At 40.4% G+C, this 66,504-nt stretch overlaps 6 protein-coding genes across 6 annotated transcripts in view; 1 reads left to right on the top strand and 5 right to left on the bottom strand.

Moving 5' to 3' along the window:
• Positions 1 to 524: 524 nt before the first annotated feature.
• npc1l1 (NPC1-like 1) lies at positions 525 to 12,320 on the bottom strand. Its single transcript, XM_042488106.1, has 21 exons — positions 12,151 to 12,320; positions 10,447 to 10,608; positions 9,375 to 10,286; positions 8,905 to 9,198; positions 8,593 to 8,816; positions 8,396 to 8,496; positions 8,121 to 8,293; positions 7,438 to 7,566; positions 6,441 to 6,623; positions 6,220 to 6,334; positions 5,845 to 6,110; positions 5,571 to 5,660; positions 5,293 to 5,483; positions 3,505 to 3,632; positions 3,267 to 3,396; positions 3,130 to 3,185; positions 2,874 to 3,024; positions 2,482 to 2,713; positions 1,798 to 1,911; positions 1,476 to 1,638; positions 525 to 1,386 (listed from the first exon to the last, which is right to left on the bottom strand). The coding sequence occupies exons 1-21, from the start codon at positions 12,190 to 12,192 to the stop codon at positions 1,163 to 1,165; spliced, it is 4,080 nt and encodes a 1,359-aa protein (XP_042344040.1). The 5' UTR covers positions 12,193 to 12,320; the 3' UTR covers positions 525 to 1,162.
• Positions 12,321 to 20,638: 8,318 nt separating this feature from the next.
• nono (non-POU domain containing, octamer-binding) lies at positions 20,639 to 22,375 on the bottom strand. Its single transcript, XM_042488216.1, has one exon. It carries the CDS (start codon positions 22,236 to 22,238, stop codon positions 20,919 to 20,921), a length of 1,320 nt encoding a protein of 439 aa, XP_042344150.1. The 5' UTR covers positions 22,239 to 22,375; the 3' UTR covers positions 20,639 to 20,918.
• Positions 22,376 to 23,407: 1,032 nt separating this feature from the next.
• pold2 (polymerase (DNA directed), delta 2, regulatory subunit) lies at positions 23,408 to 26,433 on the top strand. Its single transcript, XM_042487869.1, has 11 exons — positions 23,408 to 23,539; positions 23,747 to 23,979; positions 24,066 to 24,187; positions 24,282 to 24,405; positions 24,520 to 24,634; positions 24,737 to 24,935; positions 25,064 to 25,144; positions 25,353 to 25,510; positions 25,605 to 25,732; positions 25,827 to 25,928; positions 26,082 to 26,433. The coding sequence occupies exons 2-11, from the start codon at positions 23,754 to 23,756 to the stop codon at positions 26,240 to 26,242; spliced, it is 1,416 nt and encodes a 471-aa protein (XP_042343803.1). The 5' UTR covers positions 23,408 to 23,539; positions 23,747 to 23,753; the 3' UTR covers positions 26,243 to 26,433.
• A 102-nt stretch (positions 26,434 to 26,535) lies between these two features.
• On the bottom strand, positions 26,536 to 43,898 carry aebp1b (AE binding protein 1b). Its single transcript, XM_042487868.1, has 22 exons — positions 42,765 to 43,898; positions 41,577 to 41,747; positions 41,413 to 41,487; positions 39,078 to 39,425; positions 37,325 to 37,399; positions 36,701 to 36,763; positions 36,320 to 36,397; positions 34,345 to 34,416; positions 34,142 to 34,251; positions 33,577 to 33,716; positions 33,399 to 33,483; positions 33,150 to 33,294; positions 32,243 to 32,331; positions 31,620 to 31,743; positions 31,221 to 31,417; positions 30,896 to 31,072; positions 29,697 to 29,863; positions 29,035 to 29,525; positions 28,783 to 28,922; positions 28,577 to 28,676; positions 28,306 to 28,472; positions 26,536 to 27,452 (listed from the first exon to the last, which is right to left on the bottom strand). Exons 1-22 carry the CDS (start codon positions 43,000 to 43,002, stop codon positions 27,075 to 27,077), a joined length of 3,630 nt encoding a protein of 1,209 aa, XP_042343802.1. The 5' UTR covers positions 43,003 to 43,898; the 3' UTR covers positions 26,536 to 27,074.
• Positions 43,899 to 50,103: 6,205 nt separating this feature from the next.
• elmod3 (ELMO/CED-12 domain containing 3) lies at positions 50,104 to 61,815 on the bottom strand. Its single transcript, XM_042488289.1, has 13 exons — positions 61,756 to 61,815; positions 59,163 to 59,969; positions 57,917 to 57,988; positions 57,746 to 57,820; positions 57,590 to 57,659; positions 57,181 to 57,243; positions 56,977 to 57,065; positions 56,155 to 56,278; positions 55,911 to 56,033; positions 55,482 to 55,612; positions 55,092 to 55,168; positions 54,849 to 54,976; positions 50,104 to 53,421 (listed from the first exon to the last, which is right to left on the bottom strand). The coding sequence occupies exons 2-13, from the start codon at positions 59,262 to 59,264 to the stop codon at positions 53,180 to 53,182; spliced, it is 1,296 nt and encodes a 431-aa protein (XP_042344223.1). The 5' UTR covers positions 59,265 to 59,969; positions 61,756 to 61,815; the 3' UTR covers positions 50,104 to 53,179.
• Positions 61,816 to 64,649: 2,834 nt separating this feature from the next.
• star (steroidogenic acute regulatory protein) overlaps positions 64,650 to 66,504 on the bottom strand; it is a 2,795-nt gene continuing 940 nt past the window's right edge. The window contains exons 4-7 of the mRNA XM_042488423.1: positions 66,374 to 66,504; positions 65,838 to 66,022; positions 65,594 to 65,687; positions 64,650 to 64,979 (exon numbers count right to left, since the gene is read on the bottom strand). The exon at positions 66,374 to 66,504 is cut by the window's right edge and continues 28 nt beyond it. Coding sequence (XP_042344357.1) covers positions 64,860 to 64,979; positions 65,594 to 65,687; positions 65,838 to 66,022; positions 66,374 to 66,504 — 530 coding nt within the window. The 3' untranslated portion in view covers positions 64,650 to 64,859. The remainder of the gene's footprint in view (positions 64,980 to 65,593; positions 65,688 to 65,837; positions 66,023 to 66,373) is intronic.

The following is a 66,504-nucleotide window of genomic DNA, read 5'->3' on the forward strand; positions in this document are numbered from 1 at the left end:
CCTAAATAGCATAAATAAGTTAAACTATAGTTTGTTGTCAAAATTAGCATAAAAATCATAGTATAGTACTTCCTCCAAAATGGAAAAAAAATCTAACAAAAGTATGTTATAAATTCTAAAATCAATGTAATTGTTATTTTTTTGCAGTCATTGAGACAAATATGTAACTAGATGGCAAATTAAATGTAACTGTAAACTATCACAGTTACTGAGAAAAATTATGTAATGCATTACCAAAATAAATGTAAGTGTAAAGTTAATTTTCAGACAATTTTGATGCAGCCTCTAAGAAAATTTGATACCGTATTTCTCATTACCAAACTATTTGATTGTGTCACAGAAACACAGTAAATGGAAGAAATTTCACAAGTCATATTTTTATACAGACAAATCATTGTACACTGATCAATTAGTGTAAAGACTTTCCTAGGTGCTGGAAGTATAGTCACAAATGTTATAAAAAAAAAAACAAAAAACGTCTGCACACTTAAATCTGTATATTTTGTTTAATTATACACATAACCTTTCAGTCATAGACCTTGTATTTGATGCATGACAATCTAGCGTGTCTTTTTTGTACCATAAATAACTTATGAAAAATTATGATACCAAATGTTTAAACACATTTGATAATATTCTTTACTGCTTGCACAGTATACACCAATGCCACCATACTTCTATTGAAGAAACTATAATATGAAAAACTGGAGTGTTTGTTCCATAAAATCATTTTAAACAGTACTAATGTTAAGTATTAAACATACAAAATAATTACATACAATACAAAAAATACAAAATGACTAATTCAAGAACATTTGTCAACCTCCGGTCAAATCATTCCACATTTGGAATCAACTCATCTTGTCCAGCAGTGCTTGTGAAGACAGACGTGTAGATTTTCACATGTTAAGACAGGAAGGTTGACTCTTATTGCAATAGTCCACTCTTGCATTTCTCAGAAATATTGCACAGCTGTGTGTTGTCGTCTTCAGTCCCACCTCTCCATTTCTGATTGAGGTACATAGTTAAGTTAATGATTTCCATACGGAGCAAAATACATGACTCCATGTTCACTATCTCTGTCCTTTTATGTGCCTGTCCTTGTTCAGTTTGTCACAGAGGTATTCACTTATCAGAGCTTAAAAACAGTTTTTTGTGGTGCTCAAAAACGGTCAATTCTTTCCTCTTTCTTCTCCTGTCGGTTCTCGTTAATTTGTGTAGGTCTGCTGGTGTACTTTATGAAGTCTGCACCCTGTTTCATCTCATTGTCTTCATAGCTCAAGTTGTCATAGACTTGTTTCATGTTATTTCTCATCTCCAGCCCTTGGCTGGCTTTTGCTTTCTCCTGCTGGAGCTGCAGCAGCACTGCTTTATTCACACCGGGACCTGAGAAAAGGAAAAATGACATTTATTTTTAATATAGCTCTTCAAACCTCTTTGTTGCACACATAAACAGGCATCTATGAAGTACATACCAAAGTAGCTGAGCAGCACCGGGAGGAATATGAGTCCGTGAGCCATCCCCAAAAGTGTTATCACCAGGTTTAATCGGAAGAAGAAGATCTGGATAAGTTGCGCTTTGGCAAATGCCAGCACAAGGATGCCTGGCAGGTTGGTCATAGCAACACCAGCGAACACCTACAGGGCACCAAATAAACATGCTTAATTGCTGTTAATGTATGTGCATACAATCAACTGTATGTGGCACAAAAAGTGAATGTTTACTTCACAGATTTCTGCTTCAAATTTGTGAGAGAGTAACAATGTGTGCTCTGGATTGCTATACAGTTCACTTACCGCGCTGCCCATGTTGGCAGTAGCCTCCATAGCTCTTTCTACATGTGTTGGCTTAGTGCTGAGTGCAAAGGATCTGGTCATATGAGACACAAACTCCACAGAGATGCCCACGGCCTGCAAACAACACAGCCAATGTAAGTTTGTAAAGAAAGAATTGTTGAAAGATGAATTTCCTCAGTGTGGGATTAATAATCTTATTCTAAGAACTGGCTATAGAGATAAATGATGGTAATATGGATTATAAATATCTTGCTCCATTGGAAACAAATTATAACATCATAGACTGGGGAAAATATAGAAGGAACATTCCAGCAATTTAGTATTGCACCTGCATAAAGTTGGAAGAATCAAAAGGACTAAAACTTAAAAAAGAATGATCAAAATTGGAGCAGCAGGGGCTAAGATATCTTCATTGCTAGTCCCTCACTTGGCTCCCGGATCCTGTATTTCCCATAATGCAACCCAGTAGCATCTTTCTCCAGGTAAGAGCCTGGTAAACACACATCTTTTCAATCTGCGCACTTACAATTTGTAACACAGGCCCAGGTCAAGATAGTTTTTCAAAAGCTCTAAAATCACAGAAGACATTATGGAAGTGTCCTCACAGGGTGAGTATTTCAAGTAAAAGCCCTGTGTAAAATCGGTGGCGCGCCTCTTACATACCCATCGCAGACATGTTCTTACCGTGACCAGATTGATGAGGGCCACTGCGTTGTAATCAATGCCCCACAGTGTCATGACACCAACAGTGTCCACTGTGATCATGATTATGGTGATGAGGTTGAGCAAACCAGAGCGAAGATCCAAACCCAGTAATAGACAGCACACCACAAAGGTCGGCAGCAGACACAAAGAGATGTTGAAGAGTCCCTCTGGCACAATGGTCAGGTACTGCTCGTAAAAGACATTAGTCAACCTGGAGGAAAGGGGAAGAAAAATAATGGTCAGAAATGACAGATTGCATAGGATTAATGACCACCACCATATAAATAATAAAATCACAAACTTGTAGAAGCAGGAATAGATTTTTTGGAGGAGCCAAGATGAGATGGAGTTTGGGAAATCAAAGTACTTACGTGTAAGGAAATACTTCAAAGTCAGGTGAGGTGCCTGGTATCTGCCTCATGCCCAATGTGATGTTGTGGGCCAGCTCTCTGGCCTTCAGCAAGGCAGCAGTGAACTCCTGAGAGTTGGTTAAAGGTGTGTGGTAAGCCATGAACCGAGAGGCTGGGAACACACAGAGGAAAAAGTTCACTTACCACACCATTTCTATTAATAAAACAAGATGCTTTACAGTAAGAATAAGCTTTAAGATTATTTGATTTGACATACCTATAATTTCCCCACTCTGATCTCTCACCACAGATGTGTCATAGGCTCCAAGACCACTATAAAATGTGACAATAAGCAGTGAGAATGTTGTTTTCATGTTGTTTTTATGTGTGCACACGTAATGTTACAATACACACCCTTTGGGGCACTGAAGGTCCGGCCTGTTACCCAGGAAGTCAGGGAGGAAGCGATTGAATTGTTCCACAGTTGGCCTGAGGACACCATCTGAAGGAATAGCCATACACTTCCGGGGACATCGCCAAGTTGCTAATGAAACATAAAAGCAAAGTAGTTATTTATTAAAGAAGGGTAATTTCTTTCATTATGTAAGGAAATTTCACATTAAAGAAAGCATGTTAAAGTGGTGATTCTCACGTTCACTTGCGGGGCAGAACTTCCCAGCATTGGCACCAAAGCCATACAGACGACAACATCTGGATCCAGGGTTCAGCCAGTCAATGAAATCATCTACCCAGGAGTTAGCAGGAATAGCCAAGTAGGATCTAAAGGAATGCAGGAGTGTCCGTATTTAAGGATAAGACTAGTGTTATTCTTTGTTTTTAGTCACCAAATCTTAAAGACCAACAACAACAATTTGTTAGTCCATCCTTCAATAATGAGATCAGTCTGTGCATAAAGTTAATGGTGGTGCCAGGAGATAGTAAGCTTAGCTTCGCATAAAAACCATACCCTGGCTGACTTTGTAAACTATACAGGCCTATACTAAACTATAATATTAGCGATACAGATTTTGTTACCTTTGGAAAGAGTCAGCCAAGCTGTTTCACTGTCTCTATGCTAAGCTAAGCAGCTGCTGGCTGTAGCTTCATATTTATGGTATTTTCCATTTGTACTGGGAAGATGAAATTTTCAAGTTTCTATTCAGAAATTTCAACTGAAACGACCCCTGAAGTCGAGTTTTTTTTGAAAAGTCGGAGGAACCTCATCTACCCCTCAAAATCCAAGATGTCAGCTTCACGCATCAACAGTAGTGATGGCTGAAGTAATCTACTGTTAATCAGCACTTCTGTTTCTTTTGTCATACACAGTCCTGTCCAACTGTTATCTGTGGACATGTTGCTAAAGCGTTTAAGCGTAAATGCAGTCTTATCAAATGTATTGGTAGCAATGGCTAACCTGGCTTGAACTGGTTTTGCTAAAAAAAAAATATTTTTCCAACTACTGGAATGCGGTCAACTCAGCTGTGTTGTCGCAGACATGATATTGGTGATAATCCCGTCATCTAACGCTTGGCATGAAAGCATATACGCACATTTCCAAGAATTCCCAATTATCCCAACCTAAGAGCTTTGACAGTGATCGCCTACAAACACACAATTTAAGGGAATATAGTTTCACCTACTTTAATCAAGCATTTCAAGACTTAACCCTTCTGGTAGATTTAATACAATTCTTATCCAGCATGATTGTTTTTTTAGTTTGCATTCAGTTTCATATAACTCAAGTTTCCCCTTTATGAGATTAGCTTTGCCAGCAAGCTACTGATAATGTGAACCATAAATTAGCTCAATAATACTTCTTATCTCCAGGAAACAAACATATGTTGTAATCATAGACTGTATAATGCTGTAATATAATTCATTTAACTGTCACATTACCCCAAAAGCATCTATTGATAATTAGTATACGTCATGATGATATGTCAGATGATTTATGGTGATCACTATATAACATAATTCTCTTCTGCAAGTGTTGCATTTATACATCACAAATTATTTGTTTGGTGGAATGATATACAGTACATATTAAACTGAAAGAAACAACAAAATAAATTGTTTTACTCCTATTAATCAACCTGGTCATAATCTTAACACAATGGTTTGAATAATACACAGGCAGTCATTACAGTGAATGTTTTAGGTGTTTGCTCTCTATTCCACTATTCCTGGCACCATCAATTAGAGGCACCCTTTATCTGCTCAGTGGCGTTCATGTAACCAAGTTCATCATTAACTGATCTGATTGTTGGTATGTAAAAGGTTGCTTCTATGATATCAGGAGGTTCAAGGATCTGTCAGTGAAAAATAATAATGTGAAGGACAAAGGCAGAGAACCACACTTCACTGGACTGAGCAGAGCAAGTTTTTTAAAGCTACGCATTATTAAGACCAGGGAAAAAAGTGTGCAAATAAACATACTCACAGATCAGGGTAGTTGGTGGCATACTGGATCTTCTGGGTGAGTGAGAACTGATCGCAGCCCACGCTGGAACAGACTGCATTCATGCCCTCCACAGTGTTGAAGTTGAAGCCCTTTTTTGTTACAAAATAAACTGGGACTCCAACTTCAAAATATTTGTACAGGTATTGGAAGTAGTCCAACATATAAGAACCCTGCAGCAAAAACAGAATAATCTTTGTCAGGTTACATTGAAAGAGGAGTGCACAGGCATATATTCTTACATAGCAGTACTTACTGACCTTAGGCATAGCCAGCTCCTGATCTAGACCCACGGTTACATTAAACATGAGGTATAAAGATCCACAGAACATGAATATGAAAACCACCATCTGAGGAGAGCACAGGACAGAATATATTAAACAAATATCCAGTTGAAAGGCATGTGTTCATGATGAGCAAATTCATATCTTATAAAAGCCTTAGATTTCTTATTTGATGTACTCCAGAGACCACAGGTTGAAAAATAACTGTCTTGATAAAAGTCCAATATAGCTAAAGATTTAAGAGCTTTACCACTATGATCCTAGTGAAACGGTGCAACAGGACGGGGGCGTAATATTTCCTCATGAAGGGCAGCAGGAAGCCCTCATTTGGCTTGTTGGGGCGCTGAGTTGACACTGTTACACAGCAGAGCAGTTCACAGCGGTTGTTGTCTTGGCGCCGGGCGTCTAGGGACAGCAGGGCCACAAAGGCTGTCATCTGAAGGACGAAGTCCATAAGCACGGCCAGTGCAGCGTACAGAGCAAAGGTTTTCACTGCTGGCATGGTGGACAGGGCCCCTTGGGTAGCAAAAGACAGAAAGATTTATGCATTTTATTGAAACTTAATGGTCCCTTCTCACAGCTGTGCGCAAAATGATTTAAATGTAGTTTTTGCAAAAGTTCTTACCTAGAAAGAAGCAGACAGCCTCAGAGAGACTGCATAGGAGCATGCTGGGAGCTACGCTTCCGAGGACACGACCAATCTGCTCCTCTCTCCTCTCTTCCGGCCTCCGTACATCTCTCTGAAAAGGTTTGGAGGAGTAGGGTAACATCACCAAAAATGATATATATTTATACCTTAAAAATTAAGCCATACTGCACATTCATGGTGCGCACACTTGTACACACCTGGTACTCCAGAACAAAGATGAAGATGTTGTCTGCTCCAACAGCGAGCACCAGGAATGGCACGACCTGCAGGATCACCAGCGAGGAGGGGATGCCAATCCAGGAATAGAAGCCCATGGAGGTGAGGACAGAACAACCGACCACCAGGATGCCACCCAGGCCCACAAGAAACTTGGAGTCCACCTACAGGATGCAGAGATAAGAATATGTCTTTCAACTCAGTGAACCTTTTGTGAATCTAGATGTCTTTCAACTCTGCGAAACATCTGCATTCATATCTTTTGCTGTATCATGTTTTCTGTATTGTATAACTTCATGGCCAATGACTCAATGTGCTTTACAGTAGAGATAAGCACTATACAGCTGATACAGCTGTACCACTTCAGTCTTTCTTTATCTCTGTGATGTGATAAGTACTATTTTAACAACTTTACTTTCTTGGTGGAGGCGTATGGTATCCCCGGCACATGTTGTATACCTCTGACTCTATAGAAACACAAGACAGTATATGTCGCAACATTTTAACAATACTATGAGTCTAGAGTCATGCTGGCAGCTCTGTAAAGCTGTAAAGACATGATGATACTTAGAAATAAATGCTAACATCACGCTGCCTGAAATGACAATGTTAACATGTTTTTGAAGGAATACCAACTTGGTGTTACATGCTAGAAGTTAACACAATACATAGCTGAGCCAGATAGTGAGTTATTAGTTATTTGGTTATAATCTCGAGTATTAGACAAAGTTAAGAGACTACCAAAGTTATTATAGATCATGCTGAGTGGGATAAAACCACAAGTGGTCACCTCATGGTAGCTGTAGAGAAAATGTCAGGGGATCATCTTCATCTGTAAAATTCATCTACTTTGGAGCAGGAATGTCTGTGCAAAAATGTATTGCAATCCATCCAATAATTGTTGACTAGTCTGGACTAAAGTGGTGGACTGACCAACTAAGACTGACTGAAAACATGACAGTAAAGGTTAATTCTTACCAGTATGCGCTTCCATGAAGAGTACTCCCCCAGTGCCACAGCAATGTAAACAAAGATTACAGCATAGCTGATCATGAAGATGGGGATATCCTCAGCTGTTGTTCGATTAATCTCATCCTCTAGAGACCTCTGTATACCAGGGTAAGACCAGAGATAAGACAAGGGTTAAAGGCTTGACAGGTAGTAGATTCAGGAGGTAGAAAAAGAGGAGAGAACTCAACGTGCCCTTTGAAAAACCATTGACATTAGTCTTTATCAGCATTGCTGTTGATTGCTTCTGAGTGAGAATTTTAACTTATGAGAGATGAAGGATGATCTGCAACAAAGGTCCCTGTTTGGTCTCAAAACAAGAACTTCAAGATTACATGGTCAGGGTCTTAAAACCCTAGGCCAACAAGATGCAAATTTATGCTTTCAAGGATAGCGAAGGCATGACCCTACACTGCCTTACTCTGCCTCTGATTTGCTTACTCTGACATTCTTCATCAAATCCTAACCAATCCCAGTCCTCTTGTCTAAACCTTAACCAACCAAATCAACAAAGGCAACAAGAACTAACCAGTCAGAGTGAGAGGAGGGTCATGCCTTTGTTCTCCAAGGAAATGCAAATTTACTACCAGGACATCCTAGCTAGTGATCACAGATGTATAATGTGCTTCATGAGATTCCATATTTTGCTGTACCTCTGCCATGTATGCAAAGGTGAAGTTGGCGGCTGGGTTCTTCTGGTAGTCCTGAACAATTTTAAGAAATTCTGTCTCCCACTGCATAGCCACTTTGAACTTGGGGTCATTGCGAGCGTAGTTGTTGAGGGAGAAGGTCAGGATGAAAGCCTCAGCGTTGGTGAAGTCGTCATCTGGAAGAAAGCAAGATGTAAAACATTAAAGCAAGTCGCCCTTTTTCTGTCTTGCTTGTTAAGGTATTTTATGTGTAAATGATAGTGCTAAAAGTCACTCACTATCGTAGCCTCCCACCGCCAGGAAGGGGAAAACTGGAGCTCCATAATCAGCCATGCAGCTCATACCTAAATCAGTGATGTCTTTGAAGGACAGGGGGGAGCTTGAGAAGAGATTAAAAAATGGATTGTTAAATTCCTGAGCAGTTGCTGATGAATTGTTAGAGCTTGATTTGAAATTCCATTTAATGGATCCTTACTTGAGGCAGTAGATTAAGTGGTCTCTCCAGTCCACTTCTTTGGTCACTCCCAGCTCTGTCATGTTCACCTTGGCATTAATGTTGTCCAGGCTGTTCTGGAAGTACTGTGGCAAGCTGTTGATTGCACAGTCCGTCACCGAAGGGTTGGATGGGTTAAGCGGTGCAAAACACACATCCTTTAGAGTTGCTGTGTGGTTCAGATCCTCTGACCAGAAGCTGATGTTCTAAAAGTGGAATAGAAGATGCATCAATGTATCAAATCACATGGTGAGCTTTGGCCAATATTTTCAACTTTGATTCTGGTCTTTTTACCCTGATTCGTGTCTGGAGCTCCAGCAACTCAATGACGAGATCTTTGGATACAAGCCCACTGAAGTTCTGGGGTCCAAAGAGCAAAGAGTCATAAGTGTGGCCTTGTCTGCCCGGTGCTGTCAAGATCAGCTGGTTCGTTCTGAAAAAGGGGCCAAAGTGTGAATCGTGGAATTCTTTCTCCTGGCGGGCACGGCTGTTGGGAGCAGACCACAACTCGACTGGATCGGTGGTTAGCTCTATGGACTTGAGACCGGCAGAGAAGACAGCTACTACTGCAGCCGATAACAGGAGCACCTGTGAAAATAACAAGTGATTCCGGTAAAAAATTGTGTACATTGGTTTCAGCCCGATTTCTTCTGAGTGTCCCGAGACAGACATGTTTCAAGCTAACACTGGGGGGCAAAAAAGTCATAAATTTGCTATCACATATTCTGCTTTTTACTGGTTAAAAATGCTTTGGTGAAACTAACCGTGAGAGGATAAGAGGCCATGAGGGTTCCCCAGTGCTGAAACTGTTTACTTAGGAAAGCTTGAGCGGCCATGCTGTTTCTGTCCGCGCATGTCACCTCTGATGGATGAATGACTTGCTGAGTCACATCATTACTGTTCTGGTCTTTGTGTTTCCCCTGTCTCTTTCCTTTCTCCTCTGCCTTTTTTTTCTGGGACCTCACCAGGCAAGACACGGCGAGGTAGAAAATGAAGGCAAACAAAAGAAGACAGAGTAAGATGATAGAAATCACGAGGAAGCCGTCTGTTCCCAACAGTCTGAAGGGGCCGGGGGGCAGTGCAGGAGATGGCACCTTCGGACACGACTCTTGGCAGTCCTGGCAGGAGCAGACCTGGCCCCCAGATGGTGTGATCTCATTACACTTAAGAGCACGTCCATTGTACGGAATCACACCCTTTGGTAGACCCTCTGTGTCTCCTTCTTTTTTCAGTTGGAAGTCGATGTCCAGTGGAGCCAGGCCGTTACTAGAGTCTCCCTGGAAGTCATACCAGTTCTGGGGGGTGCAAAGCTTGGCGCCATATCGACCACACATGGTGGCAATGGCGAAGCCTCCTGTGGCTGGGATCCGGACATTCTTACAAGACTGAAAGGCGGCGTCTGCGAAGGTGGTGCTGATGAAGGCCTGGTAACCTACCACGGCTTCCCTTATCTTGCCCAGGCTGGTGACATTCATGACCTTTGTGACCTTTACTGTCTGGCTCTGGTTGGGGCTGCAGGTGTTGATGCAGTGCAGGTGGGCAAAGTTCTCAGCGCAGGAAGGGCAGCGGACCAGCACTGCCTTAGACAAAGTCAGACTCATTTCCAGTGATGACAGCTGTTTGATGGAGCAGCAGGCAAATGTGTTGCCCTCTCCGCGGTCCAAAATTGGACACACCTGTAGCAAGAACAGGTGCTGTTTTATAAAATGACAGACTCAAGCTCACATCTTGTCAAATGAATTTCTTTTAAATTAATTCTCAGAAATAAATGTACTCTACCATGCTTTATTCAATCATGTTCTCTGCTCACTTGAACACTAAGCAGGATCTACAGACCTGTTTGAGTTTCTTGTAGTGCTCTCCTGTGATGGCACGGGCACGGCTGTAGTTAAAACAGGGGACGATAGGGGGGATGAGGGTGTCTCCAAGTGACGGATTACGACCACACTCCTCATAGAAAGCGCAGTAGCCTGGTTCATGTTGGGCCTTTGAGAGCACCTGCATTGAAGACAGAGTTGTCAAAAATACTCACAGTAGAGGAAGCCACATTATGCTGTAAGTGAAGAAGAGGGAACACTTGTGAAAACTCTTTACATGTTATATTGAAAAATTGGTAGTCAACATAAATACCATAATAGAACATTTAGTGTCACAACTTCACAGTAGGGCTGTACTGAGCCCTGCCATGTTAGTTACTTAATGCCACCTAGTTAGACAAATTAAATGGAAAATGTTCAGTGAAGTATGTTCAAGTTCAAATGGGCTACATATGTTAAATGTTTAAGGCTGATTACAACCACAATTCACATCTTCAGCGACAGAAAATATATAATAATTTATTTACATAATTTATACAAATTATATGAAAGAAACACTTGACTTTGACTTTGACTTTGACTTTTCCAAATTGTGACAGAACTTATTTGGTCATCCAGATTTGACTTACCGTATTTCATATTTTCAATCTTAATACACCAGCCAAAACCAAAAACCTAAATTAAAATTAAATCACCGGACCCTACAACTGTAAAATTAACACTTTATTTACTATGAAGAATGAAAACAGACATTAATCTAGATTAAATTTACCAACATGCTTAGGAGTGTTAATTTTAAAATGCCATCTTTTAAACATGATAACCAATTTACACAAGCTTATCTTCTATAATTAGGCTATATTTTTTAATAGGTCCTTATAACTATCAGTTGTACGGAAGATTTGAAATGCCAGAATAAACACAAAACCCAGAAATAGGTGAAGTAAAGTCAAATACACATTCCATTCATTCATCCATCTATTTTCTGTAACTGCTCATCCTCGTACGGGTCACAGGGGGCTGGAGCCGATGGACGGGCTACACCCTGGACAGGTTTCCAGACTATAACAGGCTGACACATAGAGACGGACAACCATTCATGTTGAGATTCACAACTATGGGCGATTTAGAGTCACCAATTAATCTAACTAGCATGTCTTTGTACTGTGGGAGGAAGCCAGGGAACCCGGAGAAAACCCACACTATCAGTGGGATAGCAACCCTCTTGCTGAGAGGTAAGAGTGCTAACCAATGCACCACTTTGCCGTCTAAAACACACATTGTAAAATGCAATTCATTTTAATGAAGAAATTAAACATTATAATGTGTATTATATTTATTTAGGTATTTAACATCTTCCATACAGCTGAACTTATAACCACTTGAACCAACTGAACCGCCACTAGCTTGGGAGACGTTTCTCTAAGGGGCTCATTTCGACTTTCATTTCGTTAAGGTGCTTTACTGCCGTAACAAATTGTCAACCCTTACTGCTACTACTGTTAGTAACATCTGGATCCATTATTACGTGTAATAACAACTTTAAACATTTTTAGCAATTATTTTTCTACTTTTTAGTCCTTGTCATAGATCATATCCTAGTAAAAACCAATAAAGTTTCTAATACTGAAGTATGAGAATAAAGCAATGTGACAATATTATTATACTGTTGACTAAAACTCAGGCAGGTTCCTTACAAAGAAAAATTAACAGACCAACTTACCATACAAGTCAGAAAAGTAGTCAGGACTGTGAAGCGGACCATGATTCCTTAATATCTTTCAGAAAGCGAAGAGTCAGAGTCCTCAGGTACAGTGCGTAATGGAGTGTGTATTAATCACCTCTGCCTTTTTGGAAAATACATTAGACAAAGGCAGTGAGAGAGAGTCTCTCCTATCGTCTGTCCGTTTGTCTAACAGTGTTAGGGTTGGGCAAGGAGAAACATCATGACATGCCCATCGTCACCACTCCTGTGATGTCACACCTTTCTTATCTGGTCTGATTTTGTGACTGGCCAATCGCAGCTAGGAATGCCAGATATCTGTCTGATAATTAACACAGGAGATTTCGATAAAGTTGCTGGGGAGATCCAAAGCAGAGGGAGAAACTACAGGAGAATCCGAAATAACAACCGCACCTAGTTCTTTACTTCGAGTCATATATTTTTAGTGGCCTCTGCAGCTTTTTGTGTTTCTATTGCAGACACAAACAGACATCGGTCGCCCTGAATCAGATCAATCCGTTTGCTGAACATGTCATTCCTGAATATGACCTTTAGACCGTCATCTAAGTGACGCTGTTGTGTACAGATCTGAAAGAACTATCTCTGCTAAAGTCCCTGATACATTTATGTCCAACATTTGTTTCCCTTTCAATCACTTTTCATATAAGAGTCTTACATAATACAGAGTAACAGCCTGAAGACGATACCTGCCTGCCATGCCAAGTCAACGTGACTAATCACTTCCTGGATCGCATCCTACAATATCAGATCCAGCTTGTAATAATGTCCTTATCTGGTGTCAAGGTCATATCTGAGATAAGACATTCAACCAAGACTCCATGATCATGCTTCTTTGTATCAGAACTATCAGGGCGAAGGTGCATAACATTTCAGTTAGTGATAAACAGAGATGGTTAAAAAGACAAGAAGAAATGGGGCAGATATGATGATGTTCTTTGTTCTTTCTTATGCTGATAAGACACGACATCAAGCAGAATCTTGTAACTTGGCCAGAAAACCAAAAACACTATTAAAATCAAATAGTAACATCTTAAGAGTTATTTGTTCCTCTGTGAATGCATTCATTGCAGACTCTTATTTATCTAGTGTTTTTTTATGCACCCCTATGATACAAACAATCTCTATTATACAAATAACCCTGAGAGGTGCACAGTGTACTGGCACCTGTTCTTTATGAGTGCCTATCTCAGCGTACACAAGGGACTCTGCCCATTCATAAATCCTTTTTCCAAAATTCAGTAAGCATCTTTATTTTTGAAAGAAACTTCTACAGAAATCCAAAGGACGGAGGCTAAGTTTGAATGCGTGATGCTACATTTTGGGCTTTAGTGTAACATGAAAGATTGAACTTTGTATAAAATAAATAGTGGATGCTCTCTGAAGCCCCTGCACCTTAAAGGCACAAAATGGTTTAGTCCACCCCTGCACGGGGATTTTTCTATAAAGGGAGCTAAAGCCGAAAGAAAAGTGTGAAAGAAAGACAGAAAGAAAGAAAGAAAGGAAGAAAACTGACTGCGTTGTCTTCCCCAATAAAAACATGAGAGTAGGAGACTATTCAGCGAATTAACAAATAAAATGTATTTACCTAAACTCATGTTGCTAAATTATTTTGACAGGATTTTTTCTTTAAAACAAACATGTTTTTCATTGAGTGTCAAAGAGGGAGCAAAGAAGTGCAACTAAAGCTGAAAAGAATACGATTTTAAATGGAAAGCATTTTTATATACCCAGAAAACGAGTTCTTGCAGATTACAACCAGCTGAAACTTCTCACAGTTAGAATTCGTCCAGTGTTGATTTTTCAGGAGGTTTTTTATTGGTAGCCAAATTATCCACAGGGGTCTCTCCCTCTCCAAAACAAACATACTGAAAAAATACTGATTAAAGAAGTTTCACATAAAATAAAAATAAAAAACTGATGTTTTTCTGATGCTGTATTGCATGTCGGAGATGGGACACTAGCCCAGCACCTGCTAACATATGCTCACCTTTTTTCTCTGATAACTTAAGACTTAAAACTTTCAATTTTTACCAGGAACCGACTTATCCGTAGAGGTCTCCTCCTCTCCCAAACAAATAGACCAGGTCAGTTAAACTGTTTAAGCACTGAACAAAATTTCACATTGAAAAATCTATATTTTTCTGACGCCACTCGCCTCTGGCCCATCCAGAGCCAGTGTTTCATTTGTCCGTTTGGGCTACTGTAGAAACATTGCGATGCACAACGGTGTACTCCATGTTTGAGGACTCACCATCTAGATATAAATGGCTCATTCTAAGTTTGAGACAAACAAAAAAACAAACAAAACAACTTGACAATTCTTATTTTCCACTGTATTTTGATAATACAGTGGAAAACATGATCATATTATATGCTGTTTCTGCCAATACTTCCCCCTACACACTGGACCTTTAATTATCTTTTGATTATTTTATTCCCGGTCTGTTTTGCCATATTTGTATAATCGAAAGGTGCACATTGTACTGGCACCCATTCTTTATGAGTACCTATCTCTGCGGAGGCTTGAATGTGTGCGGCTAGATTTTGGGCTTTATGTAGTATTATGACAGCTCCACATAAAAAAAAAAAGTAATATGTATGCAAAGGTTTAGCACCATTATTTTTTTTAATAACTTTTGACAAATGAATATTCATATTTCAGATAAATACTACCATTATGTTTACCTTGACAATGTTACATTTTTGTTGAAACTGTCAGAGAAATATTGTAATTGCAATAATATCTTCATTAAAGTGGACTGAGTATTAAACAAATAAACAAATATCATTTGATCACTTGAACTAATGAAGCCAAATTATTTATACATGTTATATAAGAGTTACACACAAGTTTTTCATTGAGTTTCAAAGAGGGAACAAAGGAGGTTTATGCTTTAATAATAAAACTAATTTAATAAATTAATAATGGATTACAGACATGAACATTACTACACAAGTACAGTTTTAATTAATTAATTATATTTTGGGGAACATATTCTTATGTCCTTTAATGAAACAGAATAAGGTATAAATGAAAAGCATTTTGTAAGTTAAGAAAACATAATACCATGGTTTGTTTACTCTATCTAGACATTACAGTGCTTGTTGCATTTTTTTTTTTAATTTTGTTGTTGTTGTTTCATCTACTGTTAATCAATTTGCAGCACAATTAAACACCTTAACAGTGAAGCCCTGACACGCATCAACAATTTTTATTTTTCATTTTCTTAATTATCTCTGATTATTTTATTCCCACTCTGTTTTATCAACTTTTTATAATCGGGATGTGCACAGTGTACTGGCACCCATTTTTTATGAGTGTTGTCTCTGCATTTGCGAGGGACTCTGCCTATTCATAATTTTTTATTTACAAAATTCAGTAAACATATTCAGAAATCCAGAAATCAAAGGCTTGAATGTGTGCTGCAACATTTTGGGCTTCGGTCTTACAGGAAGGCTAGGTTAAAGCTTACATAGTGTATAACTATGGTTTTAAATGTGGATAAATATGTTTTAAGATGAAATGTTAAACAATCAAGAATGAAGAACAGCTCCACTAACACCAGATGTCATTTTAATGCACAGGTTTAGCGCCTGTTCCTTTGCAAAATTGCACTTAGTGCGTGTTTTTCCTTTCTTTTTTCTTTTTTTGCATTTACTTTGACACCAGGTACTTTTGATGCACAAAGCAACATGTAATGTAAAACAACACAAAGGTCACAGTATAATTTTGAAGAAAACAGGGTATTAAATGCATTACTATTTTTAAGGAATTTCAGCATACTATTTGAGCACCATCATACCAAGGAGGAAAGAGTCACTAAGCAGGTTTTGCTTGAAGAAAGGACACAAACAAATGTGTAAAAACTTGTAAGAAATGTATTTTCTATGTAGAACAGCTCAACTTAACAATCTGAAAAAGGAAATCCAGGGGGTTGATACAACTGTAACTGTAATGCTTGATCAATGCAAAAACATACCCGTCAGACACTTTAAACAAAGCTGAGAAAATTATCATAAATATTTCTCTGACAGTCTGAAAACAATGCAACATTTTAAGATAGCTTCATACAAAAGTTATATTAATACTTCAAATACACACTACCATTATGTTTAGCTTGATAATATTACATTTCGGTTAAGGCTGCCAGGAAACTTTGGTTTAATGCTAAGGTCATTTTTATTGATCGGTTACTCATGATGGTGTATCTGATTGTGTTATTATACAGGAGTTCATCTTTGTGCTTTTTGCAATGAAATCTTCATCAAAGTGAGTATTAAGCAAATCAACAAATATAATTTGACCACATAAACTCATGTTGTTGAATTATTTGAATATGAAATGTTTTAACATAAAATTTGCAAACAAATTGTTCCATTGAGTTTCAAAGAGAGGGAGCAAAGGAGGTTAATGCTGTGAGCTTTGATTGATTATTAATGGATTACACACAAGAATATTCCTGCATGTACCGTATAATTTCAGTTACTGAATTACATTTTGGGAGAATATTTTCATATTTTAGAAACGCTCTTAAATTATTTGAAAACTAATACTGAATACAATAACGTTTTTTATGAAGAGCATCATATAGGTTCAGAAAACTGATCCTTCATTTAAACTTCAATATGACAGTATGCATTACAGTTTTATTTTATTTTTGGTTTTTTGTCTTGTGTGTTTAAGCAATGGAAGGGAAAGCGGGACCACTTTTCACAATAAGTGCTTTTATATTTTATAAATGTTAGTACCCTTTGCTGATAACACTTGAGTCTTCATTGGTAAAAATGTATTATTGCAATGTATATTTAGATGTAATAAATGTACTATGTGATCATGAGATTGAAGCAGATGTCTAATTTAATGTGTACTGATACTGTTTGGCATTTCCCAATTTTCAAATTGCATAAAAGAGGAATATTAATATGTGTGTAGCATGTTTCCATGTCTCTCTTGTGATTAATGATATGTGATATTATATTATATGATATATTATATGAAAGATATGGAAGGAAAAACGGGAACACTTTAAAAAATGAGTGCTTTTATATTTTAATATATATATATATATATATATATATATATATATATATGTATATATATATACATACACTAACTTACCTAAAAAGGTCCTTACACGTAAAAATGCTGATTTAAATTACTAATACTCACTGAAAGTACTCTGTACTTTCAGTGAGTATTATCTCTGCATGGCCTGATTTATTTATTATAGACATGTATTATATTTATATTAAGGCTTCTAAGCATTATGCAACATGTATAACTATGTAGCAGAATGTTCAATATAAGGAATAACTGGTTAGACATATCTACTTAGTCACTGTGCTCTTCTGGGCTCAAAAGCCTCAGTTTCATGATCGATAAAAAAAAAAGAAATATCTTACAGATAGACCTTATCTCTCTTCATCTATCTGAGATGGTACAGTGTTTAAAAAGTGCTTCTCTGAACCATTTTTTCCGTGAAATCTTGCTGATCTCACCTCAAGATAATACTCACTTTCCCCTCTTTACGATCGAGTCCTTATCGATCATCATTTATGGAGCTGTCACTGTGCTGCAGTACGGTCATGACTTTTTGGACTCCCGATACGGGTGGAGTGTAGTTTCCTCGGAATGGCCTTGATGATCAGCTGATCTCAGATATCTGCAATTACCATCAGATTATCTTTTATCAGGTGACAAATTGGCAAGAGACTCAACAACAGGTCACTTGATTAAATTCTTTAATTTACCACTATAAATTAACTTTTTACCTTTTAGTACATTATTCTTCAGCTTTTTCTATGGATGTTTACTTAGCAGCACACAGAGGGGCACAAAGGCTCTTTTCACTGCACAGTTGCTGTCTGGCACATGCACACTGCAAAATGTGTGGCTATTATGCAAGTCTAAACAGTTTCAGTCCACTTCCATCACCACAGCTATGTTTACAAACCAGACTTTCTCTGCAGGCTGTCTGTTTGGGTTTCATCTTGACAGGTCATCAGATGAGGCATGGCTTGGATCAGTACCGAGATCAATAAGAGCGAGCTGAAACAGCACTGAAAAGCTTTTAAAACTTGTATTCTATGCTGCTGAGATTAATGAACTTTAAACTATTTTTGGGATGCCAACTGTAATTTTCTGATGTGGTGAGCCTCAATCCTGTTTATTCAGCAGGACACAGAATCAGGCCTTCTTCCTCATACAGATTTAAGACAGACACCCCTCTTACTTTTATAATCTAGGACACTGTCCATGTTGTCAGCGTGTAGGTATGCAGGTGTCACAGTCACTGCACACTGTGTGGACAGGAGTGTTTGGACTGTCCTGTAATCTTTGCTCAGTTATCACCAACTCTCTCAGCTTACTCCTTGGCTAAATGGTGAATGAGTCACAAAAATGTCTGTCTGCTTTGGTAGGTGGTGAGTTGCCCAGGGAGACATTCATCAATAAAAACCAGGAAGCATTGGAGGCCTAATTAACAGAATGTTACAATATTGCTTGTTACCTGTAACAGTGGCACACCTTTAGGGCAAACACCACCTAAATTATAAATTCCAATGTTATTTCCCTGGCCGAGGAAAGTTTTGTCAGTATTTGTGAGCATGAGCTGCTCTCTCTCAGAGCCAGAAACCAGAGAAGTAAGTCTCAGACTTGTGATGTCATCGAGCTGCTGTATAGACAATAAATGGGAAACTAATTTTGTTTATCCACATTATGTTTGTTGTCTTTTTAATACTAAAATTAGTTTTAATCTATTACACAGTTCTCAGTTCTGAAACAGGGAATGTACTCATATACTCACAACTTTCCCCTAGCTGCTCTCAGTGTCGTCTAAAACATCTTTCCCCATTCGTAGTTTATGAAGCAGCTCCAGACTTTTATACTTGATGACATCACACATTTGAGTTTTAGCACTCTAGTTTTTGGTTTGGGAAAGAGAGTTGCTCACATTTATTAATATTTTTGGACTGTCTTTGACCACAGAAATACCATGTATGAATTCTGAAAATGAGCAAAGATCCCCTTTAATATATTGAAACCATTAATATAAATTCCACCTGTCCTTTTCCTGAAATATCACGATAGCATATCACAGCTGTTGGTTGCTTTGCTCGCTGACATCACTGTATGCACAACTGACCCTTTTCACTAATGTATCACAGCAGGTTAAACACAGCTGAGCCTTACAAAATCAATAATTAATGAATCTGCAAGTCAAATTGGGGTATTCACATCAGAGGTACCGACAATAATAACCCCAATAATAGTGTCAATGCACGCTTGTTAAATTTTGCAATTCAAACTGACCAATGAACTCCGTTAGCTGCAGCTATGTTGAAAAGTGAAATGCAAATACAGCAAGTGTTCATTTGTACTGCTCATTTTGCACTTAACATGCCTTTCTGCACCATTTTCAGCCTGATTTAACAGAGATTATGTTATTGATGTGACATAACATGCTGCCCTGAAATCAAGGTTGGGAATTAGCACCGCAGCTAACAACAAAATGCTGGTAAAACATGCAAGTGGCTGCTAGATTTGTTTTTTTCTTTCCAACCAAAGGAAAAATAAATGCATTAGTAGACTTTGGATCCACTAGCCACAGTGGCTGGTGGACAAAAAAATCTCATTTCCAACCCTGCTCAGAATTGTAAATCAGGTCATTGATTCATCAGTGCCACAGTGTTCATTAAATCAATAATCTAATCAATGCCAGAAATACAGCTGATACCCGTGATAAAGGCCTGAACCAAGAACCAGAATGAGAGACACACACTGAGATTATGTAAAGCACTGTTCAAGTCTAAGGCCACCATAGATCTGAGGTTTGTTTTAGTTGTTTGTTTATATACATATATATATATAATAATGATCATGCATATTTATTTCTCAATATATAGTTAGTTAATTTACAAAGTCGTAGCTCAAACAATCAAAACTGAGCTTTGGAAAAATCTTGAATGCAACCTGTTTTTTTTAAATCTCATATTGTTTGTCCAAGAGAGTTCAAGACACACTAAATACTTGCAAATTTAGCCTTTAAAGAGGTTTTATTCTGAGATATTTGCTTTTTTTTCTTTTTACTTTTTTGTGGCCTTGATTTGAGAGGACAGCTTAAAAGTGACAGGGTGAGAGAGAGGAGAAGAGGTGCAGCAACGGGCCGAGGTTGGAAATGAATCTGCAGCAGCAAGGACAGTTGCACATGAGCTGCCTGCTGTACCAACTGAGCCACTGGGTGCCCCACATATTTGCGTTTTTAATACTGTATACATATTTCCTGTATGTTCTGGGTGTATATTAGTAAAGAAACTGCTGAGAAATAAATATGCATGATCATTATGGCCTTGCTAAAATAACAAAGTTTAAGGTGGCCTGCGACTTTTGCACAGTATTGTAGATAAACATGCTTTTATGGTGACACATTTGGCTCCGCGCTGCATTGAAAGACAAAAATCTTCAAAATTCTTAGGGAATCATGAATTTATTCCAGAAGAGTCAACATGTCCAGGACACAAAACATATTCTATCCCTATGAAAAATGTATTAAACGTGAAAAATAAAGTAAAACACATGGCTCATTTAGAAGGTTATGACATTTTAGTACTAAAGAATTCAAATGTACAAATAAAAAAGGTAAAAAAAGAATAACATGCAACAGTTTTCAAAGTCCAAAAAGTAAGACTCACTACTTGAACTTTAAAATACAGTGAGAATAAGAAGGGGAAAAAAACAGACATGTGATTCAAAATCTGCGCTGCTTGTTGGGTCCATAGTCGCCAGGCCCGGGGACACCTCTGGGAAAACCACTCTGGCCTCCTCCTTGCATGTTGTTGTTTCCTTGCCCCTGCATCATAGGAGCATTCTCAGCAGCCATACCAGGAGTACCAGCGGGACCAGAATTTCCACCCAGTGAATTTCTGTTCATCCCGTGACCGCCCATATGCATCCTCATGTCTTGCTCCCTATTCTCAGAGAAGTTGCCCCTGAAGCCCTCCTGCTGCCTCTTCAGCATCTCCTCATTGCGCATCCTCATCTCCTCCTCTCTCCTCCTGCGTTCCTCCTCCTGCCGGAGCTCAGCTTGTTTCCTCTTCTGCACCTCCTGACTGTGGAGCTCCTCCATCCTCCGCAGCTCCTCCTGCCGCCTCAGCAGGTCCTGCCTCATCAGCATCACTTGATGCTCGTGTCTGGCCGCCTCCATCTCAGCCTCCAGCTTCTCCTGAGCCTCCTTCATGTTGCGGTCCACCATTTCGTACTGCTGCTTCTCCATCTCCATCAGCGCCTTCCAACGCATGGCATACTCGTACTCAAAGGAGCCCGGCTGAGCAAATCGTGGTGGCTGCTCGCGCTCTTTGTGATACTGCTGGTTTTTGTTGATGATTTTTTCCGACAGTCCCTCCTCTTCATCAAACTGTTCCATAGGTTCCACAGTGATGGGGCGAGGGAACGCTGTGAGAAGATAGGCACCCTCACTGCACTTATCCAGAGCCTTTCTTGCAGCTGGTTTTGAGGTGTACTCCACTATGCCCTTCCCTGTGGGCCTCCCTCTGTCATCCACGATCACCACAGCTCTTTCTATCTGACCAAAGCCTGAGAAGGCCTCCTCCAGCAGCTCGTTGGACACAAACTCTGGCAGGTTTTTCACACTTAAAGCAGCACCGTGTGTTGCAAACCTCACCCGGATGGGCCTGCCTCTGAACGGGGTATCATCCAGCTCGGCTCTGGCGATCTCAGCTATGATCCTGGTCTCCAGCCGGATGAAGCCGAAGCCCCTCTCCTTGTTGATGAAGATTTCACTGGCCTTTCCGTACTTTTCAAACAGCTTCTCCAGATCCTCCTCGGAGACTCCGGTTGGGAGGTTACCCACAAACAGCCTGCTGCGCTGGGTGAAGGTTTTCTCCCCGGGTTTCCTGAAGCACTGCAGGTCCAGGGTGAGGGCCTCCTCGGGCTTGACTGGCTCGCTGTGCTCCGGCTGCTGCCCGTTGGCGTTTGTTCCTCCGGGTTTCTTCTGGTCTCCCGGGCGGTTAGACCCGTGGTTTTGCTGGGGGCCTCTGTTTCCTTGCATTTTTGCAAATATATTTAAAACCCGAGTCGACGAATCGCTCGATAAAACCACGCAAACTCGGCGCACAAAGAGCTGCGAAAATGGCGAGCCTGCGTGCTGGCGCTAAGCTATTGTGACGCAATTTCCGCGCGACTTTTGTATATAAATCTGTGACGTAAACTCTACGCGACGGTGTGAGAAAAAAAAGACTTCTTCTTCTTCTTAATACAGCCATGAAAAAAAACAAACACAGTAGATCATGGATCTATTATAAATCTAGATCCATGAAAAAAAACAGTCCCCCAGGAAGTCAGTGGGGGAAAAAATATGGATGTATTAAACAAGAAGGAAAAAACGCATTTGAGATCAAAATAAAAAGCTTATGGGAGTATCCTTCAACATATTACACACAATTTATCCAGTGAAGCTTGTGTTTGGAAGATTCAAGTCGATTTTTTTTTCCAACACCAGCATGTTTTAGATTGGTGGAATATATATTTAATGTAAAGTTGTAATACAGGCAAAATAAGATTGAAAATAAATTGTATATCACACAACTTTTTAAAAATTATTTTTGGAAAGGTTCATGCTCATAAGAAGAATTTGTCAGTTTTTGTCTTTTCTTTGTATGTATTTTTATTTACTTCTTTATTGTGTATTTGTTTTGTCCCTACATGTATTTCAGTGCATTTTTGCAATGATCTTGTATTCAATAAAGAAATTTAAAAAAAAAAAAAAGACCATTCTCAGTTTTTTTCTAAAATCTTACATTATATAATGTTAAGCTCAGTATGTATACTATATTGTCAATTAAAGTTGAGCTAAGTCATTTTGTATAAGGTTTAGTTTTTTGGGGGTTTTTTTCAACAATTTTTCAAGTTATACAATATATTGTACAGATATATAATACCTATTAATTGATCATTTAAGTAACATAATTTAATAATATAATTTCATATACATAAAACACAAAAAAACCCAATAATACAGATAGCATTAGATTGTACGAGGAAGATTTAATCTTAGACATATACACCTTATTTATTTTAATTAGATATACATTTTCCGATTATTTGAGAGGTCTACAGATAAGGTCTTTTCAATAAGGTTTATAGCACGTTTTGTGTCAATGTAAAGCATACAGATTTGCTCTCGCGAGAACACGCGCTCCTACCGAAAAAAAGTAATGTTGAGCGGTTGATTTCGCGGGAATTGTGTCTCCTGCACGTTGACAAGGAATAAAATCAGTTATATCTGCAAATATAACGTATTACCTGATTTAAAACGGGCAGCGGTTAAAGCTTGACGTCCCCTCTTTGAAGGTAAGGTCGTTAAATCTGTTACATTATCGGCTCATCAGGACAGCAGGCATGTTTTGGTAGAGATCAGACAGCATTACTAGCTGTCAGCAGCGCTAACGACCTACTAGCCTGTTAAAACCACTTTGTAAACGCGCTCGGCATTCATTAAGCGTGTCTGTTAACAACTTACAAACATGTCTGCTAACCTCTCCTCCGCCTCCGCTGCAGGACAGCCATGTTTTCCGACATGAGCGCCCAGAAGGAGGGCTCCTCTCTGCTCTGCCGCCCTGCCTCCGAGGACCAGGGGCCGGTGTTTGAGAGAGTGTCGCTGGCCTACAGTCCCTGCGCCGAGCGCTACACAGTCAGGGAGCGGAGCTTCAATCGCCAGTATGCTCATATTTATGCAGCACGACTCATGCAGATGAGGCCCTTGCTGTCAGAGAGAGCCCAGCAGAAGTGGGGTAAGCTCAGGATTTTTTAAAAACTACACGGGGGACTTTTAAGCATCTGAATAATGTATCTGTTTGTGTCTTCCTGTCTCTGCCAGGATCAGATGTGCTCATCAGGAAGCTGTGTGATCTTCAGACGGGGGAGCAGTGCTGCATCGTGGGGACCTTGTTCAAGCGTATGGAGTTGCAGCCGTCTATTTTGAAGGAGATCAGTGAGGAGGTCAGCAGTCATGCTAAATTCACCAGCTTCATTCACCCACACACCAGACAAAATGAAATCTGCATCATTTTTCCTGTTTTTCTCTCTCCTTCAGCACAACCTGCTGCCTCAGCCTGCACGATCCAAATACATCAGTGAAACAGATGAGCTGATTCTGGAGGATGAGCTACAGAGGATCAAACTGGAGGGCAAAATCGACAGAGACAAGTGTGTCACAGGTGTGGATTTTTATTGAGATAAAGGCAGTGTCACTGTCACATTACTGAAGGAACACAGTGTTGCATCACTCGGCTGTGGGCAGGTCTCTCATGTTTCTTCTGTTTCTCTTTCAGGTAGTGTTATTGCAATATATGGAGCTGAGAGGAATGATGGGAAGTTCACAGTTGAGGACTTTTGCATGGCCGATCTTCCTCCGCAGACACCAAAACCTGCGCTCAGCTCTGACAGGTAAACTCACACACACACACACACATACATACATAAATACAGATCTTATATCCCAGTCTATTGCAATAGTAGATTATAATGTTGTTGTCTGTCACCATCCAGGTTCGTCCTCCTGGTCTCAGGACTTGGGCTCGGTAGTAGTCAAGCTGACAGCATGCTGGGACTACAGCTCCTGGTTGATATGGTAACCGGTCAGCTTGGTGATCAGGGGGAGCAGAGCGGGGCAGCGACAATTTCCAGGGTCCTACTGGCTGGAAACCTCCTGAGCCAAAGCACCCAGGACAAGGACGCATCAACAAAGGTAACTGACTCAACCTTGACGCACATGTTTATCTCTTATTAGTTTTACTCTTTCAGATTAAAAAGCAAACATTATTTTTCTCACTTAAAAACATTCAAATACCTGTTTTATCCTCTTTGTGAATCAAGCCCAAGTACCTCACCAAGAAGACTCAGGCTGGCAGCGTGGAGGCCATCCGTCTGCTGGATGAGCTGCTGCTTCAGCTGGTGGTGAGTCTGCGTCCCCCTCCACCCATATGTGTCTTTTTTTATTTTATTTTCTGCCACATTGTAATAAACACTGTGAGTTGATATTTCGATACATTAGAAATAATTCATGCCTGTGACCAAAGACTGTTCATCACAAGTGTAAGGAGCATTATTATGAACGTTAAAAAAGTGATTAAGATTTGAGTGTCACTGTCCCCTGCTTTTCTAGGCTTCAGTACCAGTAGATGTAATGCCGGGCCAGTACGACCCAACAAACTACACCCTCCCTCAGCAGCCTCTACACCGCTGTATGTTCCCGCTGTCTTCGGTGTACCCCACTCTACAGTTGGCTACCAATCCATACCAAGCTAACATTGATGGAGTGAGGTAAGCGTGCGCAGTCACCGTCTACCATCTTGCAATTAGCGTTGAATCCAAAGCAGGTTTGCAGATGTTAAACGCCCTGTGTGTTTCCACCAAGGTTCCTGGGCACATCAGGTCAGAATGTCTGTGACATCCAGAAGTACAGCAGCATGGACAGTCACCTGGAAATACTGGAGGACACGCTACGACTCAGACACCTGGCCCCGACGGCACCTGATACTCTTGGTTAGTCAGACAAGTTGATGCAGAATAAAACATGGACCTTCCGGCTGATATCGGCTCAAATTGTTAACGCTGTTTTCTGTACATCTCGTGTCAGGTTCTTACCCGTTTTACCAAAAAGACCCTTTCATCTTGGAGGAGTGTCCCCATGTTTACTTCAGCGGCAACGCCCCAGGCTTTGAGTCCAAGCTCGTCAAAGGTTGGTGTGGGATGTGTACATGTACACAGAAAAAAGCTGTGGGATGATCACCAGTTAGACAAAATATCTACATTATTTTTGCTGTTATTATGCCATTTGAACTTTTCTCCTCTTTCCAATGTGCCAGTATATTTCTTCTTGTCTGTCCGTCAGGTCCTGATGGCCAGGAAGTCCTTTTGGTTACTGTTCCAGACTTCAGCAGCACCCAAACAGCATGCCTGGTCAATTTACGTAATCTTGCATGTGAGCCAGTCAGCTTCTCGGCCTTCTCCGCAGACGATGATGACGAAAGTGAGATGAACATCAGCCACTGAGGGTCCAAATCTACATGCAGTACGACACACTGACACTTCTCGGACACTAATAATGAATATCCAGACTAAAATCTCCTGACCAGAGAGGTCACACCAACACGGGGGCCAAGAATTACACTCATTGCTACACTGATGCTGTCCAGTGTCATTACAGTCAGGGTGTGTCTGTTAAAACTGCCTTATAAGGTTACTTCTAGTGGTTCTTTTAAGATGTTTTTTCATAAAAGCGTAAGAGATAAAACGGCACTGATATCCACTCTGCTCACAATGGTGCTAAAAAAAGAATTAAAACATTTTGTATTAACAAGCCTTTATTTGAAAAATAACTACTCCAGCTGTCTGAGGCAACATGACAAAAGCCCCTCTCCCTCCTCTGATTCTGTTACCAACTACGAACAAATGCTTTTTAAACCTTTATTGATTGTTCATACTGTAAAAAATATTTCTGTCATGGATGAAGACTGTGTAAATAATTCAACTCTGGTGAAGCAAAGAAAAGATCATTACTTTTTTAATGTGAACCCACAATAAACATCTATTTCTGAAGCAAAAAGACTGAATGACAAGTGAAAAATGCAGTGTGAGGTGTCAAACTGAAATACTATTAATTACCAAGGTCCATTTCTGTGGAGAGGTGTTTTGTTAGGTAACAGATACACTATCTTTATACAATTAATGTAGTTAATATTCTGTACGTTCCCATTGTATGTTGTACAAAGACAGGATTCCTCGTTTTATTCTCCTTCAGCCTGCACAGAGTACAACATGGCAATGAGAACTACTTGTAGGAGAGTTTCATATTTAAGGAATCGGGGGGCCGTGTGTCTCAAGTTTAATAGTCATCGATCTTGTACTCATAGTTATAGTCCAGGATGGAGTCTGTGAAACCGCCAGGCGTCGATGACTGACCCTCTCCTATGAGCCATGAGTCGTACCAGGATGTGGTGGTCTCTGGTGTTGTGGGAATAGTGGTTGTTGTCGTCGGGGGTAACGTCGTCGTTGATCTTAACCTAAGTAATCTCTGTTGTCGAAGGCGACGGAGACGTGCTATCCGGAGCCTCCTCTGCCGTTCAGAGCTGATTTGTGAATTCCCTGAATACCCAGTGTTGCCGTTGAACACGCGCCTGTTGCCATTAGAAACTGCGGGGTACTGTACTCTGTTGTTGCTGTAGCTAAGTCGAATTGGCTTGTTGCCATGGAGGGCCATAATCTGCAGAGAAATTATTAAGAAACTTCATTAAGTATTGGATAGACAAAAACTTGTCATACTCAATTTAGACCCCTTGGGCCCAATCTGGCCCGCTATGAGAGTGCTGGAAGTCCCCCAACCATTCTCCAAATAATAGTGAAAATAAACTGACTAACTGGGATGTTTGTTTTTTTCTACTGTGCAGAGCTGCTGTGACTGGATTTGCCTCTTGGCAAAGATGAGTGAGAAAAGCAGATGTCAAAAGGTTGAAAACATGCATTCATTTATGCTGAGGTCTGTGTTTCCCACTAAATTCGAGTATGTGTGGCAGTAGTAGACGATGGGGAGTGGTAGGCAAACTTCCTGCCGTTTTGTATCTTTGTGTGTCTTTTTTTATAATATGGTGGCCTCTGTAAATTCTGATGTTTTTGTGAGTCCAGGAACACAGCGCAGGTGGAACTCCTCTTGATTTTTTTTCTTCCCTCAGCAGCAGTTTGCGTAGTTTAAGTCACAGGGTGGATAACTGATCAATTGATCCAGCCAAAGCTAATAAGATAGAGCAAAACAGCTGCTGCAAACTTTTAGACCTAGCGTAATGAATGGTTGCATTTCACTTTCACTGCCCCGACGTTCTGCTGCTCTGTCTGTCCCCAGAGTACACTCTATGCTCCGACAGCGTGGTGCAATCGATAACCATACGCCGTATTTATTCCAATAGCGCTTCTGATGAATGGTTCCGCTCCAAAAATTAAAACAATAGGTGGCGGCAGATATTTTAATTGGGGTGTGCTGCCATAAATAAATGTGTGGGAAACCTTAAAAGTTGAGAATGCCTGCTGTAGGGTGTGATCAGCTCAGGAGTGCAGCACTTTACCTGTTTAATGCGGTCCCAGTTGGACTTGGCCAAGTTGAAGCTGCAGGCAGTGGCTCCTGACTGGTACCCCACCACACACAGTTTGGTCACAGGGGAGAAACCCTCAGCTCGAGCCGTCACACGGTACTCACCCGGGTTAAGCAGCCGCCAGTAGTCCCCTGTTGGTGCTACAGTAACAAAGACAGGACAGGCGTTTTGTTTTAATTTATGTTGTGTGTCAAAGCACCTGAGTTAAAACATATGAGACACAAGAAGAAGTCTTTCACCGCACCTGTGGTGACATCATGGTTTATCCCCTCTACAGAAATAGTAGCGTTTGCAATGGGATTCCCCTGCTGATCCTTCACGATGCCTCTGATGCCGCGGTGCACCTAGACAGAGAGGGCGGATAGTTTGAAGAGGGGAATGTCAGTACACTGTATATCACATGCTGCCTTTGTGTGTATGTATGTGTGTGTGTGTGTGTGTGTGACTGACCTGCTCCATGAAGATGAGCATTGCTTCTCTGTTCTTCTCCCACTCGTATGCCAACTCACTCTCATGAGGGAACTTATCACATCCCAGGAATATAGACAACTCAAAACAGTTGGTGTGCAGGTAGCTGAAATCATTCATACCTAAAGAGGAGGGAAACACACACACGATAACTTCACAGTCTGCACTACACATATTGTCCACCAGAGTGTGTTATAAATACATCCAAAACAGATGATAAACCTCTCCACTTACTTCCTGTGATTGGCTTCCATTTGGCCCGGTTGACAATGCCGTGCATCCCGGCAGAGGAGTCTCCATGGCAGGAGCCATGGTAGCTGTGTGTCATGGTCAGGTGTGTGGAGGCGTAGGAGACAGCCAGCCACCTGAAGAGGGACTCGTCTGCGATCACCCGAGGCTCATCTTCGGGCTCAGCGTACTGGTACCCAGCACTTCTTCCTCTATCATCCTCTTCATCCTCTCTGTGGCCGTAACCTTGGTTGTGGTCGTAGCCGTGATCGTAACCTTGGTTGTGGTCATAGCCATGGTCGTAACCTTGGCTGTAACCTTGGTTGTAACCTTGGTTGTAACCTTGGTGGTGGTGGTCGTAGCCATGGTCGTAACCGTGGTCATAGCCCCTCCTTTCCTCTTCCGGCTCTCCATATCCCCGTCCTCTCCAGTCTTCATCTGGCTCCTCATGGTAGCCCCGCCCCCACTCTGTCACATCAAAACCTTCCTCTTCATACCTATAAGAAAATTATTCTAGTTATTATTTTACGTGATTGGAACTGTAACTGAGAAGGGTTCATGGAGGGCTAAGTAGGCGAAAGGTAGGGAAAACAGTTTGGAAAATAAATGTGTAAAGCAGGGAAACAACAACAGCAACAGAGCGCATTGTCAAAAGGTAAAATTCATACTGTCTCTTCTTGCGGCTATGGGGTTTCTGGCTCTCAGCAGCAGCCTTGTTGAGACGTAAGCTGTCATAAGGGTAGGCTACAATTGTCTCCCCGCCCTGGAAGTTTGCACCTAACACAAATGGATAGCTTTTCATCCATGAGATTATGGCCCTGGTTTCCACAGCAATCTGGAACAAAAACAGGAAGACCATGTAAGCACAGTATATCCTCATTTTTTCTTACTGAGTAGACCACAGCCACTTTTGTCAAATTACAACAGCATTTTACATTCATTGTACAGTAAAAAACAAAACAAAAAAAAACAAAACACTTGTATATAGGGAGAACTTTTAAAGCTGTAGTTGATAACTTTGTCGATTTTGCTGAAACTGTCTCCATATCCTCACATTATTTCATAAGGCAGATAAAAAAACAAACAAACGTGTTCTTCCTCCCCTTAGTGCTTCTAATGGCATTTGCAAGACTACACTAGACTAGCAACCAATCAGAACCAAGGAGTCTCAAACGTAGCTGTCAATCACTGATCATCAGCTACAGTCAAACTAGGCAGCACTTATCAAACATCAATCAAGACTTTTTTTTTTTTACTGCATTGGCTTTTTCTCATCTCAAATGTTTTCAGACATATTTAAGTGTACTGTTTGGATGTAAAATTAGAAAGTTGTGACCCAACTGCCATACTGAAAACAGTCTAGCCAACAAAGCACTGCCCACCGGCTGGAGCAAACTTTTTCATTTTACAGCTTAACAGTACATTGAAAGTATGTTTTTGAAAACATTTGAAGGGAGAAATTGCAACGCAGTGACAGAATCTTGATCAACATTTATCAGCACTGCCCAGTTTAACAGTTTTGGCTGCAGTTCACAAGCGGTGATTACCATGATTGACAGCTGTGTAAGAGACTCATCCGTTCTGATTGGTTGTTTTCTTTCAGCCACAGTGGATTCTAGCAAATGCCATTAAATGCACAACCAGGACAAGGAACATGATAATGTTCACGGACTGTCTCATGTACTACTGTCAGGATATACTGTCACTTTCAGCAAATGTGACAAAAACTTATTTCTATAAAAGTTAACAATGGTAGCTTTAAGGGCAAACTACAGGAAGTGTGTTGTGACCAGTTTCCTTATGACAAAACCCAACTGGCGGTCTTTATGATTAGCTGGTTGTGAGACAACAATACCCCCCTCCTTACCGAGCCGTTAGTGTCAAAGCTCTCTGGTATGGGCACGTGGTGATTGGGTGTGAGTTTGGGCACCATGCCCTTATCTTCAGCATCCCACAGGATACTGTTCAGATCAGGAAAGTTCTGGAAGATGTCAAAGCCGCCCTCAGTGAAGTGTCCTGTGGTCCATCCACTCAGCTCTGATCCCTGCGGGGGAAAATTTGTACAAGTGAGGCATTGAGCCAAGACACTCCAGACCACTACAACAGCATGATTCACTGGTATTTCCTATTTGTTTCTCTCTTTTGTTTGCCAGTTAAGTGGAAACATGTGATTTTTTTTAATGATCACTGACCGCTTCAAAAGCTTCCACATGCCCATCAGGGTTGAGCGATGGCACCAGGTGGATGCGAATTGCCTCTATCAGCCGCTGGGCTCTGGGGTTTCTGTCTTTGTATTCTTTGCACAGGTACTGCATAAGAAGCAGAATCATCTCCCGACCTACTGCCTCATTTCCGTGGAGACCTGCCGTGAAGCGTATCTCTGGCTCACCTGCAGAGACAACCGGAAAAGAATATAGTTGTTTGTCCCTCAACCATAATCTGCTGACTTCCACCTGGTGTTTATTTGGATTTAAAAGACTCATCGGTGGTGCCACTGGGGCCCAACAGTCCTCAGGTGTTTAATTAAACCAATCAGGATTTAAGTGTTGGTTGTATCTGTCTGTTTCATGGTTGTATGAACACAGGCCCACCTATTTCATGCTCTGTGGGGTTGCCTGAGATGATCATGGCCAGGATATCCAGTCCCTTGGTGCTTTGGCCCAGGCTGTAGATGTGGGTGATGTTGGGACACTCTGCATTTACTGACTTCATAAGCTGAACACATGAGACAATGAAAACAGTCAGTGCGCAAGGTATTCTATATCATTATTTTTACAAATTATTTATAAAACAGCCAATGGCGACTATTTAAATCACTTTTACACAGATGTGTCACTGCAGCAAAACATGCCTGCAGCTTATTGAGTAAATAGGTCAATCTGATTCATCTGTGCTATTGGAAAGCACAAAAAATCAATAATACTGCTTTTTAACAGTTTTGAAAATTGTACACTGTGTTTATAATGAGCATTACATCAATGTGTAAAGGTCATGTTGCCCTCTGGTGGTTGAAACAACAAACTGATGAAGGATTATCCCTCTGCAGGGGTTTTAATATAATTTTATATTAAATGGGATTAAAGCAGACCTCCTGGTTAAATATTTAATTGTTCCTGAGAAACTTTTTTTTGTGTTTGGGAAAATAGCTGAGGTTTCCCTGTGGAATTCAATCAGCCAGCAAACATTAAGAAGGTCCATATGTGAGGACACTCACTGTAACCATATCTGAATAGCTGTGATGTGTGAACTTCAAGTAATCAACTGGAGTCACTTCGTTTTGCCTGTAGTGAAGATCCACTGGATCTGTGAAACAGAATAAAACGTATCGTCAGCTTTGTGTGTTTTAGTGTGAGTGAATGTAAAAGCATGTTAAAGCCACACATGGCAACTTTATAAAAATTACTTTTTGAAATATTTGCTTAAACTGTCACTACATCCACACAGTAGTACATGAGACATATAATGTGTGAAAAAAAATCATGTTCCCTCTCCAAGGTGTCTCGAAAGCAGCTGCAATCATGTCAATTACTCTGCGAACTGCAGTCAAACTATCAAACTAGGCAGCGCTGATCAAATATGAACCAAGATTCTGTTACTACATTGCCTAATTCTTACCCCAGATGTTTTCAGGGACAATTTTTAGTGTACTGTTTAGCTGTAAAATGAGAAAGACGGATCTGGCCAGCAGGCAGTGTTCTGTTTAGGCTCAGCTGTTACAAACATGGCGGTTGGGTCACAAATTCTCTCATTTAACAGCTAAACAGTACATTAAAATATGTTTCTGAACACATTTAAGCAAGAAACAGGCAATGTAGTTGCAGAATCTTGATTTATACTTGATCGGCACTGCCTAGTTTGACATCTTTACAGCAGTTGACAAACAGAGATTGACATTATTGATAGATGCGTTAGAGACTCCTTGACTTTTATTGGTTGTTTTTGTTAACGTGCTGTGAGACCATTAGATGCTTTAAAGAGGAGGCAGAAAAGTATGATTTATTTTACAGATAATCTGTCTTATTTAGTGCTGTACTAATGTTGTGACAGTTACAGCAAACATGACAAAAATATATATTTTTATGAACGTTACCAAAACCAGCTTTAATGTGCTCAAGGCTCACCAGGCAGGGGGCAACCGAGGACCTCCAGCCTCATACACAGAGTGCCGTTCCAGCTCTGAGGGATGATTCGTATGTAGCGGGCCAGCACGGGCTCTGCCAGCTGGTTCATTACTGGAGTGTCTTTATCACTGTTTCCAAAGAACAGCTGGGCGACAGAAAAGAGGAAGATAAGTGAGTAAGAGGAAGAGGAGGGGGGCATTGTACCATACATGGTGCCCAAGGAAGTGACATCATTTTGAGTGTGCTCACCCAGTCAGCATATCCATCATGGATGGTGGTCCATTCTCGGCTGTCATTGCTGAACGCCAGGAAGTAGGACATCACGAAATCATTGCTGAAATGAGAAAATACGTGGGCAACATGTTGAGTTTAGAAACGGAAAAACTCAGTGTAGTCGTCCGTGTGTTTGTGCATGTTTGTGTCTTACTCGACCGAGGAGTCTCGTCCTTGTGTTATGACTCCAGTGAACTCTGTCTCCTTGCGAGCATCAATCTCAAACCAGTGGGTCCTGTCCTCGGAGTTTGCACACCACGCTCCCCCTCTCATGTTATCCTCATCATCTGAGCCCTGGGAACCACAGAGGCCACAACACACGCTGCTGGGTGCTTTGACTCATTTTGAACCCACATATTAACTTCAAATATCAGCTTATCATGCACCGACAAGCAAGTAATTTAATTCAAACTCTGCATGTACATCACAGACGCCATGATAATTTGGAGTTAATTGTTCAAAGTTTGAATAAAAAATCAGCAGTGGTAAGCAAGGTTTAACAGCTGATTTAATGACTTAGCTGCTAAAAAGATTCTTAGGCTATAAAGACTGTGAACATAAACACTCAAAGCAGCTAATGGAAGCGACAGACTCAGCCATAACAGTATTTTCCAACATGCGGCTGGTAGCTGGTGTTTATTTCAAGGCCTGGCAGTATGTAAGTGATAGCTGCGTGTAAGCGTTCAGACCTAAGCAGTCCGGCTCAGATTGTTGTGTACCTGCATGTTGAGGCGCGCCCTCTGAGGTGCAAAGATATACTGAGACATAGAGGAGGCTGAAAGCTGGTCTGCCTCGATCTTATGGGACTCCATCCCCAAGGGAGGACACTCTGCCACGTACACAGAGAAAATCAAATGATATGTTAATTGTATTAGCAAAGCTTATGCAATGTTTTCCACAGCTTAAACAGACGTCGACTTACTCTTTGGCTCCTTATAGACACGTGGTCTGTTCTTGGCCCGCTCTTCTGCCTCCTTCAGTTTCTGTGCTCGCTCTGGCAGAAGTCAGAAAAACAGACTTAATGCCAAATAAATTGTGCTGTCTTGGCTGAATATTTTCTTTCTCTCTCTCTCACTCTCTCTCTCTATCTCTCTCTCTGCCCAGAAATAATCTAGGAACTCATCGTTATTTGGCAAATGTTATTTGACAAAAATCCACAAGAGGACCTGGAGGGCTGGAGTATGGTGGAAAAAAAACGTGATTACCTTCAGAGTCCAAGTGTGCGCTGATCAAATTCAGATCATCTTAACCCACAGAGTTCACTACTGAAAAACCCTGCTGAATCCCATCTATCACTATCATAAGTCATATTCTGACACTGGACTGTGTGACACATCGACACCATATGGTTTGTTGCTGGTGGTATGGCTGCCAATAGTCTTACTGACAGCGGGAATGTGAAACATGTTGTACACACATGCACAAGTGGACAAACACATGCACTCATTGACACTCACTTATGTCTTTAGGTGGAGACATACATCTGCCTTTATGTCTCTGTGTTACAGATGAGTGCGTCACACTGCAGAATCGTCTGAAGTTAAAGAAGCAGTGTGTAGGATTTGGTGATATCAACCAGTGAGGATTACAGATTGCAACCAGCTGAACTTCTTATGGACTGAATTCCTTCACTGTTAATTGTGAGGTTTTTTTTACCGGAAGTTAGATTATCCACAGAGGTCTCTCCAAAACAATGGGTCAGGTGATTTAAACATTTTATGTTTCTTCTACCCTGTTTGGTTCATCACAGTTAGCGCAGCACCACCCAATGTTTGCTCACATTTTTCTTCTGAGAACTTAAAATGAGGACCTTCAGGAGTTTTTTTTACTAGTAACTGAATTATTTGCAGAGGTCTCTTCCTCTCCAAAATAAACAAAACCCACAGATTTAGAAGGGTAAAAACACAGAATAAAGCAGTTTCACGTTAAAAATCTGTGTTTTTTTCCAACGCTGCTCATCACAAAGGGGCTCCTAGCTATGGTGACCACCATAAAAATGTGAATGACTGTATCTAGCATCAGTGTTTGATTTGTCTGTTCAGGGCTACCGTAAAAACAAGGCTGTGCACCATTACACACCCTGTGGACAAGGACCCGCTCCCTATGTATGATATAAAGGGCTCATTCTAAGGTAACGAAAACATAACAACTCTTTTTTTAAGGTAATTATGCACTAAAGAAAACCTACTTAATATTATATTCCATCTATGCCAATTTATCCCTTTAAAACCAACACACTAAACCTTAAAGCTAGCTAAGCATGCCTTTCACCTTAAACCCAGATAGCAGTGAACCATTCACACAAGAACTGCCCTTTTGACATCAGTCCTGACAGTGTGATATATCATCGTCTCCAGGCTCGCCTTAACCGCCGGCTAACCTTGCTACACACAGTAGAGACGTGGCGAAAAAAGAGCTGAATGTGATGTGAGTATTTTAGAGCCGTACATTGCAACATCCTTTGCCTGCTAATTCTCTCATGTGTCTTCCTTCCTTAATCACTTACACACACTAATCCGCTGCACACAGCTCATTCTCAGCTGGCCTCCCGCTCTCACTCCCTGCGCTTCGGTCCAGCTCACAAGAGCTTTCTGAACTTCTTTTGAATAATCTCCACTTTGTTGTGGAGGGATAAACTTTTGTTGCTGCTGTGCAAGTTAAAGCAAATACCAAAGGCCCCGCTTCACACTTTTACATTGGCGTGGTGGGACGTCACATCTGCACTCTGTTAGAGCAGAAATGTGATCCCAGGGAGTGATCACCTTGGAGCTGTTATCTGTTAGTCCTTTTGCACTTGGGTCACAGGTTGCGTTCGGCTACACTATGTATTCTGTCATGATTGTGTAGAGTGGTGTTATGCAAGAGAAGAAAAAAAAATCACATCTGGGTTTTCTTACCTTTCTCTTCCCTCTCTCTTTCTTTTGCTGCTCTCTCTCTCTCCTTCTCCATCCATTTGTCCTCTGACTCTTTCCTCCCTGTGGAAAATAGAGGATAATTTTATAGAAATACTTTTAACACAGCAGCTGAGTGTTCAGCAGTGTGGATGTATGTCTTTCTGGGTTTTTGCAAGCTATTAGGAACCATAAACTGGAAAAAAAAAAAAAAAAAAAAGGTCACAAAGGATCATTTGTAAATCTGGAAAGTTATTGACCTGCCATTCATCCCTTTCTCCTGCTCTCTGCTTTACTGGCAGGAAGTCTCACTGCAGCTTAACCAGTGGACTTAACATAAAACATTCAGTATGGATATGTTTCAGTGTCATGCCTGTGTGCACATACTTCCATATTCGTCGTAATCATCATACCACGTCCCCTCATAGGGAGGAGTGGCTGTGGGCTCCTCTGTGTGAAAAAAAAAAGAAAAGTCAAGTCAGACATCCCATTCAATCAGTCAGAGGCAATGCTACACTAAAAGTGAGATTTTATAAGATGACATGGTTAAATAAAGTTTTACAGGTTAGTACAGCCCTGATTTATTCAGCCACAACAACTGCTCTCCATTTGGATGCCACTGCGACGCCCACCGTGTAATTAAGTTGTTAAATCTTTTATTTACATTCACGAGAATCATAACAGCGACGTCATCTGATGACAGGGCTCTTGTTTAAATTCCACATCAGAACTGAGGAAAGTTTTAATGACTCTGAGGAACCAAGCAAACCCGCCCACTCCTGTTTGAAAAGTAGGGCAGGTTAGCTCACAGACTCACTATTATTTTATTCCCATGTGTTGCTCATGATTTCTCATCTGCTCCCAGCCTAAAGGCACAGATGGAACGGACATTTCATCTGCATCACAAGCCTACAGAGAGTTCTCACTTGTTGAAAAACATAATTGAAAATCTGGTTTATCGATTAACAGATGATAATTGAATTTCTAATGTGTATGAGTGACAGCTGTTACCTGGTAGAGTTTCTACTCTGATATCAGGGTCGATCTCTTTACCATCAGGGAATGGAAGATTTTCTGGCACTTCAACTACAGGAGTGGAAAAAAAATAAAACACAAAAGCTCAAACAGAAGGATTATTTAAGTGTCAGAAAGAGACGCAGAAACAGGAGAAAGTGACAGGAAAGGCAGGACGGGCGAGTGTGAGTGAATCAATGGAAATGTTGGAAGAACAGAGGTACAGTACGCTGGAAATACAAAGTAATGAGAACATATCAGCCCGGGCCAGATGAGTGTTGCACAGCCACACGACACATTGTTTCCTACATCTGAGCCTGTGGAAAAACTTATTGAGTAACTGCTGACTTTAGGTCGATGGAGGCTGGAAGTGATAGGGATGATTGTAAAAGTTTTCACTTTATCTGTGAATAACATCCTGAAGGATGATTGTACCTAGTATTAGAAGTTTGTTGTATGAAAAGGATAAAATGATGCATTTTGATAATCAGAGGCCTGAAATTGGAAGATATTGTATTAAATATCAGCCAGTGGATGTTATCACAGACACATGAAACGTAAACTGTATTATCCTTGCTTAGTTTAAGTGTGTCTTGGTCGAAATATTGTTTCAGACAGATGATTTTTCCCATTATGTCAAGATTCAAACACATCTTTTTACTGTAAAGTTTTTAGCATATACTCCGAATTATTCAGACATAGAAAAAAAAGATCACTATTTCAACTAAAATTTTTAGCTGTGGTAACTAACCAGTGAGTCATAATAACTTCAGATGTTTTTAGCTGTGATTCATTCTCATTCACTGAACACACTAAATCAAGTTGTTGAAAAACATGGCGAGCTTATTACCCAGCACGCATTGTATTGGGCTAAAATTCTCCAGAAAGCCATCTTTTTTTCTTATTTAAAACTCTAGTTTGTCGGACGTAGTGGCATTTAGCAGCTGGAGATTGCAAGTAACTGAAACATCTCCCATGTGCCAAGTGTTGAGAGAACTACAGTGGCCAATGCAAAAACGTGAAACCGAAAATGGCCCCGCGTTGAGCCAGTGTTTTCGGTCATTAGGTCTAGACAATTGAAGAAACATGGTTTGCAACATGGTAGAAGACCCGGTCACTATACAGATCTAAGCAGCTCATTGTAAGGTAAGGAAAACACAATACTTATTCTTAGGTGATTATAAACAATTAAAACATACTTGTTGTACTATATTCTATTTCTGCCAATAGATTCCCCTAAATCCTACACACTGGACCTCTGAGGAAAGTTATGTGTCTGTTTCTAGTGTTGCAGATGAGTCACACAGTCCTCACTTTGATGAAAATGAAAACAACATGATCCACAATGGAGATCTACTTGAACCACCCACCCACTGTTTTTTAAAGCACATTTCAGACTCAGAATTCAAACCAGGATTCACTGATCCATGTTTGGCTGTTAGCAACACAGCAAAAGCAGTAGTGATGAGTCAGTGGGGTGCATGGAGGAATCAAACTCGAAACTGCTTGTGAAAACAAATGCCACTGTAAATTAAATTAGACAGCCCTTGGGAATATAAGCAAATAGTTGTTGGCTCCAACTAGTTTCTTAAATCTGCCTACTTTAAAACATTTAAGTTATCTCAAAAGCAATAAATCTCAACAATTATTGCAACTATAAAGCTCCCAAGGGGTCATAATAGTTTCATCATATTCCTGTATGATAAACTGTCACCTAGGAAACATCCTTAGTCAAATAAAACAGACATACATGTGGCGTCCCAGTAATCATCATCTGTCCCGGCCTTCCCATCAACCTCAGGGGCAGGGGGCGTTGGCTCCACCTCTTTCCAGTAGATGTCATAGTTATCAGTCACAGGAGCATAAACGTCCTTGTCGTCTGGCGTCCAGTAGTCATCGTAGGCATCAGGTGCTGGCGTGGAGGGCTGTTTGCTCTCTGGTCTCCAGTAATCATCGTAGTTGTCTGTCACTGGAGCAGCTGGATCTTCCTCCTCGGGCTTCCAGTAGTCGTATGGAGGATCTGTGCTCGGAGCCTTGGGCTGAGGCCTGGCTGGTGTGGGCTCATCCCAGTAGTCATCGTCTGGTTTCCAGTAATCGTCTGACAGGGGAACAGATGGTTTATATTCATAGATACTTCTATTTTTACACTGATTTCGTTCCTACATGGAATGTGACTGAAATATGCAAAACTATAAACAACACTGAAATAAATATGACACAGTAATTTTTACTAGAAGCTGACTGAAGTAAATACGATGTGGTTGTTTGATTTCCAAAATTATGTTTTTGGACTTGTGTTCAGGAAAGTATTGTTATGACAGCTGAATAGTACTTTTTTTAAACATCCAATTTTAATCTGTCCAAGTTGTTATTTCATTAGATAATGTTTTGCCTGTAAATGAGATAATGTTAGTGTTAGGACAGAGGGAAATTGGACTGCTCCAGAGTTACCTCCTACATGGTGCCTTAAATTCCCAAATGAACTGTACACAAACTATCATGGAGGAGTGGAGGTTTGAAGAGGGTTAGGGTTGAGTTTTTGTCTCTGACATCTTATTTCTACCTAAAGTTGTCTGTTCCTTTCTTCTGCATCGTCACAACTTTGAAAAAAAGTTAAGAATGTCATATAAAGTTGGCCTATATTGTGTGTGGCAATTGGGAAAATTTGTGTTATGCCCTAAATATTAAAGTAGATTGCAACTCCTGATAGTTGTCAGATACACAATGTATAGAAATCAGAATAAAAGTCCATGCACTTGTTCTCTTTCTCAAAACATGGAGCCTACCTTACGCTCAAAGCAACTCAACCACCAACAGTTTGGTCAGTGACTCAGGTGTGTTATGCTCAGGCCCCCAAAAAGTGAGGCTGAATTTGAAGTCTATTTAACATGGTGGCCAAACCATGAACTACAACCCTCAGGTCTTGGCATGTGATGTCATTAGACCCAAAAAAGACCCCCCAAAGACTTATGTTGTAAAAAAGACATCTTTAAATCAGTGGACACATTTTATGAGTGGCACAAGCCTCTCACAATGAGTTGTTTCACTATCAGGATTTGATCAGTTTGTTCCAACAGCATTTTCGAAATTCTCGAGGAGCAGCACAATTAAAAAATTTCATCCCCATCCAAGTTAGCAGAGGGCTAAACTGAAAGCTAGCTGCTGACTGGTAAAGTCTCCAGTGCACTTGCTCTATTGACCTTATGAAGTAGAAGATCAGGGTAATTTACACATAGGAGATTAAACGTTATTAGTTTCATGCGCCACTGAGCAACTTTTGCAGGAATAAACAGGGCCCTGCCTCCAATGTTGTATCCACTTCTCTTTAGACATCCATGGTTATGCTAGTGGCAGCTAAAGTAACCAAAAACCGCTGGCCTTAGGCGGAGAGAAGGAGCAGGCTACAGAGTCTGTTAGGCTCACTTTTTTTCTAAGTCCACACCCTAAGATTTTTTTCATTTTCAAACTTGAGATCTTTGGCCCCAACTGACATTGAGTTATGTGACATTACCTGAGCCAGTTTCTCAGACAACACACCACTCCCTCTGGAGCCAGAAAAATGCTTTATACATTTTTTTCACATATGCAGTAGTATTCCCCAAGACCTGTAAATAGACTTTGATGTGTGATGCAGGGCAGAGTTTATATCAAGATATCAAGATGACTATTTATTTCAGTACAGTCCCTATGTGCGTTACTTTTTAAAATGTTGTATTTTCCTTAGTTTTACGCATTTAATACACTCTGTTTTTAGCTTTATTTTTTCTTAATATTATCTCAATGGGTTTTAGTCTCCATCTCATGTTATGCGCTATGTGCGTTCTACTTTTATCCTTATTTTTTATCTTACTTTTACTAGTATTATCAAGTGGGTTTTATCTATGTTAAGATGCATTGTATGTATTCTACTCTGATCCAATCTTATTTTTACATGCAGGTTTTATTATGTCTTTATGTCTTCTGTGTCTTTTCATGTGAAACACTTGGTGCATGTAATTTCTGTGTTGTAAAGCACGCTGGACCGCATTTCTTGTATAAAAGGTGCTATACAAATAAAATGTATCAAAATCATTTTTATTACTCACCAACATCAGGATAGGGGTAGTCAGTGTATACCTCAGGTTCAGTGGGTGGTTCAGTGGGCGGTTCAGTCGGGATCGCTGGAGGCAGCAGCCAGACAAAAGGTCGTAAACACATTCATTCAAGTCCAAGTTACTCAAGTACAAACTCGGCTTTGATCTGTCCTCACCTGTTGTGGTTGGTGGTGGAGTTGTGGTTGTCTGCTTGTCCTTCTTCTTTCCCTTCTTGTCGGATTTGGGCTTCTTGGTTGCTTTGGGGTCTTTTGGCTCTTTGTTCTTCTTCTTGTCCTTCTTCTTCTTTTTGCCCTCGTCAGGTGCTCTTTTCACCCTTCCCAAAACACCTGACAAGACAAGGAAAACAAGGGAAGAGAGATTTTTTCCCAAAACTGATTTTTGTTCAGAATAAGTACACGATTTAAACGATTTAAATGATTTAAATGATTTAAATGAACCCTCTTCGGCTCATATTCCTGCATTTCTTAACGGATGGAAATCTGGCTATAGCAATCGTCTCCCAAATTATTACTTGATGAAAGCAGCTTCGTATTAAAGTAAAACTTATGTAACACTTTGTATCATTTATGAGCAAGGCAAGAATTAAATGATGCAATAATTTCTTTCTTGCAATGTCAAAACACAACCCAGCCAGGGAAAATCCAGACAGCCACATGCATTTCAGTGGTTGCTTCAGGTCCATCAGTATTTCCTTCTGAGGTTGTCTGAAGTTTTGACGCACTTTCATGGAAAACACTTCCCTCTCTTTCCATTAGTTGTGCTCCATTAACCACACTTCACTTTTAATGACACAAAATCCTTCCAGATAGTCAATAAACATATCACTATCACCTCCACCAATGCATAAACCCATCACGGAGACTCATTAAAGAGGTAGTGTGGTCTGATGTATATTACATGTGAAGCTTACGCAGTTAGAAAGCTACGAAAAAGAGGTTTATTGAAACAGTCTTCCATCTCCATTCTGCCAGTGTGACCGTGCACCAGAGTCAGCATTAATCACAACGTTTTAGGAAGAGTGCAGTGGCAGTGGAAAAGGTCAGTGCCATAAAAAATCTGTCTGCAAGATGCTTGACTCAGAAGACTCAGTGTCTTCTTCTCTTGTCTGTTTTGACCCCCCCAGTCTGCTGTGTTTATTCCCTGCTGTGCAGAGGTCGCATTGGACAGGTGAGCACCTGGACTTTCTCATGCATGTTGGAGCTGTCATGCAATGAGTTGGTGTGTGTCTGTGTCTGTGTTTGCTCTTCCATGTCATGTTGGAGCTCAGCCTGCACCTAAACAGGTTTGATGTCATGTCTGTGTATTATATCTGTACTTTTTTCAGTTAAATTCTTTCCACTCACCTGCCTGTGCAGCCTCCTCTGTGTCTCTCTTGTCCCTGCTTCTCAGTGGGTCCACTACGAGTTCCTGCTCACTTTCTGGGTCATCCAGGGACTCATCTCGCAGCTCATCCCCTGCTTGCTTCTCCTCTTCAGTCTGCCGGAGAGAAACAATCCCCCCAGCACTCTCCCCTCCTCTGGGGATCAGCAGGCAGCACAAGGCCAGCATAGCCAAACACACAACCGCAGTCTGGCTTTTCATACCTGCTGCTCTTCCAACTGCAGAATCCTTTGGTTTGGAGTTTTCTGTCTCAGCCGTCCAATGCTGAATCCACAAGACAAATTCTTTTTCACCCTTTCTTACCTATGTCCTTGCAATGTGATCCAAACTTTTGCTCCAGTAAGGAAATTTCTGCAGCTCCACTCACAGCCACAGTGTCAACCAGACTCAGACTGGGCTAGATGAAGTGGGAGGGGGTAGGGATAGGCAGGGAGGAGAGGGAGGTGGGATAGAGAGAGAGACTGAGAGCGATAGAGAGCAAAGCAACAATCCAGTCAAATGAGTGACTGTGTTCCTAATTGCCCTGCAGCTATGGTCAGCTGAAACAACAGCGTAACGGCCAGAGGATCCCCTTCACCTGGCTGACGAGTCACAACAGGTGCAAAGCTCAGACAGGATATGGGGGGAGGAGGATGAAGAAAGGCAGGTGAGGCCTCAGACTGCACGGCTTGCACCTCCTGGGCTGGAGAATGAAACCAGCTCCTTCTTTGCGTCTGCAGCTCCTGTTGAATTCCTCGATGAGAGCTTTCGCCCTGCAGACTCACCACAGAGCAGAACAGCAGGAGAGACTAGTGTCTCCTAAGACATTGAATTCCACAGCAGGAGGAAGAAGAGGAGGAGTGGGAGGAGGAGGAAGGGGCAAAAAGGGGAGGATAGGGATTTTGTGTGTTAACAAAACCAAACACCACTAAACATCAGAGGGAGGAATTCAAAGAAAATGAAAACAGGCAGGAGTAGAACATAAATTCTTTGTCAGTCCAGGACTTGTTTTGGTTGGGAGTGAGTCTTTGTCTTGCTTCTCGTCTCTGTGGCGCTCTGTCATTCTTTCCTCATGGCGTTGCACAGCTCGCTCTCTCCCTTCTGGAGAAAAAGTTATGGTCGGCAAGGGGGCAATGGAGGAGCACACACACAGGACAGGAGAATTGTTTGAACAGATGACAGAATTATAACCTTTTAAGATTTTATGTTTTCATTTGCCATCCCCCCATCCTCCTCCTCTTCCTCCTCCTCCTCCTCCTGCTCTGTCCACTGTTTGGAGAGTTTGTCAAGGCCTTCAAGTGCTCAATGTGTGGTATTTTTTACCATCAGTCTAGTTAAGGTACTTCTTGTCCTCTTTGGTAATCTAGAGCTGTTTTTTTTTCAAAGTGAGGAATATGATAAATCCAATTTGGGCCTGAAATTTAACTCCAGGTTAATCCTTCAAAACCTGAATAAACTGGTTTAATTTCATGGCAAAAGCATGGGGAGAAGGCAACAATCAACTTAAAAAGACATGGCCCAAAAGTTAGCAAAAAAAAAATTGAACAAATAAATAAAGTGAAAACAAACAAAAAAGATTCTCTAATAATCCTGTTTTTGTTTTTGTTGTTTTTTTTGTTACATTTTACTAATTTCTTGCAATTTCTTGGATATTTCAGTGGATTACGATGTTACACAGAATTGACATTTTTTGGGGGTGTCCAAGTTTCCACATTCTTAATAAAGTCAGACGCATGTATTAGCACTGCAATTAAAGTAAGGAAGAAGTGCAACGTGGAAAAAGACTTTGTGTTCCCCAACTTATGCAGACATTCCTAAAAAGTCAATGACCTCAGCTCAAGTTTTTGTCCCAGTTTTGAGGAGGTTTATTATCCAGACATGCAGTGCAATCAAACTACTACACAGCCCACTAAAGTCTTATTAACTCTGTTAAGGCAAAATCACCAGGGCCTCAAACTAAGCAAATTTTCAGACAAGACACTCAGAGGCACAAATACCCCATCGCATGCGATCACACACGTGTGAACGCAGGCAAACAGGCACACAGGCACGCACACACACACACACACACACACACACACACACACACACACACACACACACCTGCTAGAATAATTCAGAATAATTCAGTTCATATACCCTCAGATTGTAAAGACAGTTGGAGCAGAATTGGATTAAGCCGTGGAGAATCTGATTTGATGAAAAGTGCATTGCAACATGCAATCATATGTATGGAGGATATGACTAAGGCTGCGAAGAATGCAGCAGATTATTCAGTCTACAGTAAGGTCAAGCACAGGCCTTTTCAACTGGCAAGGATGCAGAGACACACACTGGGGAGCGAGGGGGAACTGTCTCTGTTTTCACCCAAGCTATTTCACAACAGAGACAGGAAAGTGCAGGGTCACTGCCCGCAGCAATAAAAGCCAAATGAGAGCATGGAAAACATTCTGCAAATCATGATTATTTTCTCATAAAACATGGATTAGAAGCAAGCCATACTTCATACAAATAACAGAGTGTAAGATTAAGAGTGATAGGGGCTAACTGCAGTCTACTGTATGACAGTACTTCCATTTTATACTATTTATACTACTGCTGGCAAAAATAACCTATACTTACTCATATTTATTTACAGCTTTAGTTAGTTTATAGATTATTTTACAAATAACGTAACATTATGTGACCAGACTGTAGAAACACTGTTAACATTAACTTAATATTAAAGTGGGATTTATAACACATTCTTCCTTTTACAAATGAAAAACCTTACTTGTTCTGGTAGGACCTGTAGCCTAGCACGTTGGCAAGCGCTCCCAACTTTTTCTGAAAAGCAGCAACTGGAATAAAGTGGAATAACAAAATAACAAGAAATGCTAAAGTATAGTGTAAGAGTAGCACAAGAAAAGACAATTTGTTAAGTCCGCAAATTGACTCAGTAATGTGAGTTACAGCAATCTCTAAAGCTCTCTAACACTAGCCACCATTAGCTAACACTAGCTAACATTAGCTAACATTAGCTACCATGAGCTAATGGTTTTACCACAAGGTTAAATTGCTGCAGCAAAATGCCTGAGCAAGCAAGAGTGAGATTTTATTACTATGAGTTTCAGTTTTCACACGTAGGAGGAGAATCTGTTTGTTCTTATTCTAAAAGATACACAGTCTACCAAGGTTATGAGTATAATTAGCATTTAGGTACCTAAAACTTAAACAACTCAATGCAGAAAAAATGTCTCTAATATTACTGTATAAGTATATCATGGGACTATTTTTACACATTTAGGCATATGCATGAGTAAAATTTTGGTAGTTCATTGAGATCATATGGCAGGTTGTTTTAGCTATAACAATGGATGGTATTTTGTAAGATGATCATATTTTATGTATGTTAATAGCTATTTTTTTTGAGTAACTTTAATTATAGATACATACAGGAGTAAATAGTACATTTTATCCCTCTCATTTGGTGGAGTATAAGAAGAAAGTGGCAAAAATGTTTACTTGAGTAAAAGTACTCTTTCACATTCCACCAACTGCTAATGTATAATTGAAAAAGAGGGCACTGTGCTTACAAAATTAGTACTTTTACTACTAATATTTACATTTAGCCAAAAAAATGTAGCCTAATGTGTTTTTACAGCTCACACTAAAGTAAAGGATATGAATATTTCTTCAGCCATTGTTCACAAGAATGGTGTATAAGTTACACCCAAATTAAAATAAATAAATAAAACCATGGCATAGAGAGAAGACCTCTGGAACTTTCATGTCATGGTTTACATGGTGATTACTGTCCAAACAGGCTATCACAGTTTTGGTGGTGACATTTTTCCAAAAAGCTTGAGTTTTATGTTTCAAAAAAGACAACACGAGAGGTAATCTAAAGGTGAAGATGAGCATTTGAGGCCTTAAATGAACTTGTGCAGCACACACTGGCCAGGTTTAATTACAATGCAGACAACAGCAGACTTTGTTTTAATGGATCTGACATCACTTTCATTTGTGTCTGTAAATTCCTATAGCGCAGCATAAGCAGAGTGGTATGGGTTTAGGGTCTGTGCACACAGCCTTGAGCTGAGCGTCAGCATCTACTGAGCAGGAAACAATGACATCAGAGAGGGAGAGAAAGAGTGGAAGAGAGTTGGGGGAGGGAGGCGAGACAGAGTAAGAAATGCTGTATTCCAGCAGGCTCACTAGGTACAAATGGAAACAGATTTATAAAACTCCATCCTGCTCTTTAGTCTTCACTCTCCCTGAGCACGTGGACTCCTTACCACACGAGCAGGATGTGTGACACATAACTGAGTCTTTGTATTAGATTATTTACCAATTAATGGGGCTCCTGCGTCACATAACTAAATATATGACTTGTATTTGTCCTTTGCTCTCCAAGGAAACCACATGCACATCAAAGAAGGCTAATTCAAGAACAGATAGCACGGCAGACTATTAGCAGATATGAAAAATGGCTCATGAAGCAGTGATTTCGACACAGATTAGTAATAAAAAGGTTGGCTGAAATATTTTTCCATCCTGTGTGTGCTGTGATTCAGCAGGTCCACCACAGCCCAGTCATCTGGCGGTGTGGGATTGTAGCCACAAGTCTGATTAGGCACAGATGTAGAAGCATGAAGCACCAAGATTCCTTTGGAAGTATCCCAAATGTATTGACCCAGGACCAAAATCCCCCTTTGTATGATCAGTTGCAAATATTTCAACATTGCACCGCAGTGACGTAGTATTATGGCAACACAAGGGGAGAGAATTCAATAGAATATCTATTAAATAGTGCTTCAGTGACGTCTTTTTGAGTAATTTGTTTCCCTGATGAAAGACACAGCGCAGACCGAGGAGCCTTGGACTGTGGCTGAGACTTTCAGCAGTGTCTACTCGGCTGGCCAATACCGGTGCTCCGCCCAAATGATGGAGCACCAGAGGAACTTATGAGGTTCACTTGAAACTAAACAAGAAGGAGGATAAATAAGGATTAGGATTAAATTTTGCCAGAGTTAACTGACACTGCTTTGAAAGCTAAAGCACTGACAAATGGCTGGATGTGTGTTGGGATGTGTTAATCAAACTTTAGCTTCTGCCACTGAAAAGACTAGAGTTTGCTGATTCTTTGTGCACGAGGATATTCTGCATTACTACAATACATAAAACATCATATGAATATTGGCACACCTGTAGCCTGTTATTTGTTGTCTTAAAGCTTTGGTCTGTTTCGCTGCAGATCTATCAAAGTGTGCACTCTAGTGGCTGAATTAAAGAAGAACTGCAGAAAATCTGACACTACAAACCATTGCTGTGCCCCATTTACAAACTATATAGTAATTCTAGGCTTTTCTTTTGAATACTCAACAATATCAGGATACATACCCTTGATTTCTGAGTGTGCTGTTAATGTACACTGTACCCCCGCATTTAATTACAGAAAGAAAAGCTGCTCAGAACTGATACAAGTTAAAAAGAGTTGAAACAGTAGTTGATGAATGAATTCGTCAACCAAAAGAAAATTTAAAAAAACCCTGCAACAATTACGATAAAAATCAATTTGCAGAAAATGCTTGCCGGTTTCAGCTTCACAAACGTGAATGTGAAGATTTCTTGCTTTTCTGTTTGTATCTGACTGGGCTCTTAGAACTTTTAATGGCTTTTTTATAATTTTAATGACAAAATCATTTAATAAAAAATTGGTTACAACACTGAGAATGTTTATATTGAGAACTTGCTAGCTTTACAGAAGCACACCACAATTAAAAAGAGGCCTGAATGTGTAAACACATCTCAGTTTTGCTGTGTAGATGGTGGCAGGTGGCACGTAAAACAATGACGCAACTACAACAGACAAACATGCAGACAGCAGAGTAAATAACCGAAGTAAATAACTGCTGAAGTAAAGTCAAAAGAAAATTTTTTTTCTTTAATTTACCGACTTTCAAGGATTACAAGGACCCGTGTGGATGCTGGATAACTGAAGTAACTGTTGGTTGTGGGCTTCAAAATTCACGGGGTGGTGAGAAAGCTCCAGGAAGATCTTTGAAAATAGAAAAATAAGTATTTAAGTCATTTTGCTAAAAATACAGTAAGTACATTGATGTGTTGTATACTTATTTGGGGAAAATATACTGTGAAAATATGTAGGGAGCTGAGCCGAAAGGAGAAACAAAAAAATTACAGGCCATCTACATCCCGACCTTCAGCTATGGTAACTGAGTTTTAGGCACTGACCAAAAGGATGAGATTGCAGATACAAGCAGCCGAAATGAGTGGCTGAGGGAGATAGGGTGAGGAGCTCAGACATCATGAGGGAGCTCAGGGTAGAGCTGCTGTTCCTTTTCATCGAAAGGAGCTGGTTGAGGTAGTTTGGGCATCTGATCAGGTGCCTCCTGGGCGCCTCTTGTTAGAGGTTATATATATCTCATCAGGCCTGGGAATGCTTTGCGATCCCCTAGGAGGAGCTGAAAAAGTGTTGCTGAGGAGAGGGACAGCTGGAGTACCTTGCTCAGCCTGCTTCCCCAGATAAGTGGATGAAAATGGATGATTGGACAGTATGTAGCGTTGAGTTGAGAAACTGCACATGCAAGTAAAAGTGTTCATTAGATCCAATAAAATATTCATAAAGGGTTCAGTGATTCCTCAGAGAAACTATACTAGTTTTTTAACAGCATTTATTTAGCTTTCTCCATACAATACATTTAATGTACAACAGCACATACTGTATTCTGAAATAACTCTCAGTATAAAATAGGGCTTCTACAATCAAGGTACAGTCATAAAATGCTCTGAGGGACATGACGACGACTGCAACAGTAAAACACCTTCATATAAAGCGCAGGATATTGAGAGAAGTGATTGTATTTGCCGAGCTGCTGCTGTGGGAAGCAGAACTTCACACCACACCTCTCAGAGCATCCGACATCCTGCAAGAACCCGTTTTTTTTTAAATATATTTATCTTGGTTCTGGTTTCACAACTGAGGAGATTCCAAACGATGATCAACGCATAAGAATATGATCTATTACGACTGCTGAAAATATAACTTTTGGTAACATGAGAGGATAAATCAGGCCTTGTTTGGATACTGAATATATATACCAAGGTCAAAGCATACACCGTATTATGACTGCTAATCAAGCCTATATCTTTACAATCATATATTGAACTGTTCGTTTGTGACTGTAGCTGTAAAGACTGGATTGTTTCTGAGTGTTTTCCGGACATCAAACACTTAAACACAGCAAAAGTATACTGTACTATCACTGAAGCCACAAGAAAACCAGCTTATTTCAAACATGGTAAACATCGGCCAATTATAGATCATTTTGAAAAGGAGTTTTAATCGTCTGCAGATGTGTACCAGAGCGCACGTGGGCCTATATAGTGTCTATAAATGTGTCTTTAAATAGAATACACATAACATTGACCAGCTTTTGTGTTAGTTTGCTATTACGTAGTGCTTCAGGTGTTGAATATACATTATATAACATGTCCAATTGGTATGAGAGAAGGCCTAGGGTACAAGGAAACATAAAAAGATAGAGTTTGACTGAGAGGCCAAACAAATAGGAGAAAGAAAGGAGAGATTTGTCTCGAGTCTTGAGGTAAGCAATGTGTTTCAGTATAATGCCCTACAGACAATCATACAGTTACAATCATTAATTCTCTATATACAAACTTCCTGATTTACATACACTGTACTGCTCCTCTGTTTAAAATTTAATAAAACTAAACGTGAGATCATATCTGTGGTGCAACTTTTTTTTTTTTTTCGAGCAAGGAGGGGAAAATCCACGAAGCCTGTTTCATGAGGTGGGCGATAATGAACATTATGGCTATTGAAGATGGCCTGTTTCCTCTTGCATACGTCACGCATACTATCAAATATCTACAACAGTGCAAATTTTTCCTGTTCAGTCAAAACACTCGCAAACATTTGGCTAAAAGAAGTTATATGGTGGCGATGGCAACTATATGAGTAGATGCTGACATAGAACATGTACATGCCTGCGTGTTTAATGTATCCATTAGGCCTGTATGTTTTAGGGGGTCACATCAACTCTGTTTACTGCGTTGCATGAATGGAGGAAGTCTAATGTGGCACGGTGGCTCAAATGAAAGAAAAGAAAAAGGAAGCGAAGACAAACCAGCACTCTAACCCACATGGCTCCACTGGATGTAGGCACCGTTTTTACTGTTACCTTCTTAGAAGACAAGGTTGAGCTCAATAACACGTCAAGCTTATCCCACATCTCTCCAAAACATACGCTGCGCCACCTAAATGTGTGTCTATTGAAGGAGGCTTGATGCAAATACGAAATAAATGTGCTATAGTAGTAACAGTTTGCGCACTCATTGACACTACGGACTGTAACTGAGACATGACATCAACAAGCTTTACGAAGAAGAGGAGGCTATAGGATGCTACAGTACTAGTGCTACCTGAACATGCTACAGATCGAGACTACAACAATGGGAGACGGTTTCACATTAGCACAAAGCAGGAACCAGCTTTGCTGAGGAGCTCTACCCATCCCAGGCCACAGAGCCGCCGCTGACTCCAGCTGTATCCAGAACCAACATCTTGTTTTAGTTTAAAAAAAGAAAACCTAAAGAATGTGTTCTTTGTTTTAGGATAAATCCTGTCCTCGGAAATATTATGTACCATTTTTAAAATGACAAAAGTACCGTCTTTGCAGCTTGATGGATCAAGTACTTAGTAAAGCTGGCTTATTGTGTGCAGAGGAAAGCACCCCATCTGTAGTCAGTTCCTGTCATACAACACACACACACACACACACATACATCCACACAAACGCATCCGCTCGCACACACGCACAAACCCTGAAGTTAGGAACGATTTCTATCGTCACACAGCACTATCGTTTTGATTATCATTGAGTGAGAGCTGGGATTGCATACTGTACCATACGTCTCCGAGGAGAGGCACCCTTCATCAATATCAGCTCATTCATTTCATTTCACACACTCACACACACATACATATACACACACACACACACACTGGAATAAATTTTTAACTAGTCAAAAAAAATTACAATCACATGCTTTATAACGGAATGTAGAGAAAGCTCATACCAGACCTTCCACTTTAGCCGGGACTAAGCCAAGCACACAGACTCTGTTACGAAGTGTCTCCTTGGCTTTCACCGCAAAAACTTAAGGATTCAGAAGATTTTCAGACGCTTGGGTCTTAAAAACCCATCTCATGGTCACTCAGCCATCTGTTTAATAACAATGTTCTGAAGGGATTTATACATAACTGTGATGCTCTGACAGCTGTCCCTTTAGAAAGGACTAAAATAGTTATTTTTTAAATTATTTAAAATATATTCCCCCATATTAGGCAGGAGCTCTGCACCTACTCTATCAAATTCCTGGCAAATATAAGTGTACCAACAACTGGCTCTACCAACACACATCTGGACTGAGTGTCCGCTCTTCTACATCTTCCACAACGTATATTTCACTCGTGCTCTACTAGAGAATGCAAAGTGATCAGACCTTTAAAGCAAGCTGCATTCAAAGTCTTCTGTGTGAGATATCTGAGAACAACATGTGCTGACAATTTCTGCTTCCCGCTCAAAAAGCTCTGTAACCTCCCCGGGTTTTCTATCTGCCACTCTCCACTCATGCTGAGAGAAAACCTGATTGTTTGCTCTGTAGCGGGACATGAAACTGGTTCATTTCTCTCTTATCACCATTAAGTTAACAGAGCGTTTAACAATATGCCCGACAATGCTACCCTCAGCTTACATAATGAGCTGTTAGTGTGCCTGTGAGATTGAGCCGTATCTCAGAGCGAGAAAGAACGTCAAGTCTGTAAAGAAGCCGTTCCATGCCATGCTAGCCCCCTCTGCAATGCTAATACACCCTGACTGAGTGATCCTAGGGAACACAAGTGTGTACGTTTTGGACTTCTAGGCAGGTAGAGTTTAAACACAAGAATTTGGCAGCTATCGATTAGGCTACTAAATCCACAAAAAAAAAGTGCACACACATTCACTTTGTTTTTGTGACATCTTGTGTTTCCGACCTGCATCAGCTCTTTATATTTGACTGTTCTTTGTTTAAAAAAAATAAATTAATCATTGATTAAAAAAATCAAATATAACTCTGAGAGACCCCCAAGCTTAATCTGATCAAAGTGCAGCACCCCAGCGTCGGTGGAAGGAGTGGAAGTGTTTGAATAGCTTCAGATAGCAGGTCCTAGATCAGGGACTGGTGGGGTTCTAGCTCTCTGAGAGTAAGCCAACCGCACATACCGTGATAGATATACTCACAAACAGGATTGCTCTCTCACACTCTCTCTCACACACACACACACACATACACACACACACACACACACACACACACACACACAGAGTCTAGCTTAGATGAGTCTGGCCTCTCCCTCCATGTCTGGCGGTAGATCACACACTCCCGTGAAGTGCATCTCCTTTCCTTTGCTTCCCTGTCCCGTCCCGGCTCTGGCCCCCAGGCTGGGAGAGGGCTGTTGGGCCTGAGGGTCTGGCGACGTCCCACGGGGGATTCCACCTGCCCGCCTCTCTTTCAGGAAGACCTCTAGTCGGCGCAGCATCTGCTTGGGGTTCTTTTTGGCAAACAGCTCCACTTCTGAGGGGTTGGAAAACACGGAAATGGTGGGACTCATGCCGGGATGACAATCTGTGTTTAACTGCGCTTTTGCAATCTGAATGTTCAATGTAAACACCCATGACTCAAGTAGACTGATACTAAACACAAACCTGTCCATTTAATACCAAGGCAAAGCCAGCTGCTCATTTAGCCGTTTTCCCATTTCCAGTCTTTGTATTAAGCTAAGCTCGCTGTGGCTACATATTTAATAGACAGATATGAGAGTGGTATCTGTCTTCTCATTTCACTTTCAGCCAGATTAAACATGGTTGATTGGTTAAGTATGCAAAAGGCAGGGCAAACCTGTGCAGTTAAAAGAATACAATACAATTTTGCGCTCCTACAACATTGTTTGACTCACAAAGCACAAATTCTTAATCGATGCAGCAGAACCACAGATACCGTCTTTTTCATCAGACACTTTGCAGAGTTGCATTGTTTTTACTTTTCAAACAATGCAACTCAACCGCAAACAGCTCATTGGGGATTCAGATGTATTATGATAATGGCTAGCAACTAATGTTGCCTTGATCTGATGGAAACCCAGTGTTTCCCCACTGGATTACCATCATGTGTGGTCATAGCTGAAGGGGGGAAAATCAGCTAACTTTATTTTTTGTGTGTGTCCATTTGTGTCATTCTGTTCCCCTCTCTCTATATTCAGATGGTTTTTGCGGGTCCATGAACAAGCAAAACTCTTTTTTCTAAGCAACAGTTTGTGGACTTGGAGTCGCTGGGTGCATAATTAATCATTCGATCCAATCAGAGTTGAGCAGATTGATGGATTAGAAGAGGAGCTGCTATACAGGCAGTGAATGCAAACTTTTAGACCCAGTGCAATGAACTTTTACTCACTTTCACTGTGCCTGGCATTCTGCTGATCCATCTGTGCCCAGAAAATGCTCTGCACTTTGAGAGTGTGGAGCAATGTATGACAAAAGGTATATATATTTCAATAATGCTCCTACTGAAGGTCCAACTCCAAAACTATATAGTCAATACATGGGAGCAAATGTTACTGTGGTGGGTCACCACAAATACATAAATGTTTGGAAAAACCCTGGAATCCAGTGGTATCTGCAGAATTAAGAGATAACCGACGCTGAGTCTATCCTTACCCCTTGAGGCACTTTATCTGATTTCAGACAGCTCCTTCTTGCCTAAAAAGGCTTTATCCAGCTGTTTTCACATTAGCAGTGGCACTTCCTAAGATCTGTTAACAGACTTTGATGTGTAAAAATGGTGGAGCCCCCCTTACTCAAGCAAGATCAAATAAAACAAATTAGGACGGACTTTCACCACAACACAATGCATCTGCAACATAATCAGAGATCTTATTACAAATGAATGATTTCATAGGTGCTTATTAAGAGTAGACCACATAAACCATATTTTATTTTCTTTACCTTTTAGCACAAAGCCAGAGTCAACGATGGTCTTCTGTTGGGTCTTCCACAGTTGGTACAGGTGCAGATACGTGGCAACGTAGAACTCATTCAGCACACCAACCACTTGCTGACGACGATTGCACTCCCTGGTGTGAGTAAAGGCAGAGTGTTGGTGAGAAGAGATTATGTGCGATCGATAAACAAGCCCCACACATACTCAAAAAGATGCAGTAAAACAAAAACTGAGGAGCAGTGACTCACTTGGACAAGGCTTCCTCTCTAAGTACTTGCAGAGCAATGCGGGTCATGTTGATTGACATCACACTGAATGGAAAGTTCTACACCAGAGAAAACACACAAAGAAATTTAGGTCCACAAGGAGTACTTACAGAGGCAACAAGAGCGAGGCCTGAAACGAGCTCGTCTTGTAGCTGATTTTATTGATCCCTGAGGGGATATTCTCTTTTTTGCTCTAGTTTCCTCTGCAGGGAGGACAAAGGTCAGGGTCAGCTACAAAGCATGCCTGGAGAGGGAGGTGTGTCAGTGTCTCTGAAGGATTAGTGAAATCTGATTCCTGAATGAATGCATGCACACATTCGCTGACATGAGCAAATTGCCTTATGGGAGTGTATTTTATGACCCCGTGATAACCTGTGTAGGGTGTTGTGATAACTTGTAGATGTCTCTAGCCAACGGTAGAGTCTCTGGGTCCATCACAAAGTACAGCGTATGCATCAATCCAAGGAAACCAGTGCCACGTAGGTCAGTGGCTGGGTCTGCACCTGCAGTACAGCAAACAAAACCAACATAGAGATGATGCAACAACACATGGAGTTGTGGCGTTTCATATTCTGTGTGAATACTGTCAATCATTTTAGATACAGGTTTTCTTTTTTAAAATAAATATTATAGCATTACTAGATCGCACAGAGGCTTTGGATTGATTTTTTTTTAATTAATCAATTTATTTATTTAGACACGTTGTAGAAATACCATGTGTGAACCTTAAATACTGTTAAGTTAAGGAGCAATTTATTATCAAGATGACTTTTACATTCATAGACCACAAAAATATCTTACCCTGAAAGCCGATGTTTTCCCAGTGCGCCCCAAAGCGAGGACAGTCCAGCCTGCTTCCAATCAGCCTCTTATAAATGGTCTGAAGGACACGCATGTGGACTGTTTGGCTGTTGTCCACATGGCCTATGAAAGACAAACACAAATATGCAAGAGTGAATATCAACCCATGGTTTATTGGAAACACTGATGACCTTTACACGTGGTGGGATGATTGCGCAAACAGGCCTAGAAAACACACACTCACACTGAGCGATGGCAAAGACCAGATCCCTCTCCTCCAGGAGTTCCCTGTGCAGCCGTGGTGGTCCAAAGAGGAAGTGTGTGATCGCGGCCAGACCTGTCCTGCGAATGGTTGGCTGGATGTTCTTCTGCAGATGAAGAGTTGAGACAGAAATACAACACCACTTTAAAATTATAGTTAGAGCTATCAATAAAGTTTTGCTTAAACGATTTTAAGCAAATCCACAAATAAAACACCTCTGTGTGTGTGTGTGTGTGTGTGTGTGTGTGTGTGTGTGTGTGTGTTCCGATGTGTGGGTGCATGGACTGAGGGATGTTATATGCTGTAGGCAAATTGTGATTCCTGATAATGGGCTTAATAAATAGAATTGATTGATTGATTTGATTCTTAACTGCAGATTTCTATCACAATCTACTGAGATAATTATACTTTTTAGCAGGATGTATGTGTATGTTGTAAAGTCTTTATTTACCTCACCAACAATGGAAACAGGTCTTTACTTGAAACAGCTCTTCATTTCATCTTTATTTAAAATGTCCATTGTTTTTAATGCTCTTCTTTGCTGTGTTAATTTGCTGTTGCTTGTGTCTGCTGTTAATACAAACTCTGTTTCACAATGAAATGGTTCCCTTCCCATCCATGGGAAGCTTTTACTTTGAAATATATTAAGACAATGTTTCACCAATAGAAATAATCCAGTTGAAATATACATTGTGCTGAATTTATTTGTTCCAACACACTGCTCCTGCTGTTATTATCTGGGAGTTTCCCATTACTGAAATATCAGTTCATATTTTAGAACTCTGGGTATGCAGCGTTCGTTACCAGCAAGTCCCCGAGGTCTGTGGTCTGGAAGTACTGCAGGGCTTCATTGAAGGAAATGAGCGGGGTTGGGTTCAAGTCCTCAGTGAGAGCTGGGGGATATTAAGGAAAAGGTTACTCTCTCAGAACAGCACCTTACAGGCAAAAAAATCAACAAAGCCAAAATCATTTTTATACAAACAAGTGAAACAGCAAGATCCATCTGACCTGGTTGGACGTTCTCGAGAGCCTCCCACTCCTGTCTGGCCTTTTCCAACTCCACATTTTCCTCTGCAGAGAGAATAAAAAAGAATTAGGCAGTAAAACAAAATTATACACCCAACTGTGACACACACACACAAACTTCACCAGAAGCACTGAATGGGGATGAGTACTCGGCCAATTGGCTATGGTGCAACGGCCAACACTCATCCAGTTCATCCTCAGTCATAAATCCTTCCTGTCTCACAGACCTGCATCACTCTGAGACCCTGAGCTTCCTCTGAGCAGGCAACCTGCGCTCCTGAGGGAGGTTTTACCTGCAACAGCTGCCTGGTATCTAGGATACACCGTCTCACAATCCTGTGGGAAGACGTTGTGAGACAAAAGAGGTTGTGTGAGAGTATGTGTGTGTTACCTGCAGGTTTAGGCTGGTCCCCTCCGGCTGCCAGGGTCTGCAGAAGACCGTTCTGCTTCAGTGCTGAAATCTGTGCAATAACCAAAAATGGATTAATTAATTATCAATGAAGGACATATTGGGAAAAGTGAGATGCTGAGAATGAAATCTGATTACTGGCAGGGATCTGAGTGGTGCGCTGCCATTGGTGTGGTCTTTGACATTATGACTAATTATCAGTCCGTTCATGACCTGTGAAGACAAACATTTGAATGGTCAATTTAAAATTAAAACATTTAATAAGAAAAACAAACTACAGTTGATTAATGAGAAGTGGTTTTGACTCACAGGCTTATGGTTGGAGTGTCCGTTAGTGATATCCTCTAATGGTTTACATTCACGGGACAAACCATTCAGGCCCTAGCAGGGGGGCAGTAATACAGAGCAGATGCTTCAGACATGCACAAAATGTAAACATAGTACAGCTTTCACTGCTTTTAAGACAGGCAATTCATCATCATCGTATGCTTCATTATGTTCTCACTTATTGATTCCGACATCCCTGAAAACTAAAACTAAATTGTAAAAAAAATAGGGATGCACAATAATGGATTTTTTTTTTTTTGCCAATATCTAATATGCCAATATAACAACTCATTTGGCCGATAAATGATATCAACATTGATCACCACTTTTTTCTCCAACTGATTTTAGTGATCTCTTCTGTGGTGGAATTAACATTACATGCATACTCTTACAATGATGGCAGATGGAGACATAAAATACAATGCTTGTCAATCTATGCAATATCAATTTAATGTGCAAAATATGAGTAATCCTTAAGCCTATGGTTTGTATGTTATGTTATGTTTTGTACGTGTTCACGATGCTAATAATACTTTTTTTTAAAAATATCTGTTTGTGATATTGGCAGTAATCAGCACAATGGCCAATTCAGATATTTCATTTCAAAGCCGAAACCGATGATGTGCCAGTATTATCATGCATCCCTAGAAAAATATTTATGCCTCTAAATGTCTCAGAAGTTGGTAGATTCATTAATTAAAGGGTGCATTTCCTTTAAGAAAAACTGCCCCAGCCGTCATCCAACCAGGCAGGGGACATACTTATCCAACTGTTTACAAAAGAAGCAGTACACAAGGATAGAAGCCAGGGAGCAATAAGTAATGTTATGGCTAGAAAACCAGGCTGGAGATAAGGGAAATGCCCTGTCAGCTGCCGCCATAGCAGCATGCCAGGCCAGTCAGACCAGAGATTACAGCTAAAGCAGCGGGACAACTGTTGACCTTAGGCCTTAAGTTAAACACATGTGACAGAACTGCTTAAACAAATTAGCTCTTAATTGTTTATTATACAACAGTGTAGTACAAGAAAGGAACGTTTATCCCTGAAGGTGACTACATCAGTATGGCAACAGGTGTAAGAAAGCACCTATTTCCATTCTGTTGACCAACACAGCAGGCGTGTTGCTGTCAAGCTTTCTGTTTTAGTGGTGTTAAGTTGCTGTAAACCCAAACAATGGAATAAGATTAAACGGTTACAAACTTCAGGAGCAAAAGTGAAATAACATTACCTCAGTGTGTGATGTGACATCAATGTCTTCCTCCATTGCATATGAGTGTGTTGGCTGGCGAGCGTGTTCCTGATGGTGGCCTCTAAAGGCTTCTGTAGTCATGGACTGAGATGGACTGAGGAGCTGATGTGAGGACCACCATGGTTTCTGTAGTGCACATTTGTAGTGACTGCGAGTATCTACGCTTTTCTCCTCATATACAGAGAGAACTCAACGTCCACAGTCACCAGGATGATTCCCCCAAACTGTCACTGGTAGCAGAAATCCATACTGTACACATCATATTCTCTTCTTCTGTGTAATTGCGATGATTGTGTTGTTTTGATGGCAGCCTGGTTATATTAGCTCCCCTTAAGTCTAACCTTGAATGTGCACACTGACAGGAATATGCAGGTATCAGTCCACAAGAGCTGACAAGAAGAAATGGCGATCCATCAATGCACAAGTTTCCTGGAAACCTGCCTCCTCCCTCTCCTCCACAGATCTGCTTGGCCAGTGGGTCCGTGCCTCAGCCCCATCAGACGTACACAGAAGCTGGGGGATGACATTGCTTTTCGGGGCTTGGCTCTCCCCGTCGACACTTCATTATTTTGGCACTAGAGACAAATCCAGTACACACCCACAGGTACCAGTACAGTTACAGTTCACCTGCACCAAAGCTGTGTTATGTCTTCAGCCTCACATGAAACTGAAGCAAACGTCCAAAGTGAGAACTGAAGGTGTCCAGTGAAATGTGGGTCATGGATAGAGCTCTTGAGTGTTCAGAGTCCTGAGAAGGGGCTGTCATATGTACACAAGATCTGAAAACTATAACAAAAAGAATAATTACGCTAAATAATGTCAGGGAACATCTGTCAATAAACAACCGTGGCAAATATAATGAAATAAATATTTCTATTTCTTTGTGAGCAACACACAAATCAAATTATATTTTTCATAGTGTTGTCAAAAATATAAATTTATTGATACATATCAACACTGAACATTTGAAATAGTTTAAATAAATCCATTATTGTAATAAGAATATTGAATAATGCATATTACAAAAAATGTGAAACACAATATGGGTTTAACCATGTCAAACTTTTAAAAATTACTATGAAATATAAAGCTTTAGCTTATTTGCTGCAAAAAGCTGTCCCTTTTTTTATGGTCTTTGTATGTTCCTGTTTGATGGAGAAACCAAAAATTCAGTATTTGAAAGTAAATAAGCACATTTACTCATTTGTTATTCTTAAACATAAATTTGAGGCTATTTTACTTAACTTGGACCATAGACTTTTCATGTGTTGATTAGTAGCAACAAACAGTAGAATGACTGACTGTGATAAATCTTAACAATAAGAAAGAGCAAGTAAGCTTGTACCGGTGTATTGATACTGTGGAAAATGACTACTGAAAATGTTTCAAATATTCAGAAAAGAGATGACGACAATTAGTCGAAGATCAATTAATCACTTGTTTAATATTTAATCTAACATGTGAAATTTAAATGATCAATTGACAGGCTATGCAATGCTGCCAAAATATATGCAATTTTGCTGAATTGTATTAAAAACACAGTTGTTATTGTTTGAAATAAACGTAACATTAAGCAAATAAGTTTTTTTTAAAATAACGATTGATCGATCATTGATTCTACTAATAATCGATTAAGGAAAGTGGATATGATTTGCAACCCAGGTCAGACTCAATTTGTATCAATAAATAATTATTTTTTTAGGACACTACATGATGGATTAAAAACACCCAGCAGCATATAAAAAAATCAACAACAAAATGCTAGCTACACATTATTAATATGTTAATAATACCGTTGCAAATGACTTGTAGAGGTATTAAATTTCTGCACTGAGTACTTTTTCTAAGCTTTGGTAGTTTTATTTGGATGACTATTTAAATGCACGGACTTTTACTTGCAATGGAGTACTTTTACAGCGTATTCCTGCTTTAGGTGAAGAAACGGAGCTGGATTGTTCTTCCACTTCTGTCTGAATCACAGAAAGATTTTCTTTTTAAAACCTAAATGTGTTACACCAGAGTGTCAAACTCAAGCACTGCGGTATACATGCACAGTGTCATGACAGTGTCACATAAATATATCGAGTAGGTGCAACTTTATCCGGTGACAGTTGTGTACTGTAACATATCTGACAGCTACAGCAGCAGCCTAACGTCAGCTAGCTAACATTATCTGTAGCAACCAATAAGCTAGCAATATGTCAGCTAGCAACCCCGCAGGCACAAAGACGCAGCTACTGCTTCTCCTCCAACCGAGAATGCATTACCCACATACACTGCGTGAAAGCCGACCAAAATTTGCGACAAACCGCTTAAAAAATCATGTCATGAATATCAAGTGCAATTAAGTAGTTGTGACCAAGCTAACACAAGAAAAGCCAGCTGTCAGGCTAACTAACGGGCTAGCTGTAGCTCTATTGGACTGTAACGGGGATGGAGTCTGTGCCCAAATCCGACAGCAACATAATCATCCATCCGCTTCTGTCTACAGCAGAAAATTAAACCGCTACAAAACGCTGCGTGCTACGGCCTGTCCGATTATATTATGCGATTTGAAGCTTTTCAAAAGTACCTCAGTTTTTGAGTGTTTCTCCCTCCAATCTCAGCTTCCCTTCCCCCGTCCAGTGGCCACGGTAATTTCAAGTGCATCCTGGGAATTGTGGTTCCCTGTCGGGCTGTAGCTTCATTACGTCATTGCTATCTCTCACACAGACACTATAGGCTGAGAGAGCAGGGAGCCTGTGACCTCCTTTTCTATCTGCACCTCCCTGCAGCACAAATACTCTTCTTTTCTTAAAATACAGGATAGAGGTTTTTTTCCCCTCTGAACCTGATATTTAATATACACATATTAATAATGACAACGTCTAATTCAAAGATTATTATTTTTTACTTAAGGGACTGTTTGTTATATGTGAGAGGGGAGGAAGTGGTGCCAAAAGTGGGAGATGTGTCAACATGTGTTTTTAACCTTTTAATACCTGGATTGAAATCAGTTTACTTTACACCTTTTACAATTATTTTAATCTCTAAGAATTGGCAGATAATTAGCTGAAATGATTTGTCAAAAAAAAAAACAGGAAAAAATGTCCAGAAGCTATATTTATAAATCTCCTCATTATATATCAAAAATTATGTAACAGTAAGATTTTTTTAACACTTCTTGAGGTCTTTTTCTTTTCTTTTTTAATTTTACCACCAATTTTTGCCATATCGTCTCTACATTATTTATCATAGCCGGAAACTGTAAAAATAGAAATTATCATTGGATTTTTAATCTTCTTTTTTGCCAATTTCTTGCAATTTTTTGGGCCATTTCATTAAGTTGCTCATCACCCTTCCATGTTTTTGAAAGAAATCAAGCCAATTTGCTCAGGTTTCAAAAGGTTAAGCACTGGGAATTATGTTTTGTGTTTTGGCTTATGCAGCTGTATATGACCGTATTTTGTATTTATTTTACCACCAATTTTTGCCATATCGTCTCTACATTATTTATCATAGCCGGAAACTGTAAAAATAGAAATTATCATTGGATTTTTAATCTTCTGACAGTCCTTGAGCACATAACCAAATTCATGCACAAAATTCAAGTATTTCATCAAAATCCCTGCATTCTACATGTCTCATTTTAAATGTTGCCAAAAAGTAAACCATTTGAAACAACCAATTGGCATTCACAACAGCAATGAAAAGCCGTGCAAGCTTTCATAGTCAACGTTTAACTTAAATATCAAAGGATAGGTTTTTAAAATCTAATAACTCATTTTTAATGGAGGGAGGTTCATGCATTTTCCCTGAGTCTCATAGGGACGCTCAAGAAAAAATATTTGTAGCTTCAGGGAAGATCACAAAAAACAACAACAACAAAAATTGAAGTCATACCCCAGCTACCTCTCCTCTGATGAATGAATAAGAGTCCCTAACCTCTCCAGAAAAATTATAAAGTGCAAAAAAATTACCCACTGTTCTCCCAACAAAAACAAAAGCTCATGTCAAGAGTTGTATTTTAGTCAAGGACGCAAAGATGGAAACTGGATGAAAAAATTCAATTTAATCAAGGCGGTTATCAGCGCCAGGGATTCAATATGACTGCCAGTTAGCTTGTTTTGTCTTCCTAGTCTTTTACACAACTTATCTGTGCTGGATAATTTTCCCTTTCCTGTTCCACAATTTCTCCACTCCTCTCAATACACAAATAATGGAACAAGATCTCCAAGTGGCTACAACTCTCCTCACATCTGCTTATGTTCACATTTTAAGGAATTTCAAGCAGATGTCAATTATTACTCTCTGGAACATTCTTTGAGGAAAAAAAATGTTTGTTTTGTGTTGCACAAGTCAGCCCTTCGAACTATTCCACCGAAGTTTGCTTTCTTTAGCGGATACTAGAGTCAGGATAAATCAAACTGTGCATATGTTTTATGCCTATACTCTCAAAATGATTACAGGAAAAAGGCTACCATAGTCTACAGGTCACAGTGAACGACTTACTTCATGTTTCACCTCAGAAATGTACTTTTATGTCATAATTAATTCTGTAGTAATGCTAGTTAAACTATTGCCGCCAACTTTATCATTTGAGGCCAAAATTGAGACTTTTATTCCTAAACTTATCTAATCCTGGCCGCCCCTGCAGTCTGCACTAAATCAAAGAAAATGCGTTGTTACAAAACATTTTGGATCAACTCACAAAATAGGAAAAAATGTTGCACAACTGGCAATAATGGAGGACAGAGTTCCTGTTTTGGATTAAATCCACTGTTACTCGATCGCAGGGAATGTGCTGCTGGCTCACGCCAAGCTGCTCGTTCTGCTGCTCTCCTCACACATCTGAATGGCCAAACACCTGCTCGTTTTGGCAAACTCTCAGTCTGAAAAGCCATCAAGGAAAAGGAAGACATATTTTTATGAACTACATTTCTCATGGTTTAAAAAGAGCTTTTATATCCATCCATCTTCTCCATGTCAAAGTGGAATTCCTCTGAAGTTTCCAAGAGGTTTTCCGTTTTGCTTGTGTGTCTGTGTGGCCAAAGGTGTGTGGATTATGTTTTTATTTGTTAAAACACAACTGTTGAAATGTTTTATGAGCTTTAATTTGAGGACAAAGACAGAGTGATCATTCTCCAAACTGCTTTTCCAGCAGCATAATAAAAGCTTAAAAACACAAATACCAATATCATTGCAATCTTTTATTCACTTGGCAGTCATTGTGATGTAATGCATCTGTGCAACAATAATAAATAAAATGCTGATATAAAAGTGCAACTTCACAGCAGAGGAAGGGGCAAGTGTTATCAGAAGGAAACAATATGCAGTTTGTTACACATTTTACTGCTCACATTGACTCAACGTGTGTGCCAACATAGACTGGACTGATGTGCATGAATGTGTCAGAAACAATCAGGCACACAATGTGCAAGATGCAAAATTTCATGACAGGTTTTCTATCAAGAGGGGCAAGATAAACACACATTTGCCAGCTGAAACCAACATCTGTGCTCAGATTTTCCTAAAATCTCAGACAAGCATCATCTTCGTCCGATCTCCTCAACACGCTCTGGATTTTTGTATTGTTTCAGCAGTTATAAGCAGATTCATATGATTTTTTAATGAGCATGGGGTCGCTCCGCTGCCACTGTTGAGTGCACCATGCCAAAGCTCAAGAGGCATCTTGTGTCAGCAGGCGTGAGCCATCTCCATAGAAACATTATTAGCCATCCTTTGCCTGAGGTGGTTGGCAAAGTCCACCTGCGTCTGAGAGAGCACTTTGTTGATGATTGTCTTTGGTATCCAGCCCTGCAGACGACAGAGACAAAAAAAAGACAAAAACAATGTTAGATTGGGACTATTTTTTTTAAATTTTGTGTTTACACAGTTTAAAAGGGGGGCTATTATGCCTCTGTTAGAACATGTTTGCTTTAATGTAAAAAAAAAAAACAAAAAACAAAACCCACTAAATTTTCCTTAAGCTCTCTGTGCTGAAACCACTATATTCATTCTCTGTCTGAAAAACTCAGTTTTAGCACCTTTCTAAGTAAGCCCCCCTCCTGTGATTGGTCAGCGTTTCAGTTTTCATCTCTGTATCCTCATTGCAGCTGGGGAATGACTTTAATGGAGTATAGCAGCACTTTATACTGTGAAAAATCAGCAATAAAAGCTTCAAAACCCAAATCTGTACAACAGTACATGTTCCAGCAGAATTATGAACCACAGTCGTGGAGATATACCCCAACAATGGCGACCAAAATTACAATTTCCCTTGACATTAGCATGTAGCTACATGTAGGAGTGTAGGTTACATAATATAAGCACTTGTAGTAATGAGTCTAAAAGTAGGACAAACTGTTGAAAACAGAGTAAGTGCAAATCAATGTGGTTACTGTCAGACATAAAACAGAGCAGTCAATTACCTTTAGATCTAAACTTAGTAACCAGGTAAACTTGGTCTTTTTGGGGTCCTCAGCACAGGGTTTCATCACTATACAGGTTGGCCCATTCTCTGCTCTGAAAGATGTAATGATCGATTACAACATCAGTTTAAAAGCATATCCCTTACATCCATTTCATACTAATAGTCTGATCCATTTACTTCTTACATAAACGCATGCACATATCACAACTAATAAATAATTTCCCCCTCAGTTGGGAACTCACCTCACCACTCCCCTCTGCTCGGGCATTTTCGCGTGCTGAGTGGACATTCCAGCCAGGAAGCACGTGGAGCCCCGTCGCTTTGCACAGCGGACACTAACAAAGTCCCTCGGTCCCACCAAATTGCCTGGCGTCTCTGCAGAAACCTCATGGGTAACCATTGTGTCTTGGCCAATCTTCTGAAGGATCTGTGGGATACAATCATGAAAATCTGTCAGTGTTCTTGGATATGATTTATGTTCTGTTGTGAAATGTGAAACAGAATTTTATGTAGGAGAAAGGGGATGTTCATATTCAGGGATGGGCTGTAGTTCAGGAGCCAGAGCGGATCGTCCACAAATTAGAATACTGGCAGTTTTATCTCTGGATCCTCCAGTCTGCATGTTGAAGTATCAAGGCAAGATACTGAACCTCAAAGTGCTCGTGAGTGCATGTGAATGGTTAACTGAGTAGTTGGTGGCACCTTGTATGGGGGAGGTGTTGACTATAACATGTAGTTACTATTCATATTTCAACCGCTGGTGCTTCCGCTTTCTTACCTTGACCTGTTTAACATTTGGGTTCCACTCCCCCATTTGCTCCATATTTCCCACCAGCTCTTCATAAAGATTGTCAGGATGTTGCTCCAACATCACCTCAAGCTTGAACACCTTCCCAATGTCAGGTAAGA

Source organism: Plectropomus leopardus, chromosome 6, assembly GCF_008729295.1.
Source record: "Plectropomus leopardus isolate mb chromosome 6, YSFRI_Pleo_2.0, whole genome shotgun sequence".
Classification (NCBI taxonomy): domain Eukaryota; kingdom Metazoa; phylum Chordata; class Actinopteri; order Perciformes; family Serranidae; genus Plectropomus; species Plectropomus leopardus.

Bases quoted from the DNA above. Each gene is read 5' to 3' on its own strand.
- nono (XM_042488216.1), bottom strand. From the start codon at position 22,238: ATGCAAGGAAACAGAGGCCCCCAGCAAAACCACGGGTCTAACCGCCCG.
- aebp1b (XM_042487868.1), bottom strand. From the start codon at position 43,002: ATGAAAAGCCAGACTGCGGTTGTGTGTTTGGCTATGCTGGCCTTGTGC. The intron at 28,923-29,034 runs GTAAGTGGAGAG...CCTCCTCTTTAG, and splicing joins ATGGAAGCCAATCACAGGAA to GTATGAATGATTTCAGCTAC. The intron at 28,473-28,576 runs GTGCGGTGAAAG...TTGTTACTGTAG, and splicing joins AAACCATGATGTCACCACAG to CACCAACAGGGGACTACTGG.
- pold2 (XM_042487869.1), top strand. From the start codon at position 23,754: ATGTTTTCCGACATGAGCGCCCAGAAGGAGGGCTCCTCTCTGCTCTGC. The intron at 24,936-25,063 runs GTAACTGACTCA...TTGTGAATCAAG, and splicing joins ACAAGGACGCATCAACAAAG to CCCAAGTACCTCACCAAGAA. The intron at 25,929-26,081 runs GTTGGTGTGGGA...TCTGTCCGTCAG, and splicing joins TGAGTCCAAGCTCGTCAAAG to GTCCTGATGGCCAGGAAGTC.
- elmod3 (XM_042488289.1), bottom strand. From the start codon at position 59,264: ATGACTACAGAAGCCTTTAGAGGCCACCATCAGGAACACGCTCGCCAG. The intron at 57,244-57,589 runs GTAACACACACA...TTCTCTCTGCAG, and splicing joins GGACCAGCCTAAACCTGCAG to AGGAAAATGTGGAGTTGGAA. The intron at 53,422-54,848 runs GTAAAGAAAATA...CCAACCCCTCAG, and splicing joins CTCTGGCTTTGTGCTAAAAG to AAGTGGAGCTGTTTGCCAAA.
- npc1l1 (XM_042488106.1), bottom strand. From the start codon at position 12,192: ATGGTCCGCTTCACAGTCCTGACTACTTTTCTGACTTGTATG. The intron at 6,111-6,219 runs GTAAGAACTTTT...TTGCTACCCAAG, and splicing joins GGCTGTCTGCTTCTTTCTAG to GGGCCCTGTCCACCATGCCA. The intron at 3,186-3,266 runs GTGTGTATTGTA...CACATTTTATAG, and splicing joins GACCTTCAGTGCCCCAAAGG to TGGTCTTGGAGCCTATGACA.